The sequence below is a fragment of the Acinonyx jubatus genome, chromosome A1, assembly GCF_027475565.1.
Source record: "Acinonyx jubatus isolate Ajub_Pintada_27869175 chromosome A1, VMU_Ajub_asm_v1.0, whole genome shotgun sequence".
NCBI classification, from domain to species: Eukaryota; Metazoa; Chordata; class Mammalia; order Carnivora; family Felidae; genus Acinonyx; species Acinonyx jubatus.
The window spans coordinates 123,191,569-123,263,657 of NC_069380.1; the positions used below are offsets into that span (position 1 = coordinate 123,191,569).

The 72,089-nt window shown below is 39.7% G+C and overlaps 1 long non-coding RNA gene and 1 other non-coding gene across 2 annotated transcripts; one reads left to right on the top strand and one right to left on the bottom strand.

Moving 5' to 3' along the window:
• Positions 1-5,887: 5,887 nt before the first annotated feature.
• Positions 5,888-45,040, bottom strand: LOC128315673 (uncharacterized). Its single transcript, XR_008298686.1, has 4 exons — positions 42,826-45,040; positions 27,959-28,163; positions 21,758-21,876; positions 5,888-20,482 (listed from the first exon to the last, which is right to left on the bottom strand). It is a non-coding gene; the product is annotated as an uncharacterized LOC128315673 (long non-coding RNA).
• LOC113594883 (U6 spliceosomal RNA) lies at positions 25,830-25,931 on the top strand. The gene has a single exon (XR_003415362.1). It is a non-coding gene; the product is annotated as a U6 spliceosomal RNA (small nuclear RNA).
• Positions 45,041-72,089: the final 27,049 nt, after the last annotated feature.

Sequence of the window (72,089 nt, forward strand, 5' to 3'; positions counted from 1 at the left end):
ACTTCGGCTCAGGGGAGTTCGAGCCCCGCGTTGGGCTCTGTGCTGACTGCTCAGAGCCTGGAGCCTGTTTCAGATTCTGTGTCTCCCTCTCTCTCTGACCCTCCCCTGTTCATGCTCTCTCTCTGTCTCAAAAATAAATAAACGTTAAAAAAAAATTAAAAAAAAAAGATTATGACTCTCTAAAAGCTCAGGTGATGATTAGCATTTTTTAGCAATAAAGCAATTTTTAAACTATTTTTTAATGTTTATTTTTTATCTTGGCAGGGGAGGGGCAGAGAGACACAGAGAGAGAATCCTAAGTAGGCTCCACACTGTCAGTGCAGAGCTCAACATGGGGTTCGGTCCCATGAACCATGAGATCATAGAATATGAGCTGAAATAAAGAGTCAGATGCTTAACTGACTGAGTCACCCAGGCATCCTGGCAATAAAGCATTTTTAAATTAAGATATGTACATTTTTTAGAGCGCCTGGGTGGCTCAGTCAGTTAAGCATCCAACTGGCTCAGGACATGATCTTGTGGATTGTGGGTTCAAGCCCCACATCAGGCTCTGTTCTTATAGCTCAGAGCCTAGCACCTACTCTGGATTCTGTGTCTCCTTTTCCCTCTTCCCTCCCTTGGTCACCCTCTGTCCCTCTCCCTCAAAAATAAACATAAATTTTTTTTAAAAATATATGTACATTCTTTTAGTTTATTTAGAGAGAAAGAGAGCATGCAAGTGAGAGACGGGCAGAGATATAGAGAGACAGAGAGAGAGAGAGAGAGAGAGAGAGAGAGAACCCTGAGCAGGCTCTACACTGTCAGTACAGAGCCTGTGGCTCAAACCCACAAACCATGAGATCATTACCTGAGCTGAAACCAAAAGTCAGACGCTTAACTGACTGAGCCACCCAGGCACCCCCAGATATGTACGTTGTTTTATAAAGACATAATGCTATTGCACACTTAATTAAAAAGAGTCTAGTGTAAATATATATATGCACTGGGAAACAAAAAAATTCATTTGACTTATTTTATTATGATATTCACTTTATTGTGGTGGTTTGGAACAAAACCCACAATATCTCCAAAGTATGTCTGTACTTCTATAAGGTAACCCTGGTATACCACAGACCCTAGACCAATCTTTAACATAATTTCTCATCAAGAGTTTCTAAGACCATACAGATATAAATATAGTTAACCTCAAACTCATGAAGTGGAAGCTTGTGAATACAAATTATCAGGGAAACTTTTGTTTCTACATATAGCTCTTAGACACACAGACAGCTTCCCTGTGCTGGTCAGTGGGGTTGTTTTTTTCCTGGTTCATTTTTCACAGAGGTGGAGCCATTTAGAGTTCAAACTACACACAACTGAGGATATTTACAGGAAAAACACAACCACTTGGTAAAGAGAAGAGTCCATAATTAAAGTTACTTAAGGGCAACCTTACTTTATGTGCAATGAGCTAAACTAAACAAAGGTTTTCTGTCTTATAAATTAAGAACTAGTAATTGTATTGTCAAGTGCTGCATCCCATGGCTTGCTGCTAAATTCAGAGAGCCCTTGTCGGTTGGCTTTAAAAAGATACCCAAATCCACTTTACTGGGTGAAGGTTACTTTATGGTGGAAGGGAAACTTTTTCCCTTCTTTTGCCATCCTCCAACCTTTCTGCCATCCTCCAAGAACTTTCCATACATCTGCCTTACCATGATGAAAATGCTGCAGGGAATACTTAGCTAGAGGTTCCTTAGGAGAAACCTGGGTAAGAACATGTGCCCTTGTTTAGGTATGAGAATATATACAAGTAGGGACCCATGCAACAATCTCTTCTAAAGGTGCACTCCCTGTTCTTTTAGGAGCATATTAATAATTACTTTTACTCTCTCCTGCCTCCTAATCACAGGCATTTCCAGTGTTGTCAAAACAGTTCCTGCCTGCATCTGTTTTCAACCATTGGCATGGGTTCCAGGGAGTGTTTGTGAGAGAGGAACAGAACAAAAGATTGACAGCCATGTGTTGACATTTTGGGACTGTTTGGAAATGAGAATAATCCAGGTTTGATGTTGTAATTCCTCCTTTTATGGGCAAAAGTAATGTCTCAGCATGAATGAGCATAACTAAACGTACTGGGACACACCCCAGGCACATGCACTCCCTGGACACTCACTGTGCTTTTTGTTGTTGCTGTTGTATCACAAAAGGCAGCAGACAACTTTTGCTTCCCCACTCCCAAATCTCTTACCCCATTTTATTGAAATGAATAAAACATCAGTCTTAAAGGGAAAAAAAATTCCCTGATTTATGTGTATTTTTCTTTCCTATGATCCTAGTTACCATTCATCACAATGAATTAATTTTTAATTACATAATAGATTCTCATTGATAAAATTAAAATACAGATAAAGAAAAACTTCTCTGTGCCTACTCACCCAATCCCACATTGTTCCCCAATTGTGTATCCTTATCACCCATCCACTCTGTATCCTTTTGGAATTTTTCCAACCATATACATTCACATGTATGTTCAAATATAAGAAAGGATAAATTTTGTTTGGTAAGAGTTTCTGTTTGTTTAAATTATGCCATACTCTGTATAGTGTACTCCAATTAGTTTTTATTACTTAAGTTGAATGTATTTTTCTTATCAGTACCCATTTATTGATTTCATTCTTTTTAATGGAAGCATAATCTTCTGCAGAATTGATATATAGTAGTTTATTTGATTATTTCTAAAAGATGGAAATGTGGATTATTTAAAAATTTTTCACTATTACAAAGAATGCTATGATGAATGCCCTTGAACAATGTTATGATGAATTTCTGGGTAACTGTGCTAATGTTTTGTCTAGCATAGGTTCTGAGAAGTGAAAATTGGGGGCATAAGGGTAACAGTTACTTCTTTAAAGCAGTAATAAAATCTATCTAATCTATTTAGCTTGGACTGCCATAACAAAATACTATACTGAGTGGTTTAAAAACAGATATTTATTTCTCACAGTTCTGGGGGCTGGAAAGTCTAAAATTAAGGTGCTGATAGATTCAATTCCTATTGAGAGCCCTCTTCCTGGCTTGCAGATTTTCATCTTCTGACCGTGTCCTTACATAATGGAAAGAGATTGAGTTCCGGACTCTCTTCCTCTTCTTACAAGGATACTAATTCCACCAGGGAGGCCCCACTCCCATGACTCATCTAACCTAATTACCTCTCAAAGGCTTCACCTCCAAATACCATAACTTTGTGGAGTTGAGCTTCAAAATATGAGTGGGGGGGTGGGGCACTAATATTCTATTATCCATCTACCTATCTCTATCTATCTATCTATCTATCTATCTAAATAGGTAATAAAGGCCTATAGTTTAAAAAACTCAAAGTCACGACAAAGAGTAATCATAAATTGAAAAGCAGGCATTAAAAAATGTGGATTTTAATTCAATCATATCAATAATCACATTGTATGTGAACGATTTAAACACACCAATTAAACAACAGATTGTCTGTTTGGGTTAAAAGAACAAAGGAAGGTTCAACTATATGTTACCTATATGAAACCCACTTTAAATTTAAAGAGATAAATTAAAAGTGAAGGGAGAGAAACACTAATAAAAAGAAAGCCAAAGTACCTATATTAATATCAAAGTAGACTTAAGAACAAAGAATTATTACCAGTGATGAATGGACATTCCATTTTGATAAAGAGGTTGGTTCATAAAAAAGATGTAACAATCCTAAATGTATATGCATTTAACAAGACAACTTCAAACTACATGAAGCAAAAATTAACAAAACTGAAAGGAGAAAAAGGCACATCCACAATTATAGTTAAAGTCTTAAGCATTTTTCTCTCAGTAACCAATAGAGTAAATAGAGAGAGAATTGGTAAGGATGTAGATGACCTAAACAACACTATCAACCAACTTGACCTAATTGACATTTATAGAACACTTGGTCCAACAAGAGCAGTATCTCAAAAAAGTTAAAAGATTTAAATCATCCAAGATGCTCTCTGTCCATAATAGTATTAAAGAAGAAATCAATAACAGAAAAATATCTTTAAGATCCTCAAATATTTGACAATTGAACAATATGTACTAAATAACCCATGAGTGAAAAAGGAAGTCATAAGGACAAATGGAAAGTATCTGGAATTTAAAGAAAATGAAAAAGCAATATATCAGAATTTATAAATGTAGCTAAGGCAGGGCTTAGGGGGAAATGTATAGCATTAAATGTATAGCATTATATTAGAAAGGTTACTGGGAAAATAAAAATTGAAAGGAAGACTGAAGACACAGAGTCACAACATGCAAAAACAAGAGAAAGCAGTAACTAGGCCCTCAGCCAATGTCACACCTCCCGCTAATCCTCTGAGAATGCCACTACATCAACTATAGGCCACTGACCATGCCAGGCTGCCTGAAAGTCTCTACTGGCTCTGGAAATTGGCTCTCATCACCCCAGCTGCTTCCACCAATAATGAGAATGTTTCTTGTTCTTTATTTCTACTTTTTAGGATCATCAACTTCATCTTCACAGTCCAAAGCTTATGGATCGGACTGGCTGGACCATATGCCCCTATCTTAACTGGGAGAATGAATGACTTAAGTGGTCAGTTTCTATGATTAAAAAAAAAAAGAACAAAACTGGCTATTTGTCCCATAAAAAATTAGATCCAGAAATTATTAGGAAAATGAGTTAAATTTTCCCTGATAGGATATCTGGTCAAAAAGACCCAGACTTGAGAACCAAGGGTATGTTGTAAGGAGAATTTCTAGAGACCTCTCGGGATTTTTCAAGAGGCTGAAACTGAATCTTCTATCCCAACCATCATCCTAATTCCACTCTTCCCACTCTATACCCAACAATGGGGGAGGAAAGAGAATGAGAGATCAGAGTTACCAAGAATGCAGTGTTCATGTTGGGAGGCTGTTTCTGGACACCACCCAACAACTCCATACTCTTCCCTTCATCCTCACTCATGCAGGATTTCTACCAACCCTTCTCTCTCACAAATGAGGGAAGTACGGGGCATCTGGGTGGCTCAGTCGGTTGAGTGTCCGACTTCAGTTCAGGTCATGATCTCGCAGTCTGTGAGTTTGAGCCCCACATCAGGCTCTGTGCTGACAGCTCGGAGCGTGGAGCCTGCTTCGGATTCTGTGTCTCTCCCTCTCTCTCTCCAACCCTCCCCCACTCATGCTCTGTCTCTCTCTCTGTCAAAAATAAATAAACATTAAAAAAATTTCTTTAAATAAATTTTTTTTAAAGATGAGGGAAGTAGACACTTAAGCAACCATGGGTAGAGTCTGAGAGTATCTGTAAGAAAGGAAGGCTCATGTCTCACTCCCTGCCTGTGGGCCTTATGTGGTAGACAATTGGATATAAGAGGTAAAAAGGAAATGAATGGAAGGTTAGACAGGAAGTTTAATTTTAACTATGAGACCTGCCCAAGGTGTCATTAAATAATGGTAAAGGATACTATGACAGTACAGTTGAAAGCATTTATACCGATAACACTGCTTAGTTGCAGTCAACAGAATCCACTCTAGCTAGCTTTGTCAGAAAGGAATTTATTTAGGGATATAGGAAGCACTTAGAACCACAAATAGGATTGATGAAAGAGATTCCAGGCTGAGCTCTAAGAAACTGACCTCAAAAGAGTTTTTGACTCTGCCACAATTAAAACAAAAGCAAAAACAAAAACCAAAATCAGAAAGCCATGACACCTCTAAGTCACTGCTTCTGCTGAGAGGGGCCAAATGGATGCTCCATGTCCTGCCTTTTTATTTTTGTTTCCTTCTTTCCTTCCTTCCTTCCTTCCTTCCTTCCTTCCTTCCTTCCTTCCTTCCTTCCTTTCTTTCTTTCTTTCTTTCTTTCTTTTCTCTCTCTCTCTCTCTCTCTCTCTCGAGAGAAAGAGAGAGGGAGGGGCAAAGGGAGAGAGAAAATCTTAAGCAGACTCCACACCCAGTGTAAAGCCCAACGTGGGGCTCAATCTCCTGATCATGAGATCATGACCTGAGCCAAAATCAGGAGTCAGATGCTTAACCAACAGAACCACCCAGACTCCCCATGTCCTGCCTTTTTAAACAAAAGTTCTAAATCAAAGTCTTTTGTAAATGTATCTTTTTTATGGAAACTAAATTATGTCCTCACACTTGGAATATGGGAAATGGCAATGTAGTATCATTTATTATTCTACATGTAAAACGGATTTAAATTGTGGGAAAGTATTAAAATGTGAAAAAAGGCACATCTGGGTTGCTCAGTCAGTCAAGCACCCAAATGTTGATTTCAACTCAAGTCATGGTCTTATGGTTTATGGGACTGAGCTCCAAGTCAGGTTCTGAGCTGATAGCATAGGGCCTGCTTGGGATTCTCTCCCTCTCTCTCTGCCCCTCCCCCTGCTCACTCTCTCTCTCTCTCTCTCTCTCAAAATGAATAAACTTTTAAAAATGTGAAAAAATGTTTAATAGTTTTGGAGCAATGCAAATGACAATACCTACTATAGCCATTACTGGAAAAAAAAATTTATCTTAATTCACGACTCAAGACTATGTAAAAAAAACTGGTTAAAGGAATATATAACATTGATCTACATCTTGATTTTCTCACTTAAATTATGTCTATATCAATTACATATAAATCTGCTTATTTGTTAATGGTTGTATCATATTCCATTGTGTGGATAGATTCCAATGTATTCAGTTCTCTAATGATAGAAATTGAGGTTGTTTCCTATATTTTGCTATTATATTTTAAAAGCTGCAGTGCAGTTATTACTGGCACACAGTAATAACCCACTATGATCAGGCCCCTTCCAAATGAGAGACTGGCATTTCTTTGCTTTGTTTTTATGGTTTTCCAGAATTAAATAGAAGGGAAATATTTTCCCCTTTCAGGTGAATGTGCTATATACTTGAAAATCAATTTTTGAATAAAGTTACAGCAAAAAAGAGATTCATGGGAGAGGAAGTTTTCACACCAGGTATCTTTGTGACCTCAGGCAAGTGACAAACTTTTTTGGGATTAATCTCATTATCTGTGAACTTCAAAGTTTAGATCAGGTGATCTCTTAGGTACAGCTATTGAACTCTGTGGTCCTGAGTAATGCCATTGGGATACCTTTTGTTGCTTTAATCTTTCAGAAAAAAAAGTATATCTTTTACTTTCTTGAAAGACCTAGAGAAATGAGACCCATGACTTTGTTTCTTCTTGTGTCTCCATCCTTCTCATCTTCACAGCACCAAGAGCAGCACTCCAAATACAGTAGATGCTTAGAAAATTAATTACCAAGTGATGGTGTACCACCACTGAATTAAGTGCTCATGGGTAGATTTTGGAATAATCATTCCTATGTCTTGCTCACATTTAGGTTCTAGAATGCTCTATTCTTCTCTGTGGTTAAGGAATTGAAGCATTCCTTCCTGAATCCATTCTCTGTGAAGGAACTGTGTGATTTTTATTAACTGGATTGTCTTGTATTATAAATTACGGTTTATCAGTTAGTAATTTGGTACTTAAATTTGTTTTGTCACTATATGCTTTTTAGTCCTTTGGAAATTTTGGAACCCTGAGAGACTCAAATCCCTTCATGGAAATGAGGCAAAACATGCTTGGAAGAATTTGTCTTTAATGTATATGAAAGTATTTTGTAAATGTCATACTCTTTTTTCTTCTCTGCGATTGTGGACAAAATGTAGAGTCCTGAATCATAAGTGGACAATGGGTTATAATAAGGTAGGTAACCTTGCAACACAGCAGAAACAGCAGTCTTTGTCAGGTGGTCCAGAGTACAAATCACATTCTGCCTCACCAGGTATGTGGCTTTAGGGCAGTCATTTGACCTCTCTAGGCCTCAAGTTAATTATATTTTCTTTGCATTGCTATTACAAAATTTAAAAGAGTATATGTAACATGTCTTTCATATATTAATTCCTAACTATGGCCATTGTTAGTATTATTACCCATCATGCAGTGATGATGAGAATATAAAATACATTCAAATGGTGGACTGAACACACAGCCACATGGAAGAAGGCAAACAGCCTGGACAAGGTATTAGTGCTACCCTCTAGCTTCCACAAAGCTAGCTGAGTGGAATTGCCTGGTATTAACTAAGCAGACACAATCTCCAGGAGCTTATGTCAAAACCAGTCATACTTTAATATAGTCCATGAAAAAAAAAAGACTGTTCAGTGTCTTCTGGTGTGATCTCTATGCCAAAAATACTATCTGGCTATTCATGCAGAGGTATATGCAGTGTGTCGGTCATCCTGGATCGTCTCCTTGTCTCTCACCCCATACAAACTACCAGCTCTGCATCCCTTCCTCCCCATCCCAGGTCTGCCTTGGCTCTGGTTGTACTGCCTGTTTCCTGGATTCCTGTCTTTTCTCCAGTCTCACTCCCTTACAAGTACTTGTTAATCCTACTGCCAGAGTGATGACTCCACTGCCTCCCTGTAGGCTAAAGGATAAATCATATTCTTCTTTGACTCATACAAAATCCTCCATCACCATTCCCATCCACCTCCAGCCTAACCTCCCATTACTTCTTACCATCTTCTCCCCACCTCCCAAACTCTACTCTCCTAAGAATACTCATCTATTTATAGGTCCTGAACACTCCATGTTTTATATTGCACATGCAGTTAGTTCCTCTGGCTGGAATGCCCTTCACTGGATTGTTCACCTGATAATCACCTGCTGAGCTTTCATAAAGACTTCCCTGCCTCCTTCACTTGGCTAGGTGCTCTCCCGTCTACCTTATGCTCACCGCATTCTCCACACAAACATTGCTAAAGCAATTGCCGTATTGCTGTGTAATGGTTTGCCTGTTGGTTCCCCCAGAATTGGATTGTAAGTCCCTGGAAAGGCTTTTTGATAATGACAACTACATGTATGTTCGTATTTGTCTCTCCAGGACTAACAGAACACTCGGCACACAGTAGATATGCAACAAATCATGGTAACTAGCTATATCAGTTAGAAATGAGCATGGCTGTAAGTGATGGAATATGTGACTAGGAGTAGTGTGAAAAAATAATGAGTTATTTTCCACAGATAAGATTTCTGGAAGCAAGTGATTACTAGTGTTGGCTTAGCTGTTCACAGATGCCATTAGGGGACTTAGCTTTATCTTTCTTCTTTTAATCTATCCTCAACCTAACAGCCAGTGTGATCTTGTTAAAATTTAAGTCAGATCACATCATTATCTCTATGCACAACCCTCCAATGATTTGCTCAGAGGAGTATCAAAGTCCTTACATTAGCATTTGGGGCCGCACCACATGTATGTCTGCTGTTCTTTTCTCTAGAGTACTTTTCACTATGTGACATACTATATCTTTCACTTATTATACAGTATATATTATCTTTCTCTCCTGTCACCACTAAAATGCAAACCTCAAGGAGAAAAAAAAATGTATATTTTGCTCACTTCTATATCTCTAACAAACTAAAACAGTTCTTAGCACATAGTGGACACTCAGTAAATATTAGTTGAATAATTAAATGAATGTATCCTCAAGTAAAACCACAAATGAGAAAGGAGAAATAACAACTAACAGCAAAGAAATACAAAGAATTATACGAGAATATTATGAAAAACTATTTGTGAACAAATTGGACAACCTGGAAGAAATGGATAAATTCCTAGAAACATATAAACTCCCAAAACTGAAACAAGAAGAAACAAAATTTGAACAGACTGATAACCAGCAATGAAATTGAATCAGCAATCAAAGAAATCCCAAAAAACAAAAGTCCAGGAGCAGATGGCTTCACAGGTGAATTCTACCAAACATTTAAAAGTTAGTACCTATTCTTTTCAAGCCATTCCATAAAACAAAAAAGGAAGAAAAATTTCCAAACTCATTCTATGAGGCCAGAATTACCCTGTTACCAAAACCAGATAAAGACACCATAAAAAAGAGAACTACAGGCCAGTATTTCTGATGAACATAGATGCAAAAATCTCAACAAAACACTAGCAAACCAAATCCAACAATACATTTAAAAAAATCATTCATCGTCATCAAGTGGAATTTATTCCTGGGTTGCAAGTGTGGTTCAGTATTTGCAAATCAATCAACATGATACATCACATCAATAAAACAAAGGATAAGAACCCTATGATCATTTCAATAGATACAGAAAAAGCATTTGACAAAGTACAACACCCATTCATGATAAAAACCCTCAACTGGATAGGTTTAGGGGAAACATACCCAATATAATAAAGCCCATATATGAAAAACCCACAGCTAACATCATCCTCAATGGGGAAAAACTGAAAGCTTTTCTCCAAAAGTCAGGAAAAAGATAGGGATGTCCACTCTCACCACTTTTATTCAACATAGTCCTTTAAGTCTTAGCCACAGCAATCAGACAACAAAAAGAAATAAAAGACGTCCAAATCGGCAAGAAAGAAGTAAAGCTTTCACTATTTGCAGGTGATATGATACTATATATAGAAAATCAGAGAGACTCCACCAAAAAATTGCTAGAATTGATAACAGGGATTCAGTAAAGTCACAGGATACAAAACCAACATACAGGAATCTGCATTTCTATACACCAATAATGAAGTACCAGAAAGAGAAATTAAGTAATTTATCCCATTTACAATTATACCAAAAAAATAGTAAGATACCTAGGAATAAACCTAACCAAAGAGGTAAAAGATCTATACTCTGAAAACTATAAAACACTGATGAAAGAAACTGAAGATGACACAAGGAAATGGAAAGACATTCCACGTTTATGGATTGGAGAAACATATATTGAAATGTCTATACTACCCAAAGCCATCCATGCATTTAATGCAATCCCTGTGAAAATACCAACAGCATTTTTCACAGAGCTAGAACAAAAAATCCTAAAATTTGTACGGTTCCATGAAAGACCCCAACTAGCCAAAGCAACCTTGAAAAAGAAAAACAAAGCTGGAAGCATCACTTCAAGTTCTATAACAAAGCTGTCATAATCAGGGGAGGCTGCATGGCTCACTAAGTTGAGCATCTGACTCTTGGCTTCAGCTCAGATTGTGATCCTAGGGTTTTGGGATAGAGCCCTGTGTCAAGCTTCAAACTAAGCATGGAGTTGGCTTAAGATTCTCTCTCTCACCATCTTCCCCGCTTGTCCACTTGCTCGTGTGCCCTCTCTCTCTAAGAAACAAACACAAAACAAAAAACAAAAACAAAAAAATACAAAGCTGTCATAATCAAAACAGTATGGTACTGGCACAAAAACAGACACATAGACCATTGGAATAGAACAGAAAATCCAGAAAGGAACCCACAACTATATGGTCAATTAATCTTTGACAAAGTGGGAAAGAATACCTAATGGGGAAAAGGTAGTCTCTTAAACAAATGGTATTGTGAAAACTGGACAGCTACATGCAAATGAATGAAACTGGACTACTTTCTTAGACTGCAGGCTAAAATAAAATCAAAATGGATTAAAGACCTAAATGTGAGGGGCGCCTGGGTGGCTCAGTCAGTTGAGCGTCCGACTTCAGCTCAGGTCATGATCTCGTGGTCTGTGAGTTCGAGCCCCGTGTCAGGCTATGTGCTGACAGCTCAGAGCCCGGACCCTGCTTCCGATTCTGTGTCTCCCTCTCTCTCTGCTCCTCCCCCGCTCACACTCTGTCTCTCTCTCAAAAATAAATAAACATTAAAAAAAATTAAAAAAAAAAAGACCTAAATGTGAGACATGAAACCATAAAAATCCTAGAGGAGAAAACGGGCAACACAGGCAGTAACTTCTCTGACATGGGTGATAGCAACTTTTTTCTAGATAGGGTCCTAAGGCAAGAAAAACAAAATTAAAAATAAACTGTTGGGACTACATCAAAATAAAAAGCCTCTGCACAGCAAAGTAAACAATCAATAAAACTAAAAGGCAATATATGGAATGAGAGAAGATATTTGCAAAGCACATATCCAATAAAAGGTTAGTATCCAAAAGAGATAAATATACAAAGAATTGATACAACTCAACACCTAAAAAACAAATAATGCAGATGGCCAACAGACATAATAAAAAGATACTCAACATCACTGTCAGGGGAATTCAAATCAAAACTACAATGAGATATCACCTCATACTTGTCAGAATGGCCAAAGTCAAGAACACAAGAAATAACAGGTGTTGATGAGGATGTGGAGAAAAAGAATCCCTCATGCACTGTTGGTGGGAATACAAACTGGTGCAGCTAATGTGGAAAATAGTATAGAGATTCCTTAAAAAGTTAAAAACAGAACTACCCAATGATCCAGCAATTTCACTAATGGGTATTTACCCAAGGAATACAAAATCACTATTTCATGCACTCTGATGTTTATAACAACATTATCTACAATAGCTAAGACAAAAAAGCAGCCCAAGTGTCCATCTATAGATGAATGGATAAAGAAGATGTGATATATATACATAATGGATTCTTATTCAGCCACAAAAAAAAAAAATGAAATCTTGCCATTTGCAACAATGTGGATGGAGTTAGAACAATGCTAAGTGAAATAAGGCAGTCAGAGAAAGACAAATACCATATGATTTCACTCACATGTGGAATTTAAGAAACAAAACAAATGAGCAAAGGGAATAAAAGAGAGAGACAAATCAAGAAACAGACTCTTAACTATAGAGAACAAACTGATCGTTACCAGAGGGGAGGTGGGTTGTGGAATGCGTAAAATAGATGATGGATATTAAGGAATGTACTTCTCATATTTAGCACAGGGTGATATGTGGAATTGTTGAATCACTATATTGTACGTCTGAAACTAATATAATTCTCTGTTAAACAACTGGAATTAAAATTAAAAAATATATACATTCATACATGGATCTTCCTATTCCACTTTGCCTAGAATCTTTGCTTTGTCTTCATCTTTACTGCCTCTTGGCTACAAAATGGCTGTTGCTCTCCTGACATCATGTCCATGTCCAAGGAAGAATGAAGAGGGGACAGGAAGAATGGTGCCACATACATGGGTCCCTTTTTAGCAAGAAAACAAAACTTTTTTCAAAAGTCCCAACCTGACTTCAGCTTATATCTCAATGGCTCAGGTTATGTCATAAGCTTCTGTCAGCAGTGAGACAGGGTAGGAAAGCAAAGCAATAACTAGGCATATTGCTTCCCTTAAGAAACCTTGAAAGAAGTGGAGGACTGGATATAGAATAAGTAACTAATAGAGTCTGCTGTGAAACTGCTGAAGGAATACCCCAAGCCTTAGGAACAGAGTGGAGAATGTACTGCCTTCTCCTTGAATCATCTCTCTATCTCATCCCTTCTTTTCCCCAGATGGCCTGGCCCCTGGTCACTGGACTAACATGAAAGGGGAAAGCAGTCTGTGGTCAGAGGTCCAGGGAGTTTATCAGAGATATTAGTGTCTGCTTCCTTGAAGCTACCAAAAAGCCAGCATATCACAGTGCTGAAATTGTTATGTCTCTCAGGCTCATAAGCATGCTTGGCCTTGTTCAGGCATATAGCTCCTTCAGAACCTCTTAACTTGGTCACAATGATCAGCACTACCCAGCCTCTGGGTCTCCAGACTGTACACTGATGAAAAAACTCTGGCAACAGTTCAAGTGTCTAAGATGGGTCTAGTCACATAGAAATATTCATGCAACGTCCTCCAGGCTGGCTGTGTGGTTTTCCTGGAAACAAGAGCCTTCCCCTGACCACTGCACCTGTGCTACTCCACATCCTCCAGGAGGTGACTGAAGCTCCCTTAAACTAGAAGAGAACCATGTGACGCTATATGGGCCATGGTTCTCATGATATGTATGGCAAAAGGAATTCAAGGGAGAAAAGTCAAGTCAATAGAAGGTGCCAAGACCTTGAATATTAAGGCCTGAAGCAAGACATAATGATGAAATTCCTTTCAGTTATTTCAGTTATTCCATCACAATACTTGTCACTTTGTTCTTTACTGGGTTAGGGGCTCCATGAAGACAGTGAACGTGCCTATTATTTTTTTGTACTTCCAGCACTGGTGAATACATGGTGGGTGTTCAACAAATGGGCACTGAATGAATGAATCAAAGATTATCTGAAAACAGAATGTGTCTGGAGTATGGGAGTGAGGGGCTCAAGGGAATCCCATGTACCCATGCACAGCACTCCTCCACAGCCTCTGCATTAAAATAAAAAGATTTTACTTTTATTGACCTAATTCCATTAACATCAAGATTTTTTGCCCATGGTTGCCTTTGAAAAGAAAGGGAAAAAATGTCAGTTTGTCCAGGGCATTTGAAAAGTTATCAAATAGTTTAATATCAAGGTAGGTTACTCACAGCTCAAAAATTCCATTATTCTGTGATTCCTCCTTTGATTTTTCATGTAAGAATATTCTCCATTCAGGGGAGTAACCTTGATACAAGTAAGCCTATTAGTATAATCCCCAAATATCTCTAATTAAACATGACTTCCTTTAAAAAATAATTAAAATATCTTCAGTAGCTAATCTTCCTCTCATTTAATTAAAGTATCTGTCATTTTCTCAGGTGTAACATCTGAGCACAGAGAATCCCAAACCTTTTTAAAAGAGGGAAGGCATTTTCCTGTATCATGTCTCAGAGTATTTCCAGGGCTCATGATGGTAGAAAGAAGATCCTCTCCTATCTCCTATGTCAGCCAGTGGCATTCTGTCCACACTGTTCCCACATATGCCCACTAAAATGAACTGTATTTAAGGAGAATAGGTTCTTAACCTGAACACTTAATCTGGTTTGTAACATGACTTTACTGGCCCCAAAATTAAGAGAGAGAGAGAGAAGAAAGAAAGAAAGAAAGAAAGAAAGAAAGAAAGAAAGAAAGAAAGAAAGAAAGAAAGAAAGAAAGAAAGAAAGAAAGGTTATAATTATAATCCTTCACAATCATACATCCTTAGCCTTGTAAAGTTTTTCAATGTGGTAGAAGAGAATTGACTTTCAATTGCTGCCGTGTTAGACAGCCATGTTACCACTGTCTCTGCTATTACTTCTTTCTGCTGGAAGAGGTGCAAGAAAGAAAAGGTGCATATGAAGTCACTGGCTACATAGGACTGTCCCATGTGATGCGATGCCATGATCTGGCCATCTCTTACAGTACAGCTTTTCATTCCAGGAGAGCCCATTGTGCAGACTGTTTTGGATGCAGCTTGGCATGAGCACAGAAAGTCCATACAGCCACCCACAACTTGATCTACTAGTTGTGAACGGAAACTTTTGAACACGTTCCACCGGCTGCACAATGGTACCATTTATGACTTTATTCTCAGGGGAAAACATTTGCTGTGCGAATAATACCAGGGACTTACGTAAGCCTCTTCATTTTCAGGGAGCTTTATGGGTGTCAGCAAATTCACACAACACCGTGGTAAGGTAGCAAGGCATTGTTATACCTTCTTTACAGAGAGAGAAACCAGATCACAGCATCAGATTTTCCCAAGGCCAAATGGACAATAAGGGGCATGGACTCATTCCCAAAGAGAACCATCCTCTTCTGCTAGAGAACACCAACAATTTTCCACTTACAGAAAGGCTCCACAGGGTTCTATTCTGGATCTAACACTTGAGGATAACTACTCTGACTTTTGACACTTCTAATGTTGCACGATTCTTTGGTTTTGTCCAGATGGGTAAAAAGGTAAAGACAAAAAGGGGTACCCATATAAGATACTGTGAAAGCTTGCCATCTCTCATATGCCTCGTCACTGAGGAATTGTCCAACCTATAATCACAGGATAACAGAGGGAAACGCTGAGTATCCATAAAGTTCTATGAGGGAAAAAATAACTTTCACTACAATATAGGACATCTTTGTTGATTTCAATTGCTATTTATGAGATTGAGAGTCTTCCCTATAAGCTCTGAGAACATATTAAATACCTCTAGAGTGGGTTGAATTGTGGCTTTCAAAAAAAAAAAAATGTCCAAGTCCTAACCCTCATAGCCACAGCTGTGACCTTTTTGGCAAATAAATGGGTCTTTGCAGATGTAATTAAGTTAAGGATCTCAAGATGAGATCATCCCGGATTTGGGGTAGGCCTAAATCCAGTGACAGGTGTCCTCATAAGATAAAGGCAGAGAGAGATCTGAGACACAGACAAACAGAGGGCAAGGCCGTGTGAAGACAGAGGCAGAAATTGGAGTTACTCAGCTAAAAGCCAAGGGAATTCAGAGTTGCCAGCAGCCACCAGAAGCTAGGAGAAAGGCATGGAATGGATTCTCCTTTAGAAACTGCTTAGAAGAACCTTAGAACCTTCCCTGAGAGACTTCCCGTCGAAGAATCAGTGCCGCCTTGATTTTAGGTGTCTGGCCTACAAAACTGTAAGAATAAATTTCTGTTTTTAAGCCTCCTAGTTTGTGGTAATTTGTAACAGCAACCCTAGGACACGAATACATCCTCTTCAGCTTCTCCCCATCCTCAGAATCACATGAGTTTTAACTCAATTCAAAGCTAAATACATACAATGACAAATCTTTTCATTTGTGTGTGTGTGTGTGTGTTAGAAGACACAAATTCTAAAATCGTTGAAAATTACTCTCCTAGATCACCAATATTAGTGAATGAAAAATTGGATTGTCCTGACTTATTCCACTGTTAAGGTCAAAGGGACATCATGAAGAGAAGAAAAATCAAGAAGCAGTGGAATGAATTCTAGTCACAAAGCAAGAGTTTTCATACATTATCTTCTCCAGGCCACTGCCTCAAGAAACAACAAAGTGAAGCACAGTGTAGCCTTTAAAAATAATGTTATAATTATTACTAATTTAATAAAAATTTATTACATAAATTCAACCATTACAGAAACTCATAATGTAGAAAATGACAATCTCCAATATAGAACACCTTTGTCTAATTTTTTTTTCTCTCTAAATACATGGACACTCTGTCTCCTTCCCCAGCCTTGTAAGAATGGAAGGGAGAGAGGGTCTGCAGGACAGCCTGGTGTCTACTAGTTTTTTGGCCTAATTTAGTTGAATGAAAGGAATGTTTGCTGAGTGGTTCCAAATGTAAGCCCTATTTCTTGAAAGCCTTGGGTCAGACAAAAAACTGACCAAATACATCTCATGTGAGATTACATTTTTTTATTATAACACAGGTTGATATACTTTTTCAGCGTCAGATTAGTAAATATCTCAGGTTTTGTGGGCCATGTGGTCTCTGTTGGAGCTAAACTCTGCTAATATAGTGCAAACGCAGTCAGAAATGATATGCACATGAATAAGCATAGTTCTTTTATTATCATTTTATCACTGCATAGCAAATGACCACAAATTTAGTGTCTTAAAACAACACTTATTTACTAATTCTAGTTCTATAGGTCAGAAGTCTAATTGGCCTAGAATTCTCTACTTAGGGTCTGACAAGCCTGACAAGAAGGTGTTGGCCAGAAGAGCTCTCATCTGCAGGCTCTGGGTAAGAATTTGCTTCCAAACTTACTCACGGTTTGGAAGAATCCAGCTCTTTGGGGTTGTAGGATCGATACACCAGCCTCCTTGCTGCATGTCAGTGGGAGCCATTCTCAGTTCTTAGAGGTCTCTCTCAGGTCTCTCATAGGCCATTCATAATATGAATGGTTGTTCTCTTCCAACCCAGGGGAAGGACATCTCTCTAACTTCCTCTTCTCCTCCCAGCCAGGGAGAACCCTTTACTTTTAAAGGGCTCATATGATTACCTTAGACCCACCTGAGTAACTTTCCCATTGACTAGCCAAAGTCAATTGATTAGTAACCTTAATTATACCTGCAATAATCCCTTCTACCGTATAATGTAACATAATCACAGCAGTGAAATCTCATTATATTCACAGGGTTTGCCCACAATCAAGGGGAGGAGATTATACAAGAGGGATTGTCACTGGGGGTCATTTTAGATTCCGCCTACCATAGTTTTGCTCTACTATAGCTTTATTTATAGACAATAAAGTCTGGATTGAGTAAAAGGTTCACATTTAACAAATATTATACTTCATTTTTCAACCTCATGAAATGTAAAAACTATTCTAAACAAGCAGAGGGCTGGATGTGGGGCAGGAGCTGTGGTTTGCTGACTCCTGAGTTAGAGGATCAAATAAACAAATGTTATAGGAACACCAAAAGAGTAATTTTCATTGTACCCACAAAGTGCCTTCATCACAGTAAGTATTCCAAGAGAGCATGAATGAACAAATACTGGGTTCCCAGTGGAGATAACATGCACCCCAAAAGTCCTGGTACAGAGTCCACTGCTGGGAATAGAGTAAAAACAGTTCTGCTTTGGAACAGGAGTCCAGGCATGACTTAGGGGAGGTCCAGGTGGCCCAGAGCTCAGGCTGGAGCACCTGTGACATTTCCCCTGGGCTCCAAAGTAAAAGCACTATAATTATTAGGGTCATATAATAGTTAAAGTCTACCCAGCACATTTTACCTGATCGCTGGACTGAAAAGCCAAGCAAAACTCAACGGTCTTTCTTTGAGATACTGGGCTTGGTATATGGGTTTAGGTCTCCTTCATGACTGGTTGGCTCATCTGGCTTTGCAACAGTACCACATTCCAACTGAATGTATTTCTTGGTAAATTAATGAGGTAGGAATGGCTTGGACCATACTGAGAGTAAAATGCATGGTAAACTCAGGGCTATGGGGAAACTTAGCACTAATTGGTGTAATCTCTTTACTAGTATAAAGGATCCATCCCCAGCATTTTCTAGGTGGAGATATTCTCTGGGATAATAGGAAAAATCACAGAATTGGCTGAAGCCCTATCAGAGGTACAGTATTCGCTCTGGAAAATCCGGGAGAGTGTTCTAGTCTGTAAACTACCCAGAAACCCAGATTTATAGAATACCAGGATTAGAGGGGACCTGAAGGACCACCTGTTTCAACTCTCACATGCAGGAAGAAATCAAGTCTCGAGATATTAAATTACTTTCCAAATGTCCCAAGCTAGGTTAGTAAGAGTTTAGGAAGATCCTATTTATTGTGATTCCCAATAAAATACTATTTGTGATCCAGCTTCTCTTCTTCATTTGTCCCAGACTCTCTCAAAATTCTGGTTAGCATTGTGGCCAGAATTGTGCCAGAGATTATTGTTTCTTCCTGCTCCTTCCACTGTCACATCATCTCCCTGGGCTGTTGTCACTTTTTATCTTGTATTTTAGAAAATTGAAGAAGGTGCTTCCTGCCTAGATTTTCATGGGTCCTTCTTTCCTGGTTGCTCTTTTAGATAACATATCCAGGCTGCTGGTAAGGAATCAGAGTTCTGGGGACAGCCTGGTTTGGTCTGTAGACAGTCTAGTTGAGGTCAGAGCAATCCTTGCATTAAATATCAATATTGAAGGGAAGTGGGAAGAGGTTTCTAAAATCTTTATTTGCATTCTAATTTATGGCTCAGTTTTCCTTAAAATTGAGAGGACTAATTGCCCTGTGCCACCTTAGCAATACCCTAAATTTTTGGAGATCATGCTTTTTGTTAGACCTCCTTACCAGTGAGTCACATCTTTCATTGCCCAACATGTCCCCAGTGTCTTAGGATTCCCTGTGGTTTCTCCTCCATTCCATGTACTTAGCCCCATCTCTAGGCTCCTGTCATCAGCTTTCAAGACCATAATCTAGGAGCTGAAAGCCCACAAGGGAACTCTCTGGACTGCAATTCTCCAAAATCCTTCTCTCTTGCAAAGCCTCAGGATGGCCCAGGCATGACCTCTAATGTCATGCGGTGCCTATCCTTCTTTTCTACCTCTTGGTATTCCTTGGTCCTGCTTATTATCCCTCCATAGCCTGATAGGGAGGTCATATCTTCTCATCAACACAAGGTCCTTCCAGCTCTCCACCAAAATTGTGTCCAGTTGTCCTCACCCCTCTCATCTTCACCTATGAGGACATGGAGACTTTTGTTGGATTTGGCACTGCTCACTGGGTTTTCTCCCCCTTTCACTGTCAAAACTCACTTGTTAGACCTGCCTTGCTATGATTGTCTCCTGTCTCCTATCCAACTCACTCTTTTTGTTCCCCAGAGCCTCTGCTCATGAACACTGTGGGACTAGCATGCCTGGGTAGGTTCAGAAGGCCTGCAGAATTGACACCATGAAGTCACCTACAGAGAGCTTCTCCCTACTAAGAGTTCTAAGAAGGACCTCTGTTATTTGCTTGCTCAGGTGGGGCCTCTGTTCCCACCCCCAGCCCAGGGCACCATCACTGGAGATTAGGAAGCAGCCTCTGTTCCACCATCCCTCCCCACATGTATCATAAATGTTTCTTGAGGAAAAATACTGCAGCCTCATGGCTGTCAGTTCTGAAGGTCCTAGGACCCCCATTTTGAGGCCCCATTGTGGATTCACTGTCCTAAATCCTCTTTCTGTTTCCATTTTTTAGGGCAATTGCATTCATGTAATGAAAGCAATGCCTGTATCATTGAAGCCATAGCTGTTTTCACACACAACACTTAACTTTCTCTTCTGGACTCATAACATGTGCCCTGAATATGCTGCTTCTATCACAGCAGGGGCACTCCTGTCTCAGTTCATCCTACAAGAGAGATACAGGCATTTCCTGTTATTATTTTTGCCCAGAAGTGTTTTGAACCTTAAAAAAAAATACTTTTCCTCTTTTATAAATAAAAATGTGCCTGGGTGGCTCAGTCAGTTAAGCATCTGACTTGTGATCTCGTGGTTCTTGAGTTCAAGCCCCACATGGGGCTCTGTGCTGACAGCTCAGAGCCTGGAGCCTGCTTTGGATTCTGTGTCTCCCTCTCTCTCTGTTCCTCCCCTACTCATACTCTGTCTCTCTCTCTCTCTTAAAAATAAAGATTAAAAAAATTTTTTTTTTAAATGCTATGCTCAACCACCCAACAAACTCTTGACATGACCCACCTAGCAAGATGAGACCCTGGCCCCATCAGGTGCTCCCTTAGAAGGCTCATTTGTGCAGATTCCCTACAGCTAAGAGAATTCATCAAACCTACTTTGTTTGCTTATATTACAGGAACAGTAGACTTACATTGGTTCCCAAGTTGTGAAATTCTCCTATAATATTAAACACCCTTTTTCTCAAAGTACACATACATTTCCTTCTAGAAATGTTGATACATATCCAAAAGAACTTTCTTTATCTGTTTGAAAACCAATGCTATAAAATGTTAGCGGAACAAAAGGAAGATGTGAGGGTTACACAAAGAATGACTCTGTGGGACCCAGAGAGAAAAAGAGAAGAGAACCATCATGAAACTACCTGGCCAAACAGTGTTCTCAGAAATGGGTATATGTTCTTTCTCAACATGTATACCAAACCTTTAGGTTTGAAATAGCACATCTCTGTGTGTTATGCAGTATACTACTCAAATGAAAAAGTTTTCACCCCAACTCCAGAAGGGCCCTACTTTATAAATTTCTTGTTTCTCACGCAATGCATTCAGTATGACCCTCTCCTATACGAGCTCGTCAACTTCGTCATTTGCCATTAGTAGATGCTTGAGAAGCAATGCAAAGACCTCCTGTCCACAAAGCCCAACGGCAGGCATATGTATGAATCCAGAGCCCCTAGCTAGGGACAAGGAAGGGATATATGTGTGTATTTTGGGTGTGGGGAGTGGGAGCGGGTAGAATCCCAGAGATCACAGGTTGCAGAGCTCTCTTTGAACTTGATCATTTTTAAACTTTGCCTTTCCTTGAGAAATAATGACATCTGAGACACAACACAATCCCAGGGTATGAACAGGCATGAGACTTCAACTGCTCCTACTAGCAGAAGTGAGAGAATACCAATATGACAACTCCACAGACATATGGTACAAGGGATCATTACCCAGGCTGATCAACTCTGCACGGTCCTATCTGCCTTGGCCCCATAAAGCACCATTGTACAGTTTAACACAGCTGGACTGACTCTTCAGAAACACACTGCATGGCTAAGGCTGTGCTGACCTGAAAGAAAGGAAGGAAAAAAGATAGTATTAATGTCTCCCTCTCATGTCAACAGGATATAGTGAAAAAGAAACAGAGGACTTTGTCATTTTTTAATGCCCCCAAATCTTCCTATATATCCAGGATATTTTGAATTCTATTTAGTATTTGATTTGAGTTTTAATTATTTAACAGTAGATAAAGTCAAATGAGTAAATCACATGCATTAAAATCCTGAAAACCTTTCCCAACCTAAAGATAGCCAATAACTTTTAGCCTACATTTCACATGAGGAAAAACAAATGTTTCAATGAAGTGTCCCAAATTCTTAGACAAATCAGAGATAAGAAGCTCCCGCCAGCGACTTCAGTGTTACTGGCCCAATTTAGCAGTTTGGGCCTTGGCGGAAGTCCCACTGACAGGACAGAGGACTCTTTGGGAAGACAGAGGCAATTTGAAATGCAAGTGTTATTTATAAATTATCTCCAGATGGTCCAGTTCCTACAATTCCTAAATTGCTCAGATTTTCAGAGTGGAAATTTTAATCACAGACATTTGAGGTGGATTTAGTCTAAACTGGGGATGATTTTGAGAACTTAAATGACAAAAGAAGGCAAAAGAGTCTCTCCTGGGACTGCTCAGGAGACTTGCCCTTGCTTGTGGTGTCAGTGAATCACCATTTGCATTCAGCTTTACAGTTCACAAAGCCCTTTTGCTCAGACTCTCAGAGAGGCCTTGCCCTTTGCACCTGGGAGGAACTGATGAAAATATCCTCTAGGGAGGGAACCAAACTGAATAGCTAATTTACTGTTAGAGCATCTCTCTCTCTGTCTCTCTCTCTCTCTGTTTCTCTCTCACCCTAGCACAGGTTAGGTATTACAGTTCCAATTCTCCTGTTTCTGGTAAGCACTTCTCCATATCAGGAGCTATGTCTGATCTACACTTTGCCATCTCCCCTGCTCCGTCCCTACACCTTCCTCCCTCTCCTTCCTTCTTTCACTACTCCTTTTCTTTCTCCCTTCTGCTCTCTCTTTCTTTCCTCCTTCTATCCTTCCATCCTTCCATTGTTCTTTCCACTATTTCTTTCATTTATCCAACAATTGTTTATTAAGCCCTTACTATGTGCCAGGCACGGGGTTGGGTGCTGAGTAGAGGGCAAAATACTCTTTTGTCAGATGCTAGTGGACAAAAAAAAAAAAAAAAAAAAAGGACCTGAGTCCTCCCTCACCAAAGAGCTTTATAGAATCACATAAATTCCAGTACATCAGAGTCTATGTATCCAAAAGAATAAAATCTTAACATCTCTACTTCTACCAAAGATTAATTTGAGACTCTGAGGAAAGATGATCTACCCAAGATTATAAAATTACAATTGAAATTGCAGGGGAGGGTCGGGACAGCTCTCTTAGGCCTCCAGATACACAGGCTATGATTCTTCTGTGTATGTTTTTGGTTTAGCTCAGGAAGAAAGAAGAAACAGAGAGAGGTCATGTGCTACCAGGCCTATTCAGTGGACCACAGCTGAAGGAATGGCTTTGAATCATAGACAATGCCAGACTCAGAGCAGGCATTTGATGACTTTAGGGTCTCCTGGGTGGCTCAGTCAGTTAAGCATCCAACTCTTGATCTGGGCTCAGGTCATGATCTGACCTGAGTTCATGGGATCAAGCCCTATATCAGGCTCTGCATGGAGAAGTTGGAGGCTGCTTGGGGATTCTCTCTCAACTTCTCTCTCTGCCCCTCCATCACTCATTCTCTCTCTCTCTCTCTCTCTCTCTCTCTCTCTCTCAAAAAAAAAGCAGGAATTTGATGACTTTAGAATAAGTGATCCAGAGGATCATTAAGAAGGAATGTTCATTATTGCCCAGGTTCATTGACTTGTATGGATAAAATACATACAAACAGGAGAAAAACAGTTTACCTAATGAAAAAAAAAATGACTTAGAGGGGTGCCTGGGTGGCTCTGTTGGTTGGGTGTCCAACTCTTGGTTTTTGTTCAGGTCATGATCTCATGGTTTGTGGGTTCAAGCTCTGCCTTGGGTTCTCCACTGGGCATGGAGCCTGCTTAAGATTCTCTCTCTCTCTCGCTCTCTCTCTCTCTCTCTATCCCTCCACCCCTCAAAAAAAAAAAAAAAGAAAAGAAAAAATGACTGATTCAGCAAGAAAATCATAAGACTATAGGTATGTTATTCATTTGGAAGGCCATACATGCTTGTATAATTGATTTACAAACTAATTCTCTAGAAAGAATAATATGGTGGTTAATTCTGTCAATGATGATCACCACAGATATAAGAATGCAATAATGAAGAACGTAGGACAAAGAGAGCTACCCCTTGGGCTTTCAAACTCCAGCCCATATCAAAATTACCTAGAAGGCTTGTTACAACATGCATCAATAAATAGGCTCATCCCCAGAGTTTCTGATTCAGTAAATATGAGGTGGGGCCTGAGAATTTGCATTTCTAGTAAGTTCCCAAGTGAAACTGATGCTGCCCTTCCAGCTGGAGAAATGGAGAATCCTGAGTTAGAGATCAGCTTTAGGAAGAGCATTAAAGGTTGTGGAATGGGCAAAGATGGGTGCAAGAGGCACATGACTGAACGTAGTGGGTGTCCAGTGCCGGACACTTTGAAAAGGATGTGGATGAGGTTGTGGAGAACTCTGAAAGCCAGAAAAGAATGGAAGGAAGGAAGGAAGGAAGGAAGGAAGGAAGGAAGGAAGGAAGGAAAAGAAAGAAAGAAAGAAAGAAAGAAAGAAAGAAAGAAAGAAAGAAAGAAAGAAAGAAAGAAAGAAAGAAAAAAAGAAAGAAAGAAAGAAAGAAAGAAAGAAAGAAAGAAAGAAAGAAAGAAAGAAAGAAAGAAAGAAAGAAAGAAAGACGGGAGGAAGGTAAGATTTTCTAAAGTAAGAGAGAAACATTAAATGTTTTTGATGAGAAGCATCATGTATGTCACAACCTGTGTTTCAGAAAGATAACTAGCGACTATGTGAGGAGTTTGGGTCTCTTTGAAAGCAAAAATTTTGGGCAGAATCTGTGGCTTTTCTGTATAATTTCATGATACAGTTAACTGAGAGAGAAATTAAGTGAAAGGATACAAAATAAACAGAAATAATTTTTTAAACTCCAATATTACAATCTAACAATATAATGCTATTGATTTATTCTTAAAATATATTTTTTAATTTAAGTAATATGTACATAATTTTTATTAAAATTTTAGAAAATACAGAAAAGGAGAGGAAAAAAACTCAATCACTCATGTTCCCATTACCTCCACACAACCACTAGTAATTTTTTAAATCTTATTTATTTATTTTTAGTAATCTTTATACCTGTGGGTTTCAAACTCACCCAGAGATCAAGAGTCACATGCTCTTCCAACTGAGCCAGCCAGGCACCTCAACCAATAGTAATTTTTTAGTGTATTGTCTCTATTGTCTCTTCATCTTTTTTATAGACAAGAATATTTCACTTGTGACCACACTATAGATAAAAAATTTTTCCTATCTTATTTTATACAAAATATTTTCCTAAGTTACTATATGCTTTTGCTAAACACAACAATCACCAAATGCAAATGCTACAGCAGTTGTTGTTTGCCTACCTAATCATCCTATTCCAGATTTTCCCTGCTGGCTGAAGTCAATGATTTTTGGTCCACACCTCCTTTATTTGGCTTAAGTAAATCTTCACTAATATAAAGCAGTCAAAGTAGTTCTCTCTTGCCAGTAACTGATTTAATGGCTTTCTTTCAGAAAATGTCAAAGTTTTTTACTTTGACAGTCAAAGTTTTCTGTTACTCTAACAGAAATGAGCAATGTGAACAATGCCCCCCAAAGCTATCACATCCTAATGGTTGGACCTATAAATGTCACCTTATTTGGGAGATGGGTCTTTCCAGATGTGATTAAGTTAAGGGTCTTGCTGGATTAGCTGGGTGGCCCTAACTGCCATCATCAGTGTCATCACAAGAGAGAAGCTTCCACAATACACATCCTAAAAATGGAATACTATAGAGAAAACTGCATGGTCCTGCACAAGAATGACACACAAATTCATGAAGAGCTCCACATTTAAAAGAGGGAGAGAAGCAAAAGGAGACTTCACATGGGCACACAAAGGAGGTGATACAAAAATGGAGCAGAGAGGTTTGAAGACTGGACTGAGGTGGCCACATGACAAGAAACACTAGCAGCACCCTGAAGATGGAAGAAGCAAGGAGTGGATTCTCCCTTAGAATATCCAGAGGGAGCACAACCCTATCAACACCTAAATTTCAGCCCAGTGATACTGATTTTAGACTCCAGAACTGTGACCGAAGAAATTTTGATTGTTTTATATCACCGAGTTTGATGTCACATAGGAGCTGTAGACAGCTAATACATTCACCTAGTCCAAATCCTTCTTGAAACGTTCTGTCCCAGTCCTGGTCAATAAGACATAGTCTATGAAACAGAAGGCTCTTCTTGGAAAGATTTTATTGCTCTTAGAAAAAGAAATGTGGGGGGTGGGAGGTGGGCAGGAGTCTAATTTTTCTGCTGAATGTTGTTGCATCTACCTGTAACATTAAAACCATGGCAGCCATCTTGTAACTATGAGGCAGGTCAGCCTGAGAACAAGCCAATGAGCTAAAGGTGGGAGAGCAGAAAGACTGAAGAAAACTTGGACCTTTGATGACATCATCAAACTGCTTTAATTAACCAGCCCTGGGACTTTCCTATTAGATTTCTTCTTATGCAAGAGGATCTTTTTTAATTTTTTGTCAATGTTTATTTATTTTTGAAAGAGAGACAGAGCATGAGTGGGGGAGGGGCAGAGAGAAGGAGGCACAGAATTGGAAGCAGGCTCCAGGCTCCAGGCTCCGCGATGTCATCAGAGAGTCCGATGAGGGGGCTCAAACTCACCAATAGTGAGATCATGACCTGAGCTGTAGTCAGATGCTCAACCGACTGAACCACCCAGGCGCCCCACGAGATGATCTTCTAACGTGAGATTAATGTGATTTTCAGGCTACCTTTAGTTAGGTTTTTCCTTATTTTCAGCTGAAAGCAACATACCAGATAGATTACACCATAATTATGGTGGGTCTGCAAACAACTGCCTGACTTTGTAAATAAAGTTTTATTGGATCACAGTCTAATCCATAGACCACTGTTGTCTTTTGCACTACAATAATAAAGTTGAGTAGTTGTGATGGAGCTCGAATGGCCCACAAGCCTAAAATTACACTACCAGGCCCTGTCACAAAAAGTTTGCAAACTTTTGCTATTCTGGAACACACCCATTCCTTTATTGTTACATATTGTTTTTCTAGTTTCTCTGAAAATTGTCTTCTCTATGTAAATTTTTAAAACCTATCACTTGACCATACACCCAAGTGCTACACAAAGAAAAAAGGGTCCAATAAGAAAATAATCAACACACTCATGGAAACAATTTACAATCAGCTCCCACCTCAGCTGTGATCTTACCAGAGTCTGCCAAAGGTTGTGATCAACACATGGGACTGCATTTTTCCACATATAAATAAGTACTAGGGAGTACAACAACAAATTCAAAACTGCAGCCTAATCCTGAGGAAAAAACAAGGAAAAAAAGCTTTTCTTTTCCTTTTTTTAAGTTTAAATCAGCCAAACTAAACTTCCTCCAAGGCTGAATGCTGTTGGTGGGATGTACATCACAGTGAATGTTATTACAGCTGAGAGAGAAGGGCCTGAGCAGTCTCCAGCCAGCCTGAAGCACCCCACTTTATGGTTGCATCCTGTGCGGGGAGAAAGCTACTATTCAGTGTCTAAGGCTGGACTCAAAGCTTATCATGTAAATGGAGCCAATTGTATATTTAATTGATGTTTTGACTCCATGCCACATTCTGTCCCTCTCTCTTAAAGAAGAAGAAAAAAAAATCACTTCTTTTTAGCAAGTTCCCCACATAGCACTGCACTCTGAAGTCACCTTCCTTAAATGATCTGGGAGGCAGGCAATCCTGCAGTTAAAATTGTAGCTGCACACAAGCAGGTGGCAGGAGGGAGTCACTGACTAAATAACCTTTTGAACTTTGTGGGAAAGTCAAGCTGTAGCTGCCCCAGCCAAACATTTCTACTTACTTCCCTGGAAGCTGATCAGGAGGCTCTCTTTGGGTGCAGAAAGAGCAAGATGTTCACATCTCTTAAGTTTTTCCGGGGGCTTGCAGGATGCCCTCTGGGGCAAAACACAAATAAACTGGCAAGGTGCATAATCTGAATAATCTTTGAGGATGAGCCAAGCCTTGTCCTTTTGTCAGAACGAATCATCTAGAACGAGTCTGGCATCCTGGAGAGAGTCCAGAATAAACAGTCCCTGAAGGCAATGCTCTATAAATGCCCAGGATCTGGCTGTGCTTTAACATACCCACACACCTCTCACTCACTCACTCACTCACTCACTCACTCACTCACTCACTCACACAATGCAATGTTCAGCAAAAACACCACCAAGAAACCCTCAGGAAAACAACCAGAAAACCACTGGCTGCAGTGTGCCAGACTCAGAGAATGGACAATCAGAGGCAGAAAGTTTCAAGTCCATGAATATTCAACAAGAATCAATGAAAATGTTTTTGGAAAGCTCCGGACTGGCACTCCCAGCCTATTCCACAGCTACCTTCTTTCCAAAACATCTGATAGGGAAGCTTTCTACTTCCTTTCCCAAAGAATGCTGGACATGTGCTTCATTTTCCATATCAACTGTGCAAAAACAATGACCCTCCCATTTCTTAACTGAGATAGACATTAAAATCTGTGACTGAGAAAGCACTCATTCTATTGAAGGTTTTTAGCTCTTGTATTATTTAAAGTAATAGTGATAGTTAATACATAACTAAAGTAAATCAAATTTTTTATTTAAGAAGTTAGAATAAGAACACTTAAGACTTGAGCATTTTTCCTTTTATAACTTCAAAAGGTTTGATACATGTTGTCTGCTATCTCACATGAATTTCAGTATAGAACCCTACAAAGTGAGTGGGGATAGGGCTTATTTACTTGATAGAAACTGAGGTTCAGAGTGAGTAAACAACTTATAATGGTTGCACTGTTTTCTTTTCACCAGGTTTATGGTTATGGTCTATGTTTCTAAATAAACACAAAAACTTAGAAAATTTTAGAAAATTGTTTTCATAATTAAAAAAACAAAACAGAAAAGAACAAACTTCAACCAAACAAGGAAAAGAGCCTGTTTGGCAGGAAAGTGCAGGTTTTAATGTCAGGCACATATACATAATTAGCTGGTGCTTGAGAAAAGCTACCTGGGTCTCTCAGCCTCATTTTCTCATCTGTAAAATTGGCATAATAATATCTACCATGCAGGATTGTTGTGACAATTAGAGATAAAATATTCAAAGCCCCTGGAATATGGTGGAGCCATAACAAATGGTAATTATTCACATTTGGAGTATTTTCTTTCAAGAGTGGCATTAAGGCATCAGTACTTGGATTTTAGATGTAATTAAAAATATATTTTATACAATGTTCTACCACATTTATAGACATGTACTCTTTATGCACAAACTCTTTATAGACATGCACTACCTAATAGAAAGTGCTTATTCCATCTTCCACCTAAACAATCCCTATTTTCAGACATATATGTAGTTTCCCATCTCCACTTCTAAAAATAACACTGTGATGAAAATCTTCACACTAAAGCTTCATCTGTATTGAATTCTCAAGATCAATTTCCAGAAGTAAAATTACTAAGTCAAAGGCTAATGATGCTTGTGTTCTAACTGCTTTCCAAAAGGATGATAGCAAAGCTCACAAGCAAAAAACAGTTGAGAAAAGGTCTGCGCCACCTCACTCTTACTAGTCTGTCTCCATCACTCTGGAAGTCTGTGACAATGTGATCACAAAGAAAACAACTTTCTGGTTTTGATTTGTATTTCCTTGGTTACTAGTGAGGCTGAATTTTTCCAAATATTTTTATTTGCAAATCAATTATTCTTTTCTTCTCCCATTTTTGAAGTCTTAATGTGTTTCCTCCAGATTTCTATGAGTTCCCTACTTATATGAAAAATGCTAACCTTGCTGAGTGGCCCTGCTGCCTCAACCAAATGGGCAGGGACCAACAAGGCATGACTGTAAGAGATGGACAATATTACAGGTCAATGATAAACCAACTGGCTTCTCAGTAGAACTGGATCCCATGATGTCTTCAACTCTCTGAAGCTGTACAGCATCCAAGAAGTAAGCAAAACAGGAAGACAATCAAGTCACTAACATTTTTTGAATGCTAAATGTGACTCTTCATTCTTTTATTCAACAAATAATTTATTGAGCAACTACTTTAAGTCAGGCTTTGCTCTAAATGCCAGGGATACTACAACAAAGAAAAGAGACAGGGTCTCCACTTTCATGGAGCTTCTTTTTTTAGTGCTTCCTGAATGTCAAGTGGGTTTCTAGAGGCCTTCTCATCCAGGGCCTCAAGAACTCCATGTGGTAAATATTATTATTTCTGTTCTTTACATATGAACACTGAATCTCAAGTTGGTGTACTTGACAAGCAGTGGACAGCAAGGAGTTCAGTGTTAGAGTAAGGATGTGAACCCAGGCACACAGGATCCAAAGCCCATGTGTTTTCATGTTCCTAATAATAAGATAAAACCTCAAGTACAGGCAGTCCTTGCACTGTAGCACAACATTGTAAAAATGATGTGCAGGCTGAAACTGCAAAATGATTTTAATAATCACTGGGGAAATTACAATTGGTCCATGACCTTTAGAAATTTTTGTTAAAATATTAAAAACACTCTCACTGTCAGTTATAAATGTATAGGGAAATGAAGAAAAGCTGATTAGAAATATTGAGAATTGAAGTGTTTTATTTCTTTGTAAAAACTTACCTAGAATAATTAGAGCAGCACCTGCCTTCTTTCATATAATTTATAATACAGAGCAAGTATCTTTTCCATGCCTTGGTAAATTGTTAGTGTCCTTACTAAATTTGGATCAGCTTCACCATTTTATCCTTTGCACTTTCCAGGCAGTGAGATATGTAAGTGTCTTTAGTGTGATATATATGTGTGTGTGTGTGTGTGTGTGTGTGTGTGTGTGTATGTATATGTATATATATATGTATACATATATATACATACACATATTTTGGTCGGAGGGGGGCTGGCATCATTTCCCCTGGGACATCTTCATCTTTTTGTAATTCCCTTGTTTACGGTGATAAGTTCATTGTCACTAAGTTCCTTTTGTTGCTTATCTTAAATCTCTAAAATGGCTCCAGTGTCAACCTTCCTAGGCTCAGGTGTATTTCCTAAACTCCATTTACATTCAATTTGAATTTTAATTTCTATGTTATTATTTTTTGTTTCTTTTTCCTCTTCCATTTTTGTTGGACAATTCATTCCACTGATAATCCTGTAAATTGTCACATGAGTTATAACCGAAGACAAAGAGGCAACACAACTACACACTTTGCTGTCTGTGGGTAAACTGAATAACAGATGCCCAGTGACCAATTGTCAACTGAGTTCTGAAAGAAGTAACATGACTGGTAAATAACTAATCATGATGCACATATTTCAGAAATGATTTGTGTACTGACAGCAGCAAAGTTCATCCTCTATGCCAGTAGTCACAGTTCATTCGCCATAATAACTGAAATTTTAACTGTGTTGTTGGAGGGGACTGCTTTCCTTTAACTAAACTAAGGAAATCATAGTGACTGAAATTCACACATATTAGAATTCTGCAGAATGAGGATTACCTGAATTATTTTTGGGCTCCTTGGAACTTGGTCTTGCATAAATGTAACAGTGAAATGATAGTACATTTTAAAGTGGTAAACACTGATTTTTATCTTGCCAGGTTGTCCCCCCACCCACCATCACCTTGTGTAAAATAGCAGGGTGTGGCCACAGAGATCACTATTGTTTAATCATTCAGTCGAAAATCCAGCCCACATATCGTCTCTCCTCACTCCAATGGACCTGCTTTTTAAAGATCATTCTATCTAGTTCACAAAGCAGTAGTGAAGATATTTCCTGTCTTCATGAAAAACACTTCCATCCTCTCTCTGCCCCAGGGAGGAAATGGAAAGAGAATGCTTATCCATCACAACAGGATGTAGAGCTGTGTACCTGGGTCCACCCCATGTCTCAGATTTAATGTGTAATCATAACCCAGGCACAGATCTAAGCAATATGCCATGTGTGCAGACCCCAAGAGAAATCAGAACAAGCCTGAAGGAAGTAAGGCAGAGCAACCAGCCTCCAAAGATACTGAATATTCTCTGCCACAACATTCCATTTCCTTTGTGGCCTGGTTTTCATGGGACTCTATATACGTCAGTGTGGGACAAGGGGAGAGGGGGTGTTGAGAGGTAGAGGTGTCTGCATTTGTCTCATCCTGGTGCAGATGTAACTGTTAAAGTGAGAAGAGGGACACCAGAGGTGTATGAAAAGGGAAGGGTTAGGGCTGCCAGGATCACAGTTCATCCTAAGATCATCGCAGTTGGGCAAAAGTGTATAGTAAGTGAAAATTACCTTAGCTGAGGTTTCCCAAAGGCTAATGATGAATACAGGTAGTTAATTTGGATGGTGATGCCAGGAAGATGGAAGATCAGGAGGGTATGGAAATGAACCATGGAAAGCAAGGAAGCAATATGAATATGCCAAAAAGCAGGTTGCTAATGTGAACAGTCAGGGTTCAGTTGTCCTGGGGATCTCTGCAGGTTGATGTAGAAAATGCCTTAGCATTGTCTCACTCAAGGAATAAGAAAGATGTTGAGGACTGTTCAACCTCCTGGTTGCAGGCTACTTGCTATCTTTTAACTTCTCAGCACATACAGTTTGTCCTGCATGCAGTAGAGCATACCCCCAGAGGCCAGAGGGAGCCTGGAAGGAGAGTCACAAATTCTTACAGTATAAAAGCATCTGGAGTTTACAAAATGGTGAAGGTGAGTACCAATGAATATGGGTAAGGAATCAACAGTGTCTGCTATTGGGTTAAGTTATTGTCCAGATGCTATTCTAAGCACTTTGCATGTATTAACTCAGTCATACATGTAAGCCTACAACAAGCCGACAAGGGAGGTACTATTATCATCTTTGTACAAAATAGGCACAAAGAGGTTAAGTAACCTGCCCAAGCCCACAGGCTAGCAAGTGGCAGAGGAAATATTATAAACCATGTGGTAAAGGCTCCATGTAACCTCTAGGCGCCACTGCAAACACCCACTGAGATGCATGCTTGATCTTCTCTACTTCCTTTGTTTTTCTACAAACTCTCTTAGATGTTTGAGACTTATTGTATGGCTATGGAGTAGCTTCATTTTTAAATAGGATAACTGAAGAACATTTAGGGGAGCAAGGTGCTTTACATGAGAAGGGTCACCAACATGATTATTTACCAGCCAACTCTGGACAGGATACCTGAGCTTCCGTGTAAGAGAGAAACAGTATTCTCTTATTGAAGCCACTGTATTTGGGAATCTTGTCATTACAATGACCCAACCTATATCCTAATTAATACGCAGGATAATGTTGGAGCTTTAGTTACTGCTTCCAGACACTAAACACAAAAGAAGATATGTGGAACAAGTCCTGCCACAACACTAAGACCTTATATAGGAGGTGCTGCGTTAGCATCTGTAGACTTGCCTTCCCACCCAAGTTGTGCATGTATCTTCTCTTGCTTTGACTAAAAGAAGGGCTCAGCCCCTTCTAGAATTTCCTTTCCTTGTACAGGGAGCTGGAACAAGAGACAACATGACTGCATCCTCTTTGGCTCCTCCACAAGTCACTGCTTGATTCTGGGTCTGCCTCACCAAACCAGTCCTGAGGTCTCAGTGCTCAGAGCTGTCAGCACACCTCCCACTCCCTGTTTGTGTTGGCTTCTGTCACTGTGCCATGCTGGAGGTGTCGGCTAGAGCTGTTTACTCTTAATTTAAAAACACCTTGAGGTGTTCTTAAAATTCTGCTTTGCACAGCAATATGGACAGGAATGGCAATGAGGCAAGAAAATAATGGAGATAAAATAGAATATAACAAAATTGTGTTGAAATCACACGGAATGCCATAAAGGAACTTTTGAAAAAGTGATATGCTATTTAAACCCAATCACATACACACATGAATATGTATACATACACATACACACACACATATGCATTCGTACACACATATATAATTTCAGGATATCTTATCATTTTTATGGAGCTCAGCCATCCACACTGCACACCATGCCATAGGCTAAATGCAACTCTGAAGCATAGTCTTCTAGATTAAAAAAAACAACAACAACAACAACTAAAAAATAGACTTCAAGAACTAGTTTAATGTGCTTGAAAAATAATAGCATTTAAAATCAGATCCCTGTTGCAAAAGCCACCACCTAAGCTTCCTGCTGACTTTTGTAAGGTCAAGACCACCTAAATGTGAGATGTAGGTAGAATCAGACTACACAAAGTGAAGGGCTAAAAATCTGCTGATGGAAAATCACCAACTGCCCAAGTTAGAAAATCATTTGTCCATTCTTCAGGAAATAGGCTCAAAGAGAAGATCACGAAACTAGCCAGCAGCAGAATCAGGGCCCAGATCTCCTCTCTTCAACATTTCACCACACCTTCTTGCCTCCCTATTCTACTACTCTTATGTTATGACGGCACACTGTAGCACCACCTCAGAGGGAAACTCCTGAGTCATAATCCCTCTCTCTCTACCATCATCTTATTTCCTAGCCATTCTGCTTGGCCACTTGCCTTACCCAACCCTGACCCAGGGCCTAGCCACCTGTCTTCCTTGCAGGCTGGGATCAGTAAGAAAAGGAAGTTAAAAGCGAAGTCAGAGGAGTGGGGCATGCTCTTCTTTGCAAGTTGGGAAGCTGAAGTAACATGACAGGAGAGGTCCAGCACTGCTTCCCTTCCACAGCCCAAGAGCAACATCCAGGCATCTACCTCTCTGCCACCCTCCCACATGCTGACACACAGTCTCTTTGTCTTGGATTGAAGTTTTCAGCACTGAAACCCACCATCTCTGACTTCTTTCTTACAGCCACCTGAAGGGAGGCTGGTGACCAAGCAGAATGCTTTCTAGGTTTTGCTGTAGAACCAAGGCACTGACATTTTCCAGCCCCTAAGTAGGCACAAACTGTCTTATCAGAGTGACCCACACAATGCCAATATTATGGAACATGAGTTCTTTCTACCTGGAAGAGAAGAGCCTTGCTCCTGATGGGCCAGAAAGGGAGGGGAAGAGGAGAGTAAACAGCCCATAGTACATATTCATATCACTAATGTCATCTATTCCAACCCTCATTCCAGCAGCATTTCTCAATGTAACATTTAATCATTGCTTTAAATGATTATTTAAAAATTATTATAATTTCACAAAACATTTAGGGAAATATGATCATGATCAGCTTTTTCAGCTGTGGTTCTAGCCTACAACTTTAAAATATAATCACATGGAAGTAAGCCCTAAAAAGACAAGAAACAGAGGAAACTGACATATTGCACATTAGCACTGGTCTTTGTCTTTTTGTTGTTGTTGTTGTTGTTGCTGCTTATTTATTTTGGAAGAGAGAAAGTGTGAGTAGGAGAGGGGCAGATAGAGAATCCTCAGCAGGCTCCACACTGTCAGCACAGAGCCCAACATGGGGCCTGAACCCGCGAACCATGAGACCATGACCTGAGCCGAAATCAACAGTCAGATACCCCACGGACTGATCCACCCAGGTGCCCCAGGTCTTTGTCTACTTTTGATTAATCTAAGTATGTTCTCAAAGCACTTCTTAGGGGGGAATCAAAGACATGTAATATTTACAGTACCACACCCTTAAATCCTCTGATTCTCAGCTAGGGGTCATTAGACTGATATTATTCAACTCAGGCATACTTGGAAAATTAAGCCAGAGGACTAACAAATATGAAAGATATAGAATGGATACTACATCTGTGGAAGTCTGAATTTTATTCAATGACTATAAAAAGGGGAAGATTAAAGGAATAAAGTATATTTGGTGGTTATTATGTGCCAGGCACTGTACTGAGTGCTTTATATGTAACTGATTTGAGCATCATAACAAACCCATGTTTTAGGTACTATTATTAATCCAATTTTACAAACTGGGATGTCCAGCCTGATTTGATAACTGACTTGAGGCCACTGAGGTACTTAAATGGCACAGTCAGGAAGTGACCAAGAAAGTCTGACTTCAGATTGTATGCTCTCAACCAGTATGCTATACTGTCGCTCAATGCTTAGAATACAAGCATCATTCTTAAAATGTAGCATTTTAGAGATGTGTTCATTTATATACATTTAGTGATGGTGTGTCTGTGCCAAGCGATTCACACTAGTTGCTGAGGAACAACAGTAGTTGAAAATGCCCAGGTTCATGCCCTTCGGAGTTTATATTCTAATTGTATAGAATTAGGATTGCATAGAAGAAAAAAATAATTGTATAAATAAATAAAATTAATGTAAGTTGTAATAAGTGCTATGAGAAAAACTAAAACCCTAAGATATTAAATGAAGGAGAGGGCTTTCTTCACCTAACTTCTCCATGGAAAACTTGGCCAGGGATTGTATGCAGGTAGCTTATTTTGGGAAGTGACCCCAGGGAACAGAAGCAGAAAGAAGGAAAGGGAAAAGGAAAGGGAAAGAAGGAGAGAAGAAAAGCTGAAACTAGGGTAGAGTCTCAAGTTGGTCACTGCTGTGGTTCAATGATCCTGTACAGACAATGAGGAATTGTGTAGAATGCTCCTCAAAACTGTCCACCTAACGGGCAGAAGAGAGAAGCACTGGCCCATCAGTTTCTATTGGTTTTGGGTTTTCAACTTCCTCCCATTCCCAGGCTAAGCTGCAAAGCTCCTAGTGCAGCATCAGAAAAACCCTGGAGTCTCTGAAATCCTGGAGCAGAAACTGAAAGAAGTCAAGTGCAGCTGAAGCTGTCAGGTGACAGCTGAACAGGTCTATTTCTGTCACAATGGCTAGAATTTGAGAGGGTTTGAGAGGGTTTGAGGCAGGCAAGAGATGATCTGCTTAGGTGGGTGGGTTGGAATAGGACTCTCTGTGGAAGAGTCTTCAAGGCTGAGATCTAAGGAACGGAAGGAACTAAGAATAGCAAGAGCTGGGAGGAGAGCATTTCTAGGTACAGGAAACAGCATGCTAAATGGCCCTGAGAAAGAGCTTGCATATTTCAGGAACTAAAAAATCAGGGTACCTATGGTGAATAAGGGGGCAAGGCAGCCCAAGATGTTATAGTAAGAAGGACAGAGGCCAGATCATGCAGAATCCTGGAGAGCATGGTATAGATTTTATTCTAAGTGAATATGAACTCATTTAACGAATGCTACTAATCTCCAAGAACTACAGGTATGAAGCTGAGAAGTCATTCTACTTTGGGAAGTACAAACTGGTTGACAGTACCACTGAGCAAAGCTCCATACTGGGGCCAAAACTAAAGACTTTCTTCCAAGTTGCAGGGGTGATGATTTGTCTTGGGCTGCACAGCCAGGCTCAACAGGCAAGATCCAGTCTTCAACACATTGTCCATGAGAACAACTTAGAACCAAAGGTGGGATGGGACCAGGAGCAGGACTGGATGAACACTGTTTGGGAAACTCCTATACATCAGGGTGCCTTAATTTCCTTTGTCTGGTGTTAGCACTGAGCATCATTTTAGGGAAAAAAAAAAACTCAAGTCTCCAAAACCTGGGGGAACAAGAATTCTGAATGGAACTCTTGTCCTGGCTGCTCCTGACTCTCCCCTTGAGGTGCCTTTTCATCCTCTCCAGAGAAGTCTTTCTTTCTGATTCCTGCTGCAACTGCTGTGCTGGGCCCAAAGGGAGGCATTAACATTCTGATCCAAGCTTCAACAAAATCCCTTTCCCTTGAGATATTTGTTGAACAGGAATAGCTTGTCTATGTTTATTTAAACATATTTGCCACATGATTAATGAGCAACATGAAATGCTTACACCTGGGAATCATTAGACATGTAATTTCCATTTCCCTTGCCTGTCTGACCTTTCCTTAGCTTACAGGTACAGTACTATACATCCTGTCTCTGTACTACCTTTTATGGTTGTGTTACTCGGAGTAGGCTAGATGCTTAACAAGAGTAAAATGCCAGTGGCTTAATGCAACAAGTTTATTCTCATTTCTGTCACAGTCTCATGCAAGATTGCAGTGAAGTTCCACACAGTCACTTAGGGATCCAGACTCATTCCTTTTTAGAGTTGCACCTTCCTCTGAGCCTTTGGACTCACCTCCATTTGCAAAGCAGAGAAGCAAAAAGAGCTCGTGGAAATAATGCCTGGTCTTCAGGGAGGCACATTCACTCTGATGAGAACTAGTCTAATCTCCCAGCCCTGTCTTTTGCCCTGATATACAGGATTAAGAAGTGCCATGAATGGGAAATCCAAGAAGAGGAGACCTTGGATACCACTGGCCACCAGCAGCGTCCACCACATTGATATAGGATAACAAAGCACCTTTCTAATCCTCCATGACAAATATGGAATCTGTAAATGTGTTTTATCACGTAATAAAGGGCAGGGACAAAGAAATATGTGTGGCTTCCTAAAAAGCATATACTAACAATACAGACTACTCAAGTACATTTAGGTTTTTTTCTCTCCATGACTCTACAGTTCTGAAACTTCTGAGCCTGGAATTTTTTTTTTTATTAACCTTCCTTTTTAATTGTGGTAAAATATACATAACATAAAATTTACTATCTTATCCATTAATTGTACATCTCAGAAAGTGTTAAGTACATTTACATTGTCATGTTACTAATCTAAAAAGCTCTGTACATAACTTCAGAGTAATAAATTAATATTCAAGAAAACTAGTAAGATCTATGTTTACAATTACCCACATAAAGACTTGAAACAGTTTTTAAAAGTTCTATGACAGTACTGTTATTTTGGTTTAATGTCAATTTATGGTATACTGTTCATAATCAAAGAATATTACTTATTCTTTTGTTTTTTAATTTTGATAAAATATATGACTCTAGAACTAGCCTCAGGTGAGGCCAAAGGATGTACATAAACTGGAGAGGATGCAGAGAGCTCCATAATTAAATCGATGTCTGATACAACACTTGAATAAATTCTTCCCTGACTTTCCATAGTTTTGTTTCATAACATGATAAACCCTTTGAATTGAAAGGGTGTCTGCAAAGACCACTGTGGTGGTTTCTCTCACACTGCCTTGAAATCAAGTCTGTATACAATCCTCTACTGGGCTGCACCAGCCTGTGGGTACAGTGAAACTATTCTCACTGCAAGTATCCGAACTAATGGCTCTTTGTCCCATGTTTCAGCTCACCTCCAAGTGTCACCCAACACGGAGTCAGCCAACAGTGCCTCATGAAGGTTCGCTGTTCTCCTGCTATAGACCTCCTTCAGGTGGGCTCTTCTGAAGTTCTCCACTGCCTCCACTGTTGCTACCCAGTCCCATGGACAATGCTAAGATCCATGACCTGGGGGCCATCACCTAGGAAATGTTCCCCAGGCTGTGACTCTTCCTAATGGAGAGGCTACTCTTCCCAGGGATCAAAGCCTGACTGTGAATTGGGCATAAATGCAGAAAAGGGCTCCCTTCCATATTTCCTAGAAGCTAGAGAGCCTTCTCTCCATAGGACAAATACCCATCACATGTGGTGAGCCTGGAAAACAGACACTGGCTTGATCTTTTTATAACTCCTTCACTCCCAGCAACCCCTAAGTACTGAGCACAAACCTTACTCTTGTTGGCTCTCTTCCCCCAAAGCAAAGAAGCTCAGCGAGAAAGTTCCCTATGCTTCCAGCCCCATCAGTCCTTCATGTAGCCTCTGACATGTCTGAGCCTCAAGTTCATGTGCTTTTTGTTTTTGACCTTTTCTGGACATCATAAGCTCTCTGAGGACACATGAGCTTGTGTCTTCTGTGTGCTTAGCACAGAAAGTACCACAGCTATTAACTGCCTGACAGTGAATGAATAAAGGAACAAAGATGCACTCGATAATTTCCTTGGTGACCTAACCATCTAAGACAGGTAGTAGAAGGCTGTCATATTGTTTCCAAAACAGTTGTTTTTATACATATAGAGGTTTTATTTATACAACTTACTGTGTTTCTGATCTCTCCAAATCTGACTTTTCCACTTAATCACTAGAGGTTAATATTCATCAGAACTGTAGGATGAAAAACATTATCAGATTCCATCAGAATGACTAGTTATGTTTTCTACTCAAATAATAATAATACATATATTTTTTTAACTCCAACCAAGATTGCTCCTTCCGTGTGCTGTGTGGCCCAAGCAACAATGGAGAGCATGGTAATCAGACACCTGAGCTCTTCACAATGTTGCAATGAATGATTCTTTTCTTTCTCTGTTTGCTGGTCTTTCCTAGTCTTGCCTTTCATTTCACAGCTTTGTTAAAGATTCAGGTCAAGGTCAGAGCAAGGGACTATTTCAGAGTGGGAGGAACTGAATTTGGCCATACAGGGCCTCTCCCCATTGAAAACACTTAGCACCCAGTCAAAGAAGTCTGTCTCTAGATTCCAGGACAGAAAAACAAACAAACAAACAAAACAAAAAAACCTTCCTCAAGAAGATGTCAATTTTGCTTTGTTTTGCCCCAAGCTAATCCAGTTTCAGGTTTCCAGGTAGCAGTGCCCTGCAAAAGAGAAAGAACTAAAACCTAAATTCTATTTCTAACACTCACTCCAGTGCTCTGCAACCATATCCTGGCCACTTCAGCTTTGTGCCACCCCAGCCCCATCCTGGCTCTAAACTGCCACCCTCCACCATTCTCTCCTTACTGCAGTGTTATGTGTAACACTCAGGAAGATCCTCTAAAACTTCAAACCCAAGTGGTTTATTACAAGGAGCCACTAGTATTAACTAGCCTAAAGGGGTTTATGAGAATGAGCTCAAAAGTCTGGCTTCCAGCACTTGTGGCATTAAAAGCTAAAACTGATTGCTTAGGAGTTGGGGACATGGGAATACATAATTATCCAAGGGAGTAGAATTCACCCCTTACCTGGGAGGCACAAAAATACCCACAAAATTTCCTCCTACAGGAAGCCATGGCAAACCACTCTGTACCCAGCCCCCCCATTTTAGGGGTTTACTCTGGTCTTGTGGGAGTCATGTGTAGCAATGGCATCCAAAAATTGTTGAAGCAAATAAGCCTGATCCTACTAGTGAGGGGAGGAAAAAACATTCCCTTTTGAAGATGCTAGTTCCGGTTTATTAGGTGAAAAGAAAAACAATCATGAGAAACAGTAGAAGCCATTTTTCCAATACTTTGTACAAACCATGATTACACATGGTGCTGCAGCTATGATTCTGGAGGCAGTGTGGCTTTCCTGGAGAAGACACACTTTGGAGGAGAACAGCTGAATCAAAAGTGACTTTACCTCTTAGGCACTGTGTGACCTTGAGCACACATATCATATCCCACTCTAAGTTGCTTCTATAAAATGGAGTTTCTAAACAAACCTAATTGATCATATTTTAAGACAAATGATAAAATGCCCATAAAATGCTTTTAGCTCTTCTCTCTGAACGTGTCAATTACTTTATGTTACCTACTAACAATAATAATAATACTAAAGCTCATGAAGGAAAAAAAAAATGTCATATCCAGGGAACTCATGAGTGATGAGCAAATAGAATTGATCCTATGAACTCTTTTAGCCCTAAAGCATCTTAACAGATACTTCTATCTTAGTATCTATAACATGTCATTGTACTCTTTGTTCACTTGTTTATATCCCCACTATTCTGAACCTCCTTTCTTTCATTGTTGTATCACAGTATCTCTCTAGTACATGTCTTATGGAATCATTGTTGAGTGAATGAAAATTAAAATCATGAACTAATGAATGAAGAAGTAAGCAAATGAAGGAATACTCTTTGGAAGGGAATATTTGTTTCATTTAGCCAAAACAATTGTTTCTTACACATATGATTTCTTTTTAAAAAAATAGCACTTTGCTTATTTATTATGAGCTGTTTTCACTTTCTCTCTTCTGTCAGGAATGCCAAGTCGCAGATTCAGAGTAATTTCCCAAGAGTTGTTTAGGTGCTAAAAGTGTTAAACACAGTCTCCAAATCCATGAAAGATTTTTGATGGAATGAGCCCATTTTCAACCCTGCTGTGACTTACAGATGTGGAAGCTAGGAATTTCAAATGCATGAGGAAAGAAGGGTGATACCTGCACAAATGAGCATCTTACTATGGAAATCTCTAGATCTTTTAGGAGTGAACATCCTAAGCTTTCTAAAGGAAGGACTATGTACAGAGTGAAGCAAGTTTTGTCTGGATACTTGTTCTTGTTCTGGCAATAGGCTGCTGGAGCTCACTACAGATGTGATGCCAGGGTTCCCAGTTTAGTTTGTAGAACATTGTCTAATCCATCAGAAAAAATGCAGTAGATATTTTGAAAAGTAAGAGAAGCAACCTCAGCAGTTTATCAACTAATGGCAGGCCATTCCCTCAAATCGGAATTTATGAACTTATTCAAACTAGGTGCAAAATGAAAATGCACAATCCTCTCATTATTAAACATGTCAAGATGGGAGCAGCAGAACAGTAACCCAAGCACGGGCCCCCTTCTGAGCAAGGGTCCTGTGCAACTGCACAGGTCATAGGCTGTAAAACCAGCGCTGCCTTCTAATGGCTACTTTAGCAAGTCAAGCACCAGGTATGCACAACTCCTCCACAGTAGGCCAGCCGCTGCAGCAGAAAAACAAAAACCAGACAACATTAATACCTCAAAGTCATCTCTCCCCAGAACCATCACACTGCCTCCTGGCCTCCATCAGATGGTCAGTTTCCGCTAGTGTTTTCCCCTTGCAAGTCTTCAGTGTTCATAAAGCAGTTAAAAGATTAAACACACACACACACACACACACACACACACACACACACACACACACACACAAAACCACACCCTATCTAAAGCCCCACAGAATTACCTCCCTGATATTTGCAGTCCGTGTTGACTGATGTTCCTGAGTGGGAGTGTCAAGTAGAAACATCACACATCAAAGCCAAAGAGGCCAAATTCAAGATTGGAAACCAAAATCCTAGGGGAAGCACTGTTAGGAGACAAGCCCCCGAAGTCTGCTCACACTGTAAGCTGCACAAATAAATCGCTTTCTGAATATTCCCTTCAAAATTGGGGAGGGGGGAGGGAGAGGGACCTGAAATGGCTGTAATTGCAGAGTGAAAAGAGAAGCTGAGATAACAGGCAGCAGGGGCGGAATTTCTTTCTCGCTGCTGGATAATTTGATAAGAAACCTGGATTCTGAGCGGCCTCACAATGGCCTATTTATCTGGCTCTCACGCACCACCCGCAGCCCAGGCTGGGAATCACGGGGGTGGCAGCCGTCCCCGGAAAACGGCGGCGCTCCGGCACAGGAAAGCCAGCTGATAAACTGATCTGCAGACAACGCTTCTTCCTTCCTGGGAAGCAGCCACAAAGGCAGCCAGCTGACCTCGGCCAAAGCTGTCCCTTGGCCGAGGAGGGAGAGGGGTGGGAGGAGGGAGAGCGGCGGGGTGGGGGTGGGGATGGGAGGAAGCAGGGACTCGCCGACCTCCTGCTTCCCAAAGTTTCCTTTGGCAAAAGAAGTCACACGGCGTGATTCGGCAGAGCCCACGCTAGCCCCGCTCGGCTCCGAGTCTCCTCAAGCCGGGCGGTAGGAACGGCGTCCGCGTCCCCACCCCCACCCCTGTACCCGGCCCCTCCGCCGCCAGGCTGCGGCCCGTAGGCCCTTCCGGCCGGGGCTGGTTTGGCCCCGGCTGGGAACGAGTTCGGTGAGGGGGACGGGAACCAACTGGCAGAGCCCTCTCCAACTGTAGGATGGCCCCTCCCTACAGCTTTTGGTTAAAAGCAAAAAGAAACACAGACATTTGTGTCACTCTATTAAGCACACAGGGCTTTGAATGGTGCACCAGGCGCAAAGAGTTCTCATCCTCCCCTTGGCAGGGTGGCCGGGTAAATACAATAAAAAGCAGACGCAAAGTTCCTAAAATTTCCCCCTGAACTTCCTTGGAGACGGAGAACCTTAGTAATTAATTTCTTTCCTTTTTCTCTCTCCCCTTCTTTCAAGTGAAAATATTTTTTGTGTGTGTTATTTTTTAAAAGACAATTGCTTTAAAAGACAATGCTCCAGGCACTCCCAGGAAGTTCTGTTTTGGGGAGAGTTGACCCAGCAGCTGGTCCCTGCTGCTCTAAGATGTGTCCTTTCACTTTTTCACTCCCCAAACAATTTGGTTTGGAGTCTTGAGAGCCTTGGAAAGAGCTGCCTACAGAGGAAAAGTTCTGGAAAGGGCAGTCCCCCAGAGAGCAGAAACCCAGGGGAAGTGGAACTAGCCCTGTGAACTTGGGGACCTCTGCTTGCTGGCCTATGGTGGGGGGTCTCCAGGCCTCTAGACGTCCAGGCTGCAAGTGGGGTGGTCAGCTGGGAGCCAGGATGCCCTTGATCTACTTTCCAAATTGTACACAACTCCCACAGGGAAATAAAGGCATGAGGGGGTCAGATCTTTAGCTGTTTGTATGCCCTGCAGCAGGAGGCACTATTTATCATCAGTTCACTGGGGCCCTACTCCAGAGGGCCCTTCAGGGAGGATCCTGGACCCCCACATTCCATCTCCTAAACTTTTCTTTGTCAATATACTACCATTAACAGTATTGTCAGCCTTCTGGGCTTGAGCTCTGGAAGGAATTTCCTCCAATTTAGTGCTTGTAGGGAAGTGCTTTGGAGAGGATAAGGTATTCCACGCCTAAGGGCACAAGGTCTCTGAGTTGACTCTTCAATAAACATTGTCCTTCAAGGGACAGAGCTGTCTCTGGATTTAGAAGAACAAAGAAGTTGCAGTAAAGATCCCTGATGTTCTATGACATTTTGGAGACCTAAATTCATTAGCCCTTGCTAAGTAAGGCTTTCCTGACCTACCAGGAACTACTTTCTAGTGAACCTAAAGTTCCTAAAGTGAGCCTAAAGGGACCCTCCCTACCTGCCCCCCCCCAATCTCCCACATCTTGGGGTTTTGGTAGAGTTCACAGCAGAGAAAGATGTGAGGGAAGCAAGCAGTGGTCACCTTTGGCCTGAAATGAACTTCTTGGGGTTTTTATATCCACCTATCCACTATGAGGCATTGTTTGCTATAGTGCTTCAGGTAAATGAAAAGGACCTCTTACCTAGGAATAAATTGAGAATCCTGCGTGAGATCCGGTTATTCATATTATAGTTTTAGACAATATAGAAAAGAATATGAACTGTGGTGACTATTTTCAGATGAAGGAGACTCTGCATTTGCCAGGTCACAAGTTTTATGATCTATTCTTGATATCAATATCTTTGCAAAGACAGATGTCTTTTTGTAAAATTAAATCATTCCCTGAACACTTGTTTAATAAGCTCTCACTGGAACCTATTGAGAAAAGCTAGTCTTTCTCTCCCAGACTCTATCTTTGACTGTGGCTGTCCCCACACCCCCAATGGGACAATCCCTGAAAAGAATGAGCTCTAAGCCTTCCAACCCCATCCATGGCTAATGCCTCATCTAGAACCCTTGTCTCTGCCTTTATTGGACTGCAGACCTGGCCCTTTACTCCAAATGGCTCTCTCTGTCTCCTGCTTCCAGTCTGCCCTCAGCCCTGAGATCTAATGACAGACATGTGACTTCCCTGGCTTTGACTCTCCATAGCCTCCCTCAAGTCCTGCTCTTCTCAGTAACTCCCATGCTATACCCATTGGCCTCTATGACAGATGCTCCCGGAAGGCCTGATTTTCTCCTGCTCCCCACAATGGGATTCTGACACGTACTGCCCTTCAAGTTGCTTATAACACAACATCAGACAGCAAATACCTAAGAGACCTCAAGATGGTGAATTACTACCGTGAATAAATGCACAAGAATACCATGGTTCTCTTACAAGGAAGTGATTAGGATTCAAAACTGTCTACATTAAATATGTCCCAGAATGGTCTCTTGTTTAGACTTGGTCATGTTCACTCTGGAATACAGTACTCTCCTCTTCTCCCTCCCATTTCTCCACTGATTTTGGTAGAATGAACTTTGCAAAGAGCAGAGTTAGTGCCTTCCTACAACTAAGGATTAAAAAGGTTGCAGAGAGGTCCAGTCCCAATCTACTGTCACTCTAACCCACTGGTCAGTCTCTTCACCCCACTGGCCAATCTGCATCAGAAAGAACAGAATTCCAGCCACCAAGACTATTTTTCAACATCAAAGTCCTCCTACTAAATAAAGGTAGTACAGCAGCATAGAAAACATTCTGATAGCTCCTCAGAAAGATAAACACAGAATTACCATATGACCCAACAATTCCACTGAAAACAGGTATTCATATACTTGTACATCAATGTTCATAGCAGTGCTAATCATAGTAGCAAACAACCCAATGTCTGTCAATGGATGAATGGATAAACAAAATGTAGAATATTATTCAGCCTTAAAAAGGAATGAAGTACATGCTAACAACATAAGAAAATCTCCAAAATATTCTAGGTGAAGGAATACAGAAACAAAAGGCTATATATTATATGATACCATTTATATGAAATATCCAGGTAAATCCATAGAAACGGAAAGCAGATTAATGGTTGCCAGGAGGTGAGGGGAAGGAAGGAATGGGTAGTGACTGCTTAATGGGTATGGATCTCCTTTGGAGGGGATGAAAATGTTTTGGAACTATATAGAGGAGATGTCGGACAGCATGTGAATGTACGAAATGGCACTGAATTGATCACTTTAAAATGGTTAATCTTATGTTTTGTGAATTTTACCTCAATTAAAAAAAACCCTTCACCTTTGAAGGCTCAGTTTATTCAAGTTGTTCTCTTCCAGATGGTCATTCTTTGGGTAATGGAAAAATGAATGGGGGGGGGAGTTAGGAGGATGAAAATGACAGGTGTCCACTTTACCCTATTTAGTTGATCACAGTGATGATGAGGACAGTGATGATAATGGTAACTTAGGATGAAAATGAAGAAAGGAGGCTTAAAGGGGTCCTGCAGGTCAGGGCAATACAGTATTCACAACTTACCTGGATCAGGACCATATTCCTCAGCAGTCCTAAACCTTGAGCCACTGTGCCCTTACTGCAGCCTTGCCCAGAGTCAAGGCTGGTAAGTGATGAAACCAGGATCCACATCTGTTTTTGTCCAGTAGAAGAGCCAACACTACTTTGACTATATACTACAGCATCTCCCTAAAGTGATGGTAGATAATTATAATGACAGTTATGGGATCTTTAGAAGACCTTCTCCCTAGACCTGAATGTAATAAGAATATTAGCTAACAGTAAGTATTTAGCACATACTAACACAATTCTATATGATTTGCATATATTAAGTTGTTAATTCCCATTGTAGCATTGTGAGCTAGGCACTTTTACTACATCCATCTCATGGATGAAGAAACTGAAGAACAGAGAGATTACAATCGTGCCTGACCAAGATCCCAGAATTATCAGGCAGTGGTGTATGGACTGACACTCAAAGAAAAGGCTGCTTACTACGTGGCCTCTATAAGAGCTTGCTGCATGGGCACTGAATGATTACTCCTGGCTCTCCCACTCCCTAGTGGAATTCCAACATATTTCTCCTTTGTTCTTTCAGGAGGATCATGTCCTCTAACATCTGGCCATGCTGCCTTTGGCACCAAAACTATATACATACCCTTGGAGCAGAGACTAACTGAGTTTCCTTAACAATATTTTCATGCTGTTTCCTACATTTGGGATATAAATATAAATGTTTCCTACATTTGTCTTTCGTTTGCCTTTGCTATTGTTTGTGTGATGAGCTCTCGGTGAAAGGACATTGAGACAGTAAACAAATAGCTTTGGTTCTGAAATTAAAGGCTTTTCTTTGCTGCTGCAGGAATCTCTCTATTAAAAAAGATTCATTCTTTTTCTTAAGGAGTGGATTCAGGAGACTGATTCATTATTTTGTTTTATTAGTGAGTTCACAGAAGCCTGGGAATCTCATCTTAGTGTGCCATTTTGCTTTTCTCTTCCTCCCTCTACATTGCCTCACAAAAACAGTAATACTGTGCCACAGAGCCGTGAATCTCCCCAGTGAATTCAGGGTATTTGGAACCTAGTTAGGGAAAGAGGCTACCAGTCTGAGGAAGAGCTGGATGCGGCCTCAGTAATATCTGCTCTAATACATTCCCTTTCCCAGTACATAGATAAGAAACTTGAGCCCCAAATGGCAAAAAGATGGTCACATTCCTAGCTCATGGTAGACAAAGAACTTACACATTGGCCAGCCTTCTAGTTCCATATCCAGAGTTCTTCCTGCCTTGCCACCTTCCTCTCTAAACTGTCCCTGAAAGCAGCAGAGCACTGTTAAAGGAATCCATGGATGCCAGGTCTGCCTGGCAGAAGTTAGGTTAGCAGCAGATATCAGAGGTGGTAGAAGTCAGAAGGGCCAGGAACAAGGTTCAAGGCAGGGGTGAAAAAGCAAAGTATCTGGTCTTCAATCCAGTAGGTAATCAGTTTCAAAGCCAGGTGGCTCAAAATTCTTGGTGGTTTCTTAAGAAAATAATTGCTCTAGACATTGTGCAAGATGACTGAAGGTACAAAGTATGATATTTTTTCAGTGAGTACCCAGAGTATTTCTGAAACTGGACTGGGAGCTTTCTGTGTATCATCATTTTTAATTCCCAGAACAATGCTAAGATGTATGTTTTAGTAATCTCCTTTCACAGAGAGGTCACACAGCCCCCAAACATATACCCATAGAGTTCGTTTGACCCTAAGGTTAGGAGACTTTCCATTAAGCTATATGGCCTTCCCCAAAAGAGCCTGGGGGTTCTTATCTCAGAATCCTGAAATTCTTCAGTAGACTCTGCCTCCCAAAAGGAATTTTTAAATTTTTATTGGTATAGTATCCACTTTGCTAGATTTAGTCCCAATAGGACCCACCAGAAACCCTTACGGGAAGGCATGGCTTTTCCTCTGACCTCATTTAAGACACCCTGGGGGAATGTCTATGTTCTTAAGCCACTCAGCAGATCTTCTGGAGGGGAAGGTGGTGGGCTTATCCTCTCTTCCATCACTGAAAGGGTCATCCAAAAGAGACACCCTGGTAGAATGTCTAGGAGCAGGAATTCTGGCATCATACTAGCAGAGATGAATACCAGTTGTCATTTACCAGATATGGAATCTTGGACAAGACACTCAGTCTTTCTATACCTCATTTCCCTCATCTGTAAAGTGGGGTAATAATGTCACCTGCCTCATAGGATTATTGAGAGAACTAAACTAGTTAATATATATAAAAGACACAGAGCATTTCCTGGCACACCATATGTAAGTGTTAGGTATTATACTTTGGGGAGCTATTTATCCTAAGTCTTGGGTAGAAGTGAATAACAACCAGAATCCAGGAACCAGCTACCACTTTTATTGAGTACTTAATATCTTTACTAGGTATGCTTTATATATACTCTTTCTCTTATGGAAACCTTGTTAGATAAGCATCATTATATCCACTTTTCAAATGAGAAAACAAAGTTGTAGACGGTCAAATGATTTGCACCAGGTCACGCAACCAGAAAGTGGCCCAGGTGGTGTCCCAGTCTATGTCATTTAAGCTACTGGGTCCTTCTACCAGCTCAGCTGTTTCCTTAAGATTGGGTTGGTAGTTTCAAGAAAAAGCCATCTTTAAACATAGTATCTTTTATTATTTTTCCTTTCCTTTTTTATTTTTTAGTAATGGGCGAGTTAGCTTGGTAGTAAAAATTAAACAGAGTATGAGAATATGTACCTTCACAAGCCCCTTTGAAAACAAAATTAAAGAAGAAAAACATTGTCATTTGCTAGCTGCTGAGCCCAAAGAGTGGCCATGCCGGGCTGCACACCCTCTTGTTGTGAGATTATCCTTGACTGACCTAACCTCAACCCACATCTATGGTAATTAAGGGGAATGAGGTCCATAAACAAGTAAATCCATTTTCATGGATTCAGGACCCACTCTCTCAGAAAAGAGGTTCAAATGACCTTACTCAAACCTCTTTGTTCTACAATGTTGTGGTATAGGGAGCTGGTGATGGCAATAATAATAATAACAAATAGTTACAATAATAATAATAATAATAATAATAATAATAATAATAATAAATAGTTATAAGAGCTTGTGAAGTGCTCAGCACTGTGTTAAGTGCTTTAAATATATTATCCCATTTAACCCTCACAACAGTCCTTTATAGCCCTCCTTCGTGGGTGAGGAAATTAAGATTTAGAAAAGCAGAATAAGAAAAAAAAAAGTAAAAAAAGCAGAATCCGTTGTTCAAGATAACATAGTAAGACATGGAATCAGAATTCAATTCCTGCCTTACTCTCATTCTAAAATCCTAACAATAGGCTATATGACCTCTGTGCTCTTTTGGAAGGGCTTGACCATTGACCACTGCAGGACCTATTTGCCAGAAGCTGGGTGTGAGAGGGGTCTCTCATCTAGATCAAAAGGGACAAGACAGACTCTAGTCCTTCCAAAAGGAGATGGAGCTATCTATTCCCTCGAATTCTACCTTGAATTCTTGAACTGTGGTGGAGATGGCAGGTTCTCTCTGAATCTCCCAAACCCCTTTGAGAGTGGAAGAATAAGACTTCAATCGGTGGGGTGCCTGGCTAGTTCACTTGGTAGAGCATGCAATTCTTGATCTCAGGATCATAAGCTTGAGCCCCACGTTGAGCAAAGAGATTACTTAAAACAAAAAGACTTCAATTATAGGTAGCTGTTTTAGTTGTACTTGAATGCTCTTCAAACAATAAATAAATAAGTCACACCTAACTAACCCCCATCCACCTTAATAAATCCTGGGTTAAGTGTTAAGTATTCTAACTGGCTTTTTTGTCTGAATTAGTTTGAAATATTGCTACCAGTCTTAGAAACAAGAATAATAATATGCAAGGAAGCACTTTTACCACCCCAAATTTTTACCACCCAAAATAGTACCAGAGTACTATGAAAATGAGATTGCAAATTAATCTGTCCATTTACTCATTCTATTATATGACAAACATTTATGCACCTAGTATTTTCCTAGTATTGTCCTAGGGGGTGCTGAGAAGGAAGAGAGAAAAATAAATGACACTGTCCTGTCTTCAAATTGCTTGAAAATTTGCATGCACTGTTCATAGATTGGATTCTGTCAAATCCAAAGAAAAAAACTCTTCAACTGGATCCCAAAACCAAGATCAGGAGAAAGCCAGTGGCATAGTTCTATTATCTGTATACTTTACAGGTATGAAAAACAGGAAGAGTAATTGCTACAAGTCTAGGGTTCTTTTAAGGCATGAATTATAAACCAGATCAACAGGTATAGTGAAGGGCTTGTCAGTTGAACAGTTGTTTTTATACAAAAAGACAATTGGTTGGTTAGAAAGAAACGTGACTCATCTTCCCCGCCTCAACCTCTCTCCACATGAAGCCCAACCTCTCTGAGCATGGCTGAAATGTTCTCCAGTTTGTTTTTATTCTAGCTCCCTCCCTTCCCAGCTGACCCTTGCAGGGAGAATGAAGCCTGCCATTTTGCACACAGTTTTGCCTTTTCTACTGTTTATTTTGCTAAGACTCTTAAACCTGTCAGCGAAGCGGTTTCCAGCATAGTCTGTGTGGTAATAATCTCCCTTTCTAAGAGATAAGCACCCTGAGTAAGGCATATTGCAAGACAAACTAACACACCAAAGTTGCTGAGTACACACGACTCTTTGAAGATACCTCACCACTCAGGCTTTATTAGCTTCAGAGAAAAAGAAAAAAAAAGTAGAAGGAGGAAGAGGAGGAAGAGGAGGAGGAGGGGGAGGAGGAGGAGGAGGTTTGGCTTGAAGGTTTCAGAACTCACTTAGAAATTACCAGAAACTGCTTGAGAAAAATGCCAATGCACATGCGTGTGCCCAAACATACACTTCTTGCTTTAGAGGGGCAGATGGAGAAAGACAAGCAGGGAGAGCCTACTGGAGACTTCCAGAGGAAAGGAACTTTCTCGCAAACCTTGATTTAATCAGATGTCCCAATTTCTAACATGCATACCTAATTTATACCTCTAGGACAGGCATATATGAATTTTATTACCAGAAAATTAAACAAAACATTCATCACGTTTTTATTTTCTGAAATCCAATTAACTCCTTTGCTCTGACAGGACATTTAATTTTGCCATTTGGAAGGAATTCCCTACCAAAGATAATGTACAATCCCTGTGGTAGGGATCTTGTCATCAGTCTGTGGCCTGTTCAGCAGCTATTTCATGCTTCCTTTTTGCTGATAGAAGCCTAATTTTATTCAAAGGTGGGGCAGTGATGTACTCAGGGAAGTTGGATCCTTCCCCAAACCCAGGTGCATCAAAATGATTAGTCTAAGTCTATTCTAGCAAACCTACCCTTCCTGCCTACTTATAGCATGGGATGGGCACGTGACAATGAATTCTAGGATCTTTAGGGGAACAGTTTCCGCCTTGATCAGAATAAAGGCATGTGAAGCAAAGCTCCATTCCTTCCTCCCTTTGAACCTGTCCATGTGAGGCATGATGCATGGGTCTAGAGCAATCTTGTTCTGAGAGAGGAGTAAAGACTATCACCAAGCCACTTGGCCCTCTGAATCACTATGTCATTGAGCTTCCCTACCTTGAAACCTCTTGACATGTCCAACAATAAACCTCTATTTCCCAAAACTCTTTTATTTGAGTATTCTATTACTAGCTGAAATCATAATATATTATACAGTTCTTGAGTTCAGAACATTGAGGAGAGCCTTCTGTTACTTCATCCACACTGGTCACCACTGTTACTGTCTGAGCCTCCATGGTTCCTTATAATGAGATAGCTTAGTGTTTTAGTGCCAAAAGTACACTTCATTATGTGTGTGCATGGGGGAAAACCAGGGCTCTGCTGAAGATTGCCTCCTCAAAGCCTAATGTTCAGTGTCCTTGGGGCACCACATGGCCACAGGCTTGTCACCATCCCCAGCTGCCTCTAAGAGCCTACAGGAAGCTCCTGAAGAGCAGTAATGCTGCAGTGACCTTGATTCTAAGACTGGATCTGATGAAGTACACTTTAATGTTGCCAGACCCTTCCCAAGGTCTTTAGTAAAAGGCAACTCTGACTTGTAACTGGATTCTGTTGCCCCAATTCATTCACTCAGGGAGAGAAACTGGGTCCTGAGACAATGGGCAGGACAGGCCTTAAAATGATTTCTGGTAATACAAAGTAATTGTTTGGTTGAGTAAATGTCCAGAAGACTCAGTTCACCTCTCCAGTTCCCACACCAACCCTACTCCTTTCAGGATCTGCACAAAATGTTCCATCGATGCATTTGCTGTGCTCTCTTGTCTTAGCACAAGACACTTGCCCTCCAAGGCTCTCTGCGTGGCCCAGAATTTTTTTAGAAATTGAATAAAGTGCATTAATTTTATCTTGAAAAACTAGCCAGCAGGTTAACTGAAAGAGGCCAAAAGACCTGTAAAGGTGGCTCACAGGGTGAAGATTGTGTCCCTTCTAGAAGTTTTTTCATGTTACAGCATTGTTGTCCATGGCCCAATAGGGCCATTTTTAGTTCTTCAAAATGGTGTTTTTAGAAGCAGAGTTTTCACATGGCAATAAGCATAACATTCCCCTGAAGAGTGTTGTGTGTGTGTGTGTGGTTGTTGTTGTTGTAGTTTTGTTTTGTTTTGTTTTTTGTTTTTAGCATATTTCTGGAGCCCAATTTCTTGCAATTCCAGTTCCTCAGGCCTGGACCACCTCCTTTGGACTAAGCCTGGGTAATTATGACATGGAGAGCCACAGGTCCACTCTGAGGTGCACTGTTCTGAACTCAGAGCCAGGCATTTCATCTTATCAAAAGCAGCCTCCACCTTCTTCTTCTTCTAAATAGCCTGTCTCTTTTTCTCTGTCTTCCTTCCTTTTTAAAATAATCAGATTTAAAATAGCTCAATCAGTGGTTTTGCCAACGCACTCAGCGAAAAATGTTTATTTGGATTAGCATTCTGTTGATTCCAGAATGTGAAACATAAAATGAAGGTCCAAACCCTAATCCAACATTACTTTTGAGAGGAGACTTTCTATAGCTACTCCACATTGTGTAGAAACTAAACAGGGCTGGTGTTCTCTAAAAGATGTTTTTTGGCAGTTTCATAAACCCTGTCTCAGATTTCACAGTTCTCCCAGCCTCCCAGGGAATGACCCAGTGGAGTGCCTCTATGCAAATGAATAGCTTGCCTTATCTGGTCCTCAGAAATTCCCTTTTCAGTGAAAACCACTCTGAAGTTGGTTACAGACCAGGGTCTGCATTAGAGGCCCAGCTGGGCAAGCACCTCTAAGTAAACAGAATGGGTCACATGATTTATCGGGTGATGAGTGTTTGCTGGAAGGCATGTGGTGTGAGGTTATTGTCCAGTCAGAGGGAGAGAAGAGGAAAAACAAAACAAAATAAAACAAAACAGAAAACTCCTACTTGTTTTTGCTTTTAAGGGAAACTCCCCTCCTGTGAGGTTCTTTCTGAACCAGCGCCTCCACGCCAAGAGTGATGCTGTTGATGTGGTGGCTGCACTGAATGAGACAAGGGACTCTGGGAACCCATTGGTCAGGTCATCATCCATAGTGGGCAACTCTGTCTTGGAAGAGGCTTCTTTCAAATGTTTCCCAAGAGTCTTCTCAGATATTCCTGTTTGACAGGTCTTTCCCTTGACCAGGTAGGGTTTTCAACTGGTGACCTGAAAAACATTTCCTTGATGTTTAAGAATAAAACACCCACTTGATAGAAGAACCTATGTGACCAAGGCTTTTTTTTGGAGGATGAGATGGGAACCACCAAGCTTGCAAGTTAAACAAAAGACGAGGCAATGGGCTACTCAGGCTGTGCTCCCTGGGTTGAGTATACCAGTTACTGAATTGCTTTCTTCATTACTAGTTTTCTAGAGTTCCAAATGCTGAATATCCACTCTTAGAGGTCAGTAAGAGTTGATAAATTCCAGCATACTGCACATATCTTTTCTACTCTGGACTCAAATTTCCTTATCACTTCTACAAATCAAGGAAAAATCATCAACAGTTTAACCTAAAAATGGGCAATAAATATGAACATATAGTTCAAAGAAATATACATGACTTTTAAGCACATGAAATGATGCTTAACTTCTGTTAACCCAATTCAAAATTATTTCAAACTAAAAAGGCATGGTTTTAAAAAGATGGTTACTTTTCATATAGTAAGATAAAAGCAGAAAAGTAAAAACTGCACAAAATGGAAGGAAGTATAAAAGGGACTCCTGGGCTATAGGTTCTGTGTTTTTTCTTGAAACGGATGTTCATTATACAATGTGTTTAGTTTGTGAAGATCTATTGAGCTATACACTGATGACAAATATACTTTTATGAGTATATCATATTTCAATTAAAGTTTTTAAAAATTACACTGAGATTTCAGTTTGTACATAATAGAGTGAGCAAAGATAAAAAATGTTCAATAACCTACTGTGTTGACAAGATATAGAGAAACAGACATTCTCACATATTGATAACAGAAATATAAAATGATAAGAATCTATGGAGGGCAAATACCATTAAATATACAAATGCACATACCCTTTTACATAGCAATTCCATTTATCCTGCTCACACTGCACACGATGATATCGGTACAATGTCTTTATAGTAGTGTTTACAATAGCAAAAGATTAGTAAATAACCTAGATGTTCACTTTAGGAGACATGTTAAATAAATCATTGTACACCTATAAAATACCATACTAGCCAATCATAAAACACATATTGGAAAGGCTTTTTTTTTTTTAATCTTTTTACATGTTTATTTATTTTTTGAGAAAGAGACAGAGCCCAAGCAGGGGAGGGTCATAAAGAGAGGGAGACAGAGAATCTGAAGCAGGCTCCAAGCTGTCAGCACAAAGCCCAGTGTGGGTCTCAAACCCACACACTGTGAGATCATGACCTGAGCCGAAGCTGGATGCTTAACTGACTGAGCCATCCGTGTGCCCCTTAGAAATTTTTAATGTACTACAACAGAATAATCTCGTAAGCATATTGTTGACTAAAAAGAAAAGCAAAGTATGGGAAAGTGTGGGTAGTAATTCTATCATTTGAATAAATAAGGGGGTAATTACATTCATCCATGCTGACACATAAATAAGCCATCTCTGTCAGAATATGAAAGAAAATGGTAATACAACTTCCAGGTAGGAGAACTTGGAAGATGGGGGACAGAATCCAGAATGAGACTTATGATGTATTCTTTTGGTACCTTTTGAATTTTGTATTATATGAAAGTATGATCTAGAAAAAAATAAATAACATTTAAAATCCTAAGCCTGTGTTTTCTGCTGTATGTAATATATTGACTTAAATTATTACTTGTATTCCACTTCCACAGTTTCTCTCTCTTACACCCTTTCAGTTGTAAGCTAACCCATCAAGTCAATGACTTCTCCATGGGGAATACGGTCAATTCTACCACAGTGGATCTATACATCATTATTATAGGACCCACCTTGACTTTCAGAAATGTTCTCATGAGAAAAGTGCATGCCTTCTAGGATGGAAGAAGACAATTAACCTGCTTTGCTAACTACTCACTTATCAGGCCCCAGACCATGAACTATGATCAAAATACAATCATTGACATTTTTTTTACATTAAAAATGTACGGCCATTTTCAAAGGCATTAGGAAGTACCAAGTATGGCTTATGAGTTCCAGCAAGGGCAGTCTACCTGACAGATGTTGAACAACCAAGGGAGGATGAGAGTTGGCTCCAGAGAGGAGTAGCTACCAGAAAGGTAGATAAAGAGGGAACCCCAAATGTCCCACTGTGGCTGAAGGCTAAGGAAGCCACTCCCTAAAATAGGACTAAAGGAACCATTATAGGGCCTTTAAAGTTTAGAGGAGCTCTTTTCTCTCAGTTTAGAGTTAACCCTGTAGAGGCATTTCAAAGGGCAACTTCCCAGCCCGACTCCACCCTTGGCTGCACATTATTTTCTAATCAGCACTTTACTCATTGTTGAAATATGGCAGCAACAAGGGATTCTCCTCTCCTGTTGCTTTTTTAAAAAAAATTAATTGCTGCAGAGTAAGATACCTACAAGCTACTCCTAATTGGATACATTCCTGTCCGATATGTAGAACAGGGCTTGCACCATCTTCCAAGAGAGGTCAGAAAAATCTTACTTGGAGAAAAATAAAACCTGGGCTGCTCTCGGGTCCCTGCTGATGCTGGCAGCAATACATGCTAGCTGAGGTGCCTCCTCTGCTGGCCAGCCTCTGATCACCAAGGCTCAGCTGTGAGACAAGAGGACCAGAGATACTGGCCATACCTTCACAAGTTCTTGTAAGACATGACCATGCCTTGCAAAGGGACAACACAGCACTGCTCAACCTTAGAGACTTTTTGTGCTGGATTTCTCTTTGTTCTGTGAAAGGATTTCAATTCAAAATGGAACTGAAGAATAGTAAATGGAGAATCTCATGCATGTGCCCTCAGAAGAACAGAACTTAAGATGTGAGAAACTGATATCATATAAATGCCTGATTTACAGAAGACCAAGACTCCTGACCAATGAACATCTGCCATGAATATTTCCGTATTTTACTGCTTGAACTCTGACTGGACTTCCCTCTTTTTTCCCTCCTTGTCCATAAATATAGCCTGCCCCAAACTCTCAGCAGACTCACCCGCAGCTAGCTACAGCATATTTTCCAAATTGAAATTCCACTGATACTCCCAAATAATTTCAATTTCTGGTCATGTGAGCTTGCTTCAGGTTACCTCTTTATTTAGGGTTGACAGTACCCTTTCCCTTTTGTCACAGGGCCAATAAATCAACAATTTTGGGTTTGGATTTGGTTTCCTTCCTATGAGGGGGGTGGTCATTGGGAAAGTCTCCTCTAAAAGACAATAACCATGTTTATATTGTTGATGGCTAGAAGAAACCTCAAACATGTCTCCTGGCCTAGCTCTTAAATGTCAAAGAGATGGGCTCTATCTGAACTTTAAAAACCTCCAAGGATGCAGTTTCCAAAATTTCATAAATTCCACTAGAAGTTTATTTAAGTAAATAATTAATCACCCTTATGTTAATCAAGATGCTTTTCAGGTACTAGAACTTTCTGGATTTTGAAGATGTAGAGTCACGAAACAACATTTTCCCAGATCTAAATTCTAGAGCTGGCTAAGACTTTAACAGTTTTCTTAATCTGAACTGCTCAGAGCAGAAGTGAGGCTCAGAGCAGGAGGACAAAGAAGACCTAGGTCTAGAACCTGGCTTTCCTGACTCCCCCTCATCCAGCACTCTCACAACTATGCTAGGGGGTTCTTACACATAAAAAGTTGTTAAATCCCTACTCTCTTTTCCAGGCTAAAAACCTTTATCCCCTAAACTCTCCTCACACTTTTTTTTTCTTGGCAGTATCACTTACTAAGTAGCAGTACCATATAGCTATCGCACTAGTTTATGGTCTACTATGACTACTGTATCATTTTCTACTATCCCCCCTTGCTTCCTGAATAGACTCTTGTTTCCTTATTTCTGGTAGTCTGTTTATTCTCTCCTCCATTGTACTATCTCCTGTGTCTCACTAATGAGCTTCATCCTGTTTTTGACAGACCATTCTGTTTTGACAAGGTAAAACTGATCACTGAATTAAACACATGTGAAACATCTCTAAATACAAACCCACTGTGGGGAAAGATTTGAATGCTGTCCATTTCCTTGAGATAATAACTTGCAAAGCAATTTTCATAGCCAGATGAGTTCTGAATGGAGAGCTCTGTTTAAACTCTGCATTCCATAAATAGAAACAAAGTGCAGACATCCTGCCTCTTGACTTCTTTAGTCATTTGAAGCTTTCAGATGTATGTTTCTTATTTGTTTTCTTGATTCTTTTCTTCTGTACATTAGACTGTAGCCAAGGAGTGTCCACAGCACACCGAGGGCTGGAGTAATCTCTTACTTCCCTCCTGCAGGCAGATGCCCTGTGAGACTACAGTCAACTTTTCACTGCCTTTTGAAACTGGGCCTGGTGAGCCTTTCATTTCATCACACACAGTCATGGATTTTATAACTGAACCCCAAAACAAAATACTCTATTGGCCCAAATGGGTATTCTCTATGAACCAGGATAGGAATTCTTGTGATTCAGGATTCATTAATTGTATTAGTAAGTTCACCTCAGAGACTCATGAATTTTCAGAAATGGAAAGATTTTAATATTTTCACATTTGGGACTGATGATCTGGCATCCACAGAAAGCTCGGTCATCCATGGATGGATTCAGGGGTTGTATCAATCAGAATGTGCTAAATAATGCTGTGGCAACAAACAATTCCAAGAATCTCAGTGGCTGAAAGCAACAAAGGTTTAATTTTCTCTCATGTCACATGATAATCCAAGGTTGGCTGGAGACTTAACTCCTGCACCATTACTATTGTCAATCCTGGACCCAATGGAGAAGACACTATCAGGATCATGGCTGGCTTTAGTGCACAAAGAAAAGAAACACCACTCAAATCTTAGCCCAGAAATGTCACCTAGAACTTCTATTCACATTTGATTGATCCGTGACTGAGTTAATTGGGGTGAAGAAGTGTAATCCTCCTGCAAAGAGTAAAACTACCTTGGAGAACTGTTTACTGATGTGTCCATGAACCTTTGAAATTATACATGTAATTACAGGTGAACAGGCACATGTGCCTACTTCTGGAGGGTGGTTCTTTAGCTTTCATCCTATTCTGACAAGGCACTTTGACCACCAAGCCCTCACCAGCGCCCACCACCCCCATCACCACCAAAGTTAAGGTGGTGGTGATTCTAGTCCAAACTCTTTGTTTTACAGATGGAAGAACTTGAAAGCCAATCTTTAAACAACCTGCCAAAAACCAAAACAACTTCCTTGAACTTGCCAAAGTAACAATTAATTGGGAGTACAACCAGCCCCTAAGACTGCATGAGGGAAAGGCCACACTTCTAGGCACAGTAAAAGGCTCCAGCCTTTGCTTCACTAGCTGTCTGCATCCAAATTTAATTTAGGGAGGAAGAAAGAGGTCATGGGAAGGGACCCAGTTTCCTGTAGGTTTCAAATCCCAAATGGAGGTTGGAAACTGGTAGAGGATCCTCCTTGGAAACTTTTGAAAAATAACTCATTTGACATTTCAATGCCAAGAAAAACGTGACCCCTGGTCCTTCTCCCACACTGTTGCCTTTCCCTTCTGCCCTCTTTCCTCTTGTCAGGTAACCTGGGCACCCATTGTATCCTTCCAGCTTCCTCAAATGAGCTTCCCACTAGGGCCCAACAAAAGGCATTATCCTGGAAGAACTGGTTTTCCCATCTCTTTTCATAACTCCATTTCCTTTTCGGAAGACCATGTGTTTTCCTTAATTCATTTCAATTCACCATCCTGTCACCTCCCTTTACTTTACCCCACTTTCCTCTCAGGATGGAACATCACTTAGCTTCCCAACCAGCATGGCAATGCTTTATTTCAGCTGTTAAAACAAACAAATTAGGGATCTGCTCCTGTGAGCCCCTAGGCATGAAGACCAGTACTAAGATGCATGAGATAACTTGGCAATTTATCTACCTTCTCAATCTCTTTTCTCTTCCTGTTCACTTAATTGATTATTTTATCATTTTCCCCATTTCCCATTCCTTTTCAGGATTGGATTTGTGTCAGGCTGTGATGAAGCACCAGGAAAACTAGGTTTTTGTATGAAACCTAGAAATTGCTGAAAATCTGGATAGAAGGGAAATTTTAAATGAGATTAAGAATTATGTGAGAAGTAATTTTAGGAGGCCTAGAATCCAGGGATACCTGCCCAGGTTTTGCAGGGCCTGATGAATATGGTGGCTTCCAATGAGAAAAATAATTTTGAATTGCAAATATATAGGTAGGTACCAAAGTAAATATGTATTTAGAAGTCAATTCAATTACAAGTGAATATTTATTTAAAGCTCCCTATCCTCATTCCTACCTTAACTTCTGTCAGAGGACAATTATAAGAGAGGGAATATTGGAGTGGACGTAGAAGCCGTATCAGCCAATTGAAGTAGAAATGTCTCACATAAGATATCTTGTAAAGCACACAAACATGGGAACACACTAGCAGGGCAACCTTTGGGGCCTGTGGAAAGGGCCCTAGCAAGTGAGGGGCATTAAAGTATAAGCTTCATTGCCTCTGAGAATCAAGATGCATTAGAGACCCTCACAGCCAGAATATCTGAAAGGTGAATCAGGTCAAGGAACCAGCAATCAGTAGCTCAAGTCTGAAGCAAGGTCTATACATATACATTTTAAGAAAGGCCCCACTACTTTTTCTAGATCTTATCACCTTGTCATCTAAAAAAAAGTTTACTGCTTATGACTCAACGCTCTGGACTTCTAAGAGATTACTTTTTGACAATAGACAACCCAACTGAATGGAATCCTCCCCAAAGAAGTGATTGTAGGTATCACCAATACTGAAGGGGGGCAAATTTGTGGAGACTGGACAAGGAGTCTTTTCCAGAGTTCTTCCAGTTACACTATGGTGTCCTGGAGGTTTAGGAAGAGGAGGGTTAACAAGGCTCTCACTACAGAGCCTTGGACAGTCATTAGGTAAATTAAGAGCATGGAGGCCTCAGTTGGGGGTGAGGTGGTGGGTGGGGAACAAAAGAAAGGACAAATTCCATTCTTTGCCTGCTGGCTAATGAATGGCCCTGAAAACATTTTATAGATGCTTCTTCCCTATCCTATATTTTGCTTTATTCTACTCTGAATCATTACACGGACCTTCCCATTCATAAGGTTAGACAAAGAGATGTCCTTTCCCTTCTACATAAGACTGGGTGAGACTGGAAGGATCTTGGAGGAATCTTACTCAGTGAAAATGGTAGAAAGAGGAAAAAAATGAATTCCTTAAAGCCAGAAAGGAAAAAACATAAAAAATAACACATTTTGGTTAGGTATCTATTAGAATCCATGATTTTTCCTAATTCATGGACTTTTCTTTTTCTATATCTGATATCAGACTTCGATTTTTATCTAGAAGAGATAATTCTTTAGCACCTGCTCTTTAGAACTACGTTTATCACCACTCTTCCTGACTAAAACGGACCTGTGTTCTTAATAGCACACAACAGTGGTGCCTGCTCCCACATACAAGCACCCAAGCACCTGTTCCTGCCCCACTCCTATAGCCTGACCTAATACATAGAAGAGTATGTAAGTGTTCATATGCCTGTGACCTGACCATCAAAGGCATGGTCATTCTGTCAGCTAACAACTTTCATACTTCCTAAGCTCTAACACGTTTTCCTTAATAGCAACAAGACATCAACTACATTTGGTATTTCCCTGTAAGAGGTTCATTAACTCACTTAAAAACAGTCTCTTTCCTGGGCAATGGAAAGAGGTTTTCCCCTCCAATCTAAATATAGACACAAATGAGAAATGAAACTATGGGACTGATAACAATAGTGTGGCCGATTCTTTTAAAGATGCTATCAGCAGGAAGAACCAATGGGAGTGCCTAGTGGGGTGGGGGTGAGGTGGGGGGAGAATGTCAGAGAATCAAGGAAGTAGCCAGTCTCAAAGTTAGAGGCATTATTTGATATGAATCCTGTTTTGGAAACTGGCTGATTTCTAAATAAGGTCCATTTTTATTTTGGATCAAAATCACTCTTGTTCTTTTGGGAAAATATTTTTATAAATTAGTTAAGTAGACAATCAGTCCCCGAATAATCTTTAGATTTGAAATGCTTTGGTGGTTTATGAGAACACACAGGTGGAGAGTGTATTAAAACAGATCTAATCCTAGGCTAAAAGTTACTCAGTATTCTGCCAGTGGATGAAGGATGGTATTGCTTTTTCCTCACACCAACTCATTCCTTACGTCTTAAGCCAACCTTTCATGGATGGCTGAGTCCTATTCATTTCCAAGACTGCCAGGTGAGGGGCCTTTATAGTATCAGGGGACTGGGAACAAAGTCATGAAACAAACTACTTCCTGCATTAATAAGAGGACCAAAGATTATGAACTGGACACACTTTCTACCACTTATACTGGGGTGTCTTTGAGCAAATGGGCTAGTTCAGGCTGTTCAATATGGCTGCAAATACAAGATCTGAGAAAACCAGATGAGAATGTGTGGATGCAACCTGTGGGTAATGAGGGGCTGGCTGACCTGACCAAGTAGAAGCCTACACAGGTCCCTAGGGTGAATGTCAGGTGTTGGGAGCTTAGATATAAACTCTGCTACTCACTAGTTGTGACACCTGATGCAACAAATGCATTGTTCTAGACTACAGTTTCTCGCTTTCAGAGTAGCACCAATGGGCTGGATAATTTTGGAAAGACCCTCCAGGTCTAAAGTTCTGACTCTAATCAGAGAGGTCCAGATGGAAGGAGATTTAATGCTGAGGTGTTTGTTTAGACTATAAGACCACTGGACTGGGAGATGTTGTAGAGAATTAAATAGTAGATCATGAATTTGGAGCTATTGTTAATGTGATTACAGCCACCCTAAATCTTTACTGAACCCTCAGTGGGTATAAATACCCTATTATCAATAGAACCCCAGTAAATGTTATGGGCAATGAATTGAATGGATGGTTGGATCAGGTCATCTTTGAGGCTCTTTCTAACCAAAATTCTCCATGACCCCAGTATTCTCCTAGGGAAAATGTAAATAAGGTAAGGTTAAGGGTCTTTAGGAAAACTGTCTTTGTTTCTCTTTCTTTTTCCCCCCTCATTTTTAAAACTTATATTCTCTGGGGAATTAGCATTCTCTTGGGGATCACAGTCCCATTGGATTAGGGTCCTATCCTTAGGAACTCATTTAACCTAATTACCTCTTTAAGGCCTTATCTCAAAATACAGTCACATTGGAAATTAGGGCTTCAACATAGAGATTTGGACACAATTCAGTCCATGAGATACTCTAACTCTCAGTCTAAGATTCCTTCCATAACAACACACTGCATGCCAACAACAAAAACAATGCAAGAGTGGTGTGAGTGTAGGGAAGAGAAAACTAATTGCATTATTAAATTGTGAAAAATGGTGCATCATTCTTTTTGTAGAGATTTCAAATAATTATGATAGTCTTGAGTATTCAGAAGCATTTAACAAAAGGTAATAAGTGAAAAGATGAAAATATTCTCCCTTGTTCTGGTTTTAAGTCCATCTTAAGGATGCCTCCGGGCCCCATCTTTTGGCAGTTTAGAGAATTAATAGATTTCAATGTTTCTATGAGTTACTTTAGCCTGGAAGAGAGGAGGCTAAGATAGAAAAACCCCTATTTCATTAAATATTTTAAGCACTGTCATGAGAAATCAAAATTGGATTGCAAATTACAAATATTTGGCATGTGATATTATTTCCCCTTCTTCTACCCTTGGCAGACATTACTTATCAATCATGGCACTCACCAAACAAAGCCTCAGAATACACTCAGTACAAACAGCACTTGTTTTTTTCAATGTTTATTTATTTATATATACATATACAGAGAGAGAGAGAGGCAGAGAGAGATCCCAAGTAGGCTCCATGCCTTCCATGCAGAGCCCAATGCAGGGCTCAATCCCACGAACTGTGAGATCATGACCTAGCCGAAATCAAGAGTCGGAAACTTAACCAACTGAGCCACTCAGGCGCCCCCAATCAACACTTTTAAAAACAAAAAAGAATTTGTATAGGGGTGCCTGGGTGGCTCAGTCAGTTAAGCATCTGACATTGGCTCTGGTCATGATCTCACGCCCTGCATCAGCACACGGCCTGGAGCCTGCTTCGGATTCGGTGTCTCCCCCTCTCTGCCCCTCCCCTCCTCATTTGTTCTCTCTCTCCCTCTCTCAGAAATAAATGAACATTAAAAAAAATAGGTAAATAAAAATAAAAAGAATTGGTATGTAAGGTGAAATAGTAAAAATAACATTGCCAACAGCTAACATTCATTGAGTGCCTACCAAATACCAGACATTGCTCTAAATTTTTTCACATATAAACCCATTTCTTCCTGATAACCACCCTATGAGATAGGCACTGACAGAATTCACATTTTTTAGATGAGGACACTGAAGCACAGGCATTCAGTGAAGATGGTGAGGAACTGGCATTTGAACCCAGGCCATGTGGTTCCAGACCCATGATCATTGATCTCCTAAAGTGTTCATCTACCTTGGGTTGAATTGATCATATATAATAAACAGGCAGAACAAGAGCCAGTGGGGGAGGTGTTGCAGAGTCAAGTTGCATCAACATAAAACATAACTGTTTTTAACAATTACATTAGTCTAATAATGACATCATAGTCACCTGCAATATTGAGTGCCTTATAATTGGAGACATCTGAGCAAAGTTATGTAGCTAACTGTTATAATTGTTGTACAATGGATTGCATAAAGGAGAGGGTGGGTTGGATGACGGCATCTCAACTTCCCATCTGGTTCTGAAATTCAAGAATTCCTTGACTTAAGCAGTGCCAGCAAAACTAGAAGGAATCCAAAAGTGATATCCTTCCTCATTCTTTCTTTTTTACCATCTCCCTTAGCCTCCAGCATTGTCAAGCACAAAGAATGTCCAGGATTTGAATAAATCACACTGAATTTTAAAAATAGACACTCAATAGATGGCATATAAAGCTCCAAAATATAAACAGTAGTCTTGAAAAGACTACTGAGTTCTATAAAACCATTGTTCTTTAATTGTCTGAGCAGACTTATTCTACTTCTTATTATCACTTTCTGGGAAAAGGAAAAAAGTTACAGCAATAGTAAAAGATAGGTAAGTTTGTTAGCTGTTAATGACGTTGACAATATCTTCAAACATTAACTCTCTCTTTATCTCTCCCAGGAATGGTATGCTTTGCAAGGCAAGCATCTTTTTCTGGAATGTGACCTTGGCCATTCCTAGCAGCAGCAGAGAAAAATGCCATCCCTATGAGGTTACCATTTACTAATGGGAAACAGAATAAATGGCAGGGGCCAAATAATTTCAGATGAAAACTCACATATGCCAAATGCTAAGAAATCTTCTAATATACTGTCATTCTGTCCAAGATTTTTACCTAAAAATTTTTTCTATGCTTCTGAAAGTCTGTGTATTACACACTAAGCCAGGTATGAATGGCCTGTGTCATTTTTGCATAGGTCTAAAGACCTCCTGTTTTAAGGCAAAGCATGACTCTCCCCCTTGGACTAGCCTCAATGCAGACTATAGATTTACCTCCTGAAACGTAAGAGGACAAAATTCAAAGAGGAGTCCCTTCGTGTTGACTGTCCAGTGTACTTGAAAGAACTGGTCACTAGAATCGGCTTTAGTCCAAACTCCACGACTGAACCAAAATGTATGACCTTAGACAAATCACTTATGACCTTACCATCTTTGTCTCTTATTTTTTGATATCTGAAGTGGAACAAGTAATCTTTGATCCTGGCAAAATCACCAAAAATAAGGATAAAAGATAGTTCAGTAATATATGAAGGCTGATTAGCATTATAGCCATTACAGAAAAGCAAGGGCAACAGAGCATTCTTTCAAAGGTGCCTCTAGTGAGTCCACAGTAGGTGTAGTTACAACCAATACTTGCTATTGCTTACACAGGAAAGGACAAGACCCATCCTTGGATTTCAATATACTACACTATTTACACACTTAATATCCATGTTTGGGTGACTATGAGAAATATATGTATAATTCCATTGAGGGGGGAGTTTATGCTTTCTTCTAATATTTTTCCAAATATATGCCCCGGGAAATATTTAACAAATGGGTATAGAAGGAGGTAGCAATCTTCTATTTAATCAATATGTAAACCTAAACAATTTTAAATGTAATACTGTTCTGAATGTTGAATTATGGATCTTAAAAAAATTTGGAGGGATTACCAGAAAGATGCTGGAGAAACATGTCTCCTGATCAAAAAAAAAAAAATATATGAGTTAATACATGATAATAATAGGGGTGCGTGGGTGGCTCGGTCAGTTGGGCATCTGACTTCAGCTCAGATCATGATCTCGTGGTCCATGGGCTCTGGCTCCGCATTGGGCTCTGTGCTGACAGCTCAGAGCCTGGAGCCTGCTTCGGATTCTGTGTTTCCCTCTCTCTTTCTGTCCCTCCCCCGCTTGTGCTCTGTCTCTCTCTCTCTCTCAAAAATAAATAAACAAAAGAAAAAATTTTTAAATACATGGTAATAATAATAATAAGAAGAATGAAGCTAACATTTCTGAGTACTTATGTGTGCCTTTTACTATTCTAAGCACTTTATTCACTCATTTATTTCTCATACTAACCTTCAAAGGTAGGTAACATTATTACCACCATTTTATAATTAGTAAATGGAGGCCACAATCATCCTCGTCTTGCTCTTGTCAACAATCATCCCTCATATGATCATCCCTCATAAGATCAGCCTGTGAGATATGCATTATACATCCTCTATGTGGTTGGTTAAGGAAAATGAGGTTCAGCAAAGTTAGAGTTGCAGGATTGACAAAATCAGAACATGACTATAATGTTCTAACTTGGAGAACTGTTCTTCTGCATTCAGATGCCTCACATTTAAGCCACAATCATATGCTAGAAATCCTTGTCTAAAACCTTGCTGACATTAGATATTCTCTAATGCATCACTTAGTGCCTTGATTACACTCTCATCTTGATAGGTCAGTCACATCTGCCAGTCACAGGGCCAAGATTAGGTACTTTTTGAGACACCCTGTCACTTTCCCCCTTTCTTTTCAAGTATCCAGGCACTATTGAGCCCTGAATTGTCCAAGATTAATGTCCAGTTATTCTTCTGAAATAAGAATAGCCATTTTCTTATTTGAGCCATCTAAAATAAATTTCAAAGAAGTGACTAAAGTGTTATACTGACAAACTGCTACTGTAATGTGTTTCTTTCTGTTCTTTCTTTCTTTCTTTCTTTTTTATAGATTTTCTTAACTGATCAAAGGTTGACACCCTTCTCAGGCCCTCTGATCCAATCTATCCATGTTCCTTGGTTTTCTACTAGACTAATAAGAAAACAAGTTATGTCAACAGATTTGATAACCTAGATGAAATTGAACAATTCCTTGAAAGACACAATTTGCCAAAACTCACATAAGAAGGAGACAATCCATATAAACCTATATCTATTAAAGAAATTGAATCAATAATTAATCAACTCCCAACACAGAAAGCACTAGGACAAGATGGATTCACTAGTAAATTCTACCACATATTTAAGGAAAAGATTATACCAATTCTCTACAATCTCTTTCAGAGGATAAAAGCAGAAAGAATACTTCTGAACTCATTCTATAAGGCCACAATTACCCTAATGCCAGAATCAGACAAAGGCATTATAAGAAAAAAAATTACAGAACATTATCTCTCATGAACAAAGATGTAAAAATACTCAACAAATTGTTAGTTAATCAAATACAAAAAATATATAAAGGAAATATATACCACAACCAAGTAGGACATAGCCCAACTATTCAGGACTGATTCAACATTACAAAATCAATTAACATCATCCATAATATCAACAGACTAAAAAAGAAAAATCATATGATAATATCAATAGATAAAGAAAAAGCACTTGACAATACCCAATACCCATTCGTGATAAAAACTCTCAGTAAACTAGGAATAGTGAGTAACTTTCTCAACTTGATAAAGAATATTCACAGAAAACCCTTCAACTAATATTATACTTAATGGTGAGAAACTCAAAGCTTTCTCACTAACATTAGGATGAAGATAAGAATGTCCCCTTTCACCACTGCTTTTCAATATTGAACTAGAAGTCCTAGCTAATGCAATAACACAATAAAAAGAACTAAAAGGTACAGATTGGGAAGGCAGAAAAAAATTATACACAGGTGACACAATAGTCTATATAGAAAATCTGAAAGAACTGACAAAAAAAAACCCACAAAAACATAAAATAAAACCCTGCTGGAACTAAAAGAAATGATAGCAAGGTTGCAGGATACAAGGTTAATATACAAAAGTCGAATGCTTTCTTATAGACCACCAATGAAAAAGTGGATATTAAAATGAAAAACATGATACCATTTACATTAGCATCCCCCAAAATGAAATGCTTAGATATAAACCTAATAAAAATAAAATAAGTAACTAAATGTAGATATATTCCATGTTCATGGACAGGAAGATTCAATACTGTCAAGATATCATTTGTTCATAACTTGATCTATAAATTCAATACAATCACAATCAAAATCCCAGAAAATTCTTTTATAAATATTGAAAAAGTGAATCTAAGATTTCCATGGAGAGGCAAAAGACCCATAATAGACAACACAATATTGAAAAAGAGGAACAAAACTGGAAGATTGGTACTACCTGACTTCAACACAAATTATAAAGGAACAGCAATCGAGATACTGTGGTACTGGTAAAAGATTAGACAAATAGATCACTGGAATATAATAGAGAGCCTAAAAATAGACCTACATAAATATAGTCAACTAATCTTTGACAAAAGAGAAAAGATAGGTCTTTTCAACAAACGATGCTGGCACAAGTGAATATGCACGTGTTAAAAACAATTAATGTAGAGACAGAACTTAAAGTCTTTAAAAAAATTAATTCAAGTCTCATTCATTGCTGGTGGGAATGTCAAATGATATAGCTACTTTGGAAGACAGTTTGCCAGTTTCTAAGAAAACTGAACAGACCCTTCCCATACAATCCAGCAATTGCACTCCTTGGTATTTACCTAAAGGAAGTTGAAAATTTATGTTCACACAAAATCTGCACACAGATTTTTATGGCATATTTATTAGTAATGGTCAAAAGTTGAAAGCAACCAAGATGTCCTTCAGGAAGGAAATGGATAAATAACTGTGGTACATCCAGAAAATGGAGAATTATTCAGCATAAGAAGAAATTATCTATCAACCCTGAAGACATGGAGAAAACTTAAGTGCATATTACTAAATAGAAGCCAATTAGAAAAGGCAAATATATGATTCCAACTATATGACATTCTGGAAAAGGCAAAACCATGGAGATGGTAAAAAGATCAGGGGATAGGAATGAGGGAAGAGAAGAACAGAGCACAAAGAATTTTTAGCACTGTGGAAATAATCTATTTGATACTATAAAGATGTATACATGTCATTAAACATCCAATTCCATAGAATGACAATGGCAAAAGGGAAATACAATATAAACTACAGACTTTGGTTGATTACGATGTACCAGTGTAGGTTCATCAATTGTAACAAATATACCACTCTGGCAAGGGATGTCCATAATAGGGTAGATTATGCATCCTGGGGGACAGGGATATATGGCAATCTCTGTACATTTCTCAATCTTACAAACCTAAAAACTGACCAAAAAATAAACCTTTAAAAATATATATAATTAATACTCAGGACCTTGCCAAGTTTCTTCCTTTATTAAAGCTATTAGCTGACCACTATAAATCCCTAAGATAGTCACTGTAATAGGATGTCAGCCTTAAGGTCATACAGTGCTTGGGAACACTTACATAAAAGCAAAAGAGGAACTCAGCATGAGGCCAGGATGTGGCCACAAAGAGCAGCAAGAATCAGGACTTATACAGTTTTATCCATTCAGCTCAAATGTTCTTCATCTGGACTTACTAAAAGTTCATTCAAATAAGTGATTTGATCCAGAATGGAAACCAGGCCTCTTTCCTTCCAACATTTTTAGTTGGGTGAAATTTATATCCAGTAAGTTTGAGAAGTGCTGCTTACTGAATACCACCTCTTAGAAATTCATCCTGTTAAGAGAGTAAAGAAACCTTTTGAATTTCAATTGACCTACTAGTTACCAAACATATATGATTATAGATCCTTTATTCTTTGTTAACATTCTGTATATGCAGGTTCTATACATCATATTTTGGGAATATTATACTAAAGGCACTTTTGAGTAACTGACAGCCACAATTCCAACTTCTCTAATTTTGCACACATACACCCAATCCTGGAGTCTAATTCCAAACCCCTTAGTCTGGCTTTTTAAGATTCTCCACAATATTTTCCCATCTAGTTTTGCAACCGCATTTCCCATTATTCCTCTACATGAATCTTCCGCTCTAACAAAACTCTCTTATTCTTTGTTCCCTAAATAGTCTGTGTCCAATTCTGCCTCCCTATTTATATACATATTCTTTAGGAGGGTCTTGAATTTCATTAGAACTGGAGGAGATGTCAGACGTTCTTAATTAGTCATTTAACAAATATTTATTGACTGTTTGCTTTAACATTGTATCTCCTGGGATGCTTTGTTGCAAGCAACAGAAATAGGCCCTAGCTAATTTAAGAAGAAGAATTTATTGAAAGGACATTGGGTAACTCAAAGAATTCCTAGGGGGTCTAGGGAATAAGGCTTGGAAACTGTGTAGCCAGGAACACTCCTGTAAATCCACTGCATAATACATCCAGGGAAGATAGCATACTTGCTACCCTGTGCCCAGACACTATAGCTTGCACTACCAGCACCAGCAGCACTGGTTGATGGATGTCAATGCTAGAGTCAATGACTCTGCCACCTCTGGGGACTGGAGTAGCTGCTTCTGTGTCCAACACCCATTGCCAGCATGGGTTTTGCATGTTCTCTTCTTCCGACCAACAGCAGATTCAAGGACCATCTGATGAATGGAACCTGGACATTTGTCCATGTCCTAACCGCAAAGAAGACTGGAAAATCTGATGTCTGGAATTTTCATCTTCAATAGGAGGACCTGAGCTCTGCCTTATAAGATAAGGGATTCCCCAAAGAGTGGGAGAATCTGTAGAGGCTGGGTGGTCAAAAAGAATGACAATTTAGCTATTGTTATATGATGGATTACTGGGAAACACCAAAGAAAGAGTTTCTTCCCATACGCTCTAAAGGAGTTTACCTAAGTGGACAAGAAAAATATGAGATGATCAGAAAATCACATGATTTAAAAAAACATAATAAATTGGACTGCTTAATTAAGAAATACTAAGATGATACTGAACATTAACCAATAGAATTTGAGAAACGTATATTTGTACTTTATAGCTCCAAGCCCTTGTTTTCCCAACAGATATTTTTCTAGAGCAAAATTTATGTAAACAAGCTCTGTTTCCACCTGGAATATTTCCACACATCCTCCCAGCTCCATTTTCCAAGTGTATCTGCACAAAGACGAGCTCCTTGGTCACCAACAGGATGCATGATTCTCATAACTGAACCCTTTATAA